The sequence below is a fragment of the Salvelinus fontinalis genome, unplaced genomic scaffold (genome assembly GCF_029448725.1).
Source record: "Salvelinus fontinalis isolate EN_2023a unplaced genomic scaffold, ASM2944872v1 scaffold_0250, whole genome shotgun sequence".
Taxonomy (NCBI): domain Eukaryota; kingdom Metazoa; phylum Chordata; class Actinopteri; order Salmoniformes; family Salmonidae; genus Salvelinus; species Salvelinus fontinalis.
Genome location: NW_026600459.1, coordinates 1 through 72089, shown reverse-complemented (window position 1 = coordinate 72089; position 72089 = coordinate 1). Strand labels below are relative to the sequence as shown.

Genomic DNA, 72089 nt, shown 5'->3' with positions numbered 1-72089 from the left:
CTGTCTGGCCACAGGGTATGTAGGGTTATATCATTAGGCTGTCTGGCCACAGGGTATGTAGGGTGATATCATTAGGCTGTCTGGCCACAGGGTATGTAGGATGATATCATTAGTCTGTCTGGCCACAGGGTATGTAGGGTGATATCATTAGGCTGTCTGGCCACAGGGTATGTGTGTGTGAGAAACAGTGATATATCTGGTATAGAGCATTAGCTGATTGCATATAGATATTACCTCTAACAGACATAACCACTACACACTACTGCTCCTACTACCTCTATGTGTGTGTGAGCGGTGTGTGTGAGCGGTGTGTACCTGGTGCAGTGAGCCTGAGGTTCTGCTGGAGGGAGAGGGCCAGCTGCCTGCTGAGCAGAGAGGACGCCATGACTCAGAACAACAGAATGAGAAAGACAGTCCTCAACACCTGCCTTCACGCCACCTGAAGACGGAGGGAGAAATGTCAGTCATATACAATCAGAGGACACACACACAGACACAGAGACAGAGACAGAAAGACAGAGAGACAGAGAGACAGAGACAGAAAGACAGCGAGAGAGAGACAGAGAGACAGAGACAGAGAGACAGAGAGACAGAGACACAGAGAGAGAGACAGAGACAGAGAGACAGAGAGACAGAGAGACAGAAAGACAGAGAGACAGAGAGAGAGACAGAGACAGAGAGACAGACAGTGTAGAGGTTAGCAGGACAGTGACAGACAGTGTAGAGGTTAGCAGGTCAGTGACAGACAGTGTAGAGGTTAGCAGGTCAGTGACAGACAGTGTAGAGGTTAGCAGTACAGTGACAGACAGTGTAGAGGTTAGCAGGTCAGAGACAGACAGTGTAGAGGTTAGCAGGTCAGAGACAGACAGTGTAGAGGTGTGTGTGTGTGTGTGTGGGGGGGGGGGGTTTATGGTAACTAAAAGGCAGTACTGTTATGTAGTCAGATGACTGATACTCTGGTACAGCCATACAGTACTGTTAACTATATAAATCCCCAGGTTGTATAAACTGTATAAATCCCCAGGTTGTATAAACTATATAAATCCACAGGTTGTATAAACTATATAATAAACTATATAAATCCCCAGGTTGTATAAACTGTATAAATCCCCAGGTTGTATAAACTATATAAATCCCCAGGTTGTATAAATCCCCAGGTTGTATAAACTATATAAATCCCCAGGTTGTATAAATCCCCAGGTTGTATAAACTGTATAATTCCCCAGGCTGTATAAATCCCCAGGTTGTATAAACTATATAAATTCCCCGGTTGTATAAACTGTATAAATCCCCAGGTTGTATAAACTGTATAAATCCCCAGGTTGTATAAACTGTATAAATCCCCAGGTTGTATAAACTGCATAAATCCCCAGGTTGTATAAACTGTATAAATCCCCAGGTGGTATAAACTATATAAATCCCCAGGTGGTATAAACTATATAAATCCCCAGGTTGTATAAACTATATAAATCCCCAGGTTGTATAAACTGTATAAATCCCCAGGTTGTATAAACTATATAAATCCCCAGGTTGTATAAACTGTATAAATCCCCAGGTTGTATGAACTGTATAAATCCCCAGGTCGTATAAACTGTATAAATCCCCAGGTTGTATAAATCCCCAGGTTGTATAAACTATATAAATCCCCAGGTTGTATAAACTGTATAAATCCCCAGGTTGTATAAATCCCCAGGTTGTATAAACTATATAAATCCCCAGGTTGTATAAACTGTATAAATCCCCAGGTTGTATAAACTGTATAAATCCCCAGGTTGTATAAATCCCCAGGTTGTATAAACTATATAAATCCCCAGGTTGTATAAACTGTATAAATCCCCAGGTTGTATAAATCCCCAGGTTGTATAAACTATATAAATCCCCAGGTTGTATAAACTGTATAAATCCCCAGGTTGTATAAACTGTATAAATTCCCAGGTTGTATAAATCCCCAGGTTGTATAAACGATATAAATCCCCAGGTTGTATAAACTGTATAAATCCCCAGGTTGTATAAATCCCCAGGTTGTATAAACTGTATAAATCCCCAGGTTGTATAAAATGTATAAATTCCCAGGTTGTATAAATCCCCAGGTTGTATAAACTATATAAATCCCCAGGTTGTATAAACTATATAAATCCCCAGGTTGTATAAACTGTATAAATCCCCAGGTTGTATAAACTATATAAATCCCCAGGTTGTATAAATCCCCAGGTTGTATAAATCCCCAGGTTGTATAAACTGTATAAATCCCCAGGTTGTATAAACTATATAAATCCCCAGGTTGTATAAACTATATAAATCCCCAGGTTGTATAAATCCCCAGGTTGTATAAACTATATAAATCCCCAGGTTGTATAAATCCCCAGGTTGTATAAACTATATAAATTCCCAGGTTGTATAAATCCCCAGGTTGTATAAACTATATAAATCCCCAGGTTGTATAAACTGTATAAATCCCCAGGTTGTATAAACTGTATAAATCCCCAGGTTGTATAAACTATATAAATCCCCAGGTTGTATAAATCCCCAGGTTGTATAAATCCCCAGGTTGTATAAACTGTATAAATCCCCAGGTGGTATAAATCCCCAGGTTGTATAAACTGTATAAATCTCCAGGTTGTATAAACTATATAAATCCCCAGGTTGTATAAACTATATAAATCCCCAGGTTGTATAAATCCCCAGGTTGTATAAACTATATAAATCCCCAGGTCGTATAAATCCCCAGGTTGTATAAACTATATAAATCCCCAGGTTGTATAAACTGTATAAATCCCCAGGTTGTATAAACTATATAAATCTACAGGTTGTATAAACTATATAAATCCCCAGGTTGTATAAACTGTATAAATCCCCAGGTTGTATAAACTATATAAATCCCCAGGTTGTATAAACTGTATAAATCCCCAGGTTGTATAAACTGTATAAATCCCCAGGTTGTATAAATCCCCAGGTTGTATAAACTGTATAAATCCCCAGGTTGTATAAACTGTATAAATCCCCAGGTTGTATAAACTGTATAAATCCCCAGGTTGTATAAATCCCCAGGTTGTATAAACTGTATAAATCCCCAGGTTGTATAAATCCCCAGGTTGTATAAACTATATAATAACCTATATAAATCCCCAGGTTGTATAAACTGTATAAATCCCCAGGTTGTATAAACTATATAAATCCCCAGGTTGTATAAATCCCCAGGTTGTATAAACTGTATAAATCCCCAGGTTGTATAAACTGTATAAATCCCCAGGTTGTATAAATCCCCAGGTTGTATAAACTATATAAATCCCCAGGTTGTATAAACTGTATAAATCCCCAGGTTGTATAAACTGTATAAATCCCCAGGTTGTATAAATCCCCAGGTTGTATAAACTGTATAAATCCCCAGGTTGTATAAACTGTATAAATCCCCAGGTTGTATAAACTATATAAATCCCCAGGTCGTATAAACTATATAAATCCCCAGGTTGTATAAACTGTATAAATCCCCAGGTTGTATAAACTGTATAAATCCCCAGGTTGTATAAACTGTATAAATCCCCAGGTTGTATAAACTGTATAAATCCCCAGGTTGTATAAACTGTATAAATCCCCAGGTTGTATAAACTGTATAAATCCCCAGGTTGTATAAACTGTATAAATCCCCAGGTTGTATAAACTGTATAAATCCCCAGGTTGTATAAACTGTATAAATCCCCAGGTTGTATAAACTGTATAAATCCCCAGGTTGTATAAACTGTATAAATCCCCATGTTGTATAAACTGTATAAATCCCCAGGTTGTATAAACTGTATAAATCCCCAGGTTGTATAAACTATATAAATCCCCAGGTCGTATAAATCCCCAGGTTGTATAAACTATATAAATCCCCAGGTTGTATAAACTGTATAAATCCCCAGGTTGTATAAACTATATAAATCCCCAGGTTGTATAAACTGTATAAATCCCCAGGTTGTATAAACTATATAAATCTACAGGTTGTATAAACTATATAAATCCCCAGGTTGTATAAACTGTATAAATCCCCAGGTTGTATAAACTATATAAATCCCCAGGTTGTATAAACTGTATAAATCCCCAGGTTGTATAAATCCCCAGGTTATATAAATCGCCAGGTTATATAAACTATATAAATCCACAGGTTTTCCTTAAATCCTGGTTGGAGGATTCTGTATTTTCTGCTGATTCTGTGAATCTTCCAACCAGGATATATGGTATATATATATATATATATATATATATATACTGATATACTGACTGGTTTAACTGGTACACCTGCATCCTTCATCTGGACAGAGACAGCAAAGAATCCCCCACTAAAACATCTCACTAACACACAGGAGAACCCTGAGACTTAGGTCAGCCTGTCTGGGGACATCATGTAACAACTAACAACATCTCACTAACACACAGGAGAACCCTGGGACTTAGGTCAGCCTGTCTGGGGACATCATGTAACAACTAACAACATGATGTGCCCGCCCACACATACACACACTACATCAACTATCGTGAGGGATAGTGTTGTAGTTAACAGAGAATCCAGTCTCCAGGTCTTTACTCTCTCATCTCTCCATGTTAACAGAGAATCCAGTCTCCAGGTCTTTACTCTCTCATCTCTCCATGTTAACAGAGAATCCAGTCTCCAGGTCTTTACTCTCTCATCTCTCCATGTTAACAGAGAATCCAGTCTCCAGGTCTTTACTCTCTCATCTCTCCATGTTAACAGAGAATCCAGTCTCCAGGTCTTTACTCTCTCATCTCTACATGTTAACAGAGAATCCAGTCTCCAGGTCTTTACTCTTTCATCTCTCCATGTTAACAGAGAATCCAGTCTCCAGGTCTTTACTCTCTCATCTCTCCATGTTAACAGAGAATCCAGTCTCCAGGTCTTTACTCTCTCATCTCTCCATGTTAACAGAGAATCCAGTCTCCAGGTCTTTACTCTCTCATCTCTCCATGTTAACAGAGAATCCAGTCTCCAGGTCTTTATTCTCTCACCTCTCCATGTTAACAGAGAATCCAGTCTCCAGGTCTTTACTCTCTCATCTCTCCATGTTAACAGAGAATCCAGTCTCCAGGTCTTTCCTCTTTCCGTTATAAAACTGAACAGATCATTATTCATCAGGGGTCTCTACTTCATTCTGTCACTGAGCAGAGGGCTGACACACACACACACACACACACACACACACACACACACACACACACACACACACACACACACACACACACACACACACACACACACACACACACACACACACACACACACACACACACACACACACAGAGGCTCGGTTCTCACTCAGTCAGAGAATCCAGTGTTTAGCGAGAATGGAGAATGAATGACACACAAAAGCAGAAAGACATTCATGAATGAATCTGGCTTGTACACCTGTGTCCTCTATCTGTCGTGTTATAACATGAGGACGTAACCTGGGTGTCGTATTATAACAAGACGACATAACCTGGGTGTCGTATTACAACACGACGACGTAACCTGGGTGTCGTGTTATAACACGAGGACGTAACCTGGGTGTCGTGTTATAACACGAGGACGTAACCTGGGTGTCGTGTTATAACACGAGGACGTAACCTGGGTGTCGTGTTATAACACGAGGACGTAACCTGGGTGTCGTGTTATAACACGAGGACGTAACCTGGGTGTCGTGTTATAACACGAGGACGTAACCTGGGTGTCGTGTTATAACACGACAACGTAACCTGGGTGTCGTGTTATAACACGACAACGTAACCTGGGTGTCGTGTTATAACACGAGGACGTAACCTGGGTGTCGTGTTATAACACGAGGACGTAACCTGGGTGTCGTGTTATAACACGAGGACGTAACCTGGGTGTCGTGTTATAACACAACGACGTAACCTGGGTGTCGTGTTATAACACGAGGACGTAACCTGGGTGTCGTGTTATAACACGACGACGTAACCTGGGTGTCGTGTTATAACATGACAACGTAACCTGGGTGTCGTGTTATAACATGACAACGTAACCTGGGTGTCGTGTTATAACACAATGACGTAACCTGGGTGTCGTGTTATAACACGAGGACGTAACCTGGGTGTCGTGTTATAACACGAGGACGTAACCTGGGTGTCGTGTTATAACACGAGGACGTAACCTGGGTGTCGTGTTATAACACGAGGACGTAACCTGGGTGTCGTGTTATAACACGAGGACGTAACCTGGGTGTCGTGTTATAACATGACAACGTAACCTGGGTGTCGTGTTATAACACGACAACGTAACCTGGGTGTCGTGTTATAACACGAGGACGTAACCTGGGTGTCGTATTACAACACGACGACGTAACCTGGGTGTCGTGTTATAACACGAGGACGTAACCTGGGTGTCGTGTTATAACACGAGGACGTAACCTGGGTGTCGTGTTATAACACGAGGACGTAACCTGGGTGTCGTGTTATAACACGAGGACGTAACCTGGGTGTCGTGTTATAACACGAGGACGTAACCTGGGTGTCGTGTTATAACACGAGGACGTAACCTGGGTGTCGTGTTATAACACGAGGACGTAACCTGGGTGTCGTGTTATAACACGAGGACGTAACCTGGGTGTCGTGTTATAACACGAGGACGTAACCTGGGTGTCGTGTTATAACACGAGGACGTAACCTGGGTGTCGTGTTATAACACGAGGACGTAACCTGGGTGTCGTGTTATAACACGAGGACGTAACCTGGGTGTCGTGTTATAACATGACAACGTAACCTGGGTGTCGTGTTATAACACGAGGACGTAACCTGGGTGTCGTGTTATAACACGAGGACGTAACCTGGGTGTCGTATTACAACATGACAACGTAACCTGGGTGTCGTGTTATAACACGAGGACGTAACCTGGGTGTCGTGTTATAACATGACAACGTAACCATCGCAGAGAATGTTTTGCAATTAGAAAGACCCTGTATAAATGTAACCGAACAATTACAATTTGGCTTAAATTATTTTACTCTGTCATAACTCAAATGTACAATTTTAAATATACATCATAAAAGCCCCACTGAAATGTTACACCAGGAGTGTAGTATCAATATTGTGGGTGTGCACATATACTGCCCCAAACCTAGTCTGTAGGACAGAACCTGGGAGATTCCCCCTAGTACAGATTCAGAATATCCAGAATATTATCATCGCACTGTAATCCAGAATATTATCATTGCACTGTAATCCAGAATATTATTCACCGCACTGTAATCCAGAATATTATCATCGCACTTGTAATCCAGAATATTATCATCGCACTGTAATCCAGAATATTATCATCGCACTTGTAATCCAGAATATTATCATCGCACTTGTAATCCAGAATATTATCATCGCACTGTAATCCAGAATATTATCATCGCACTGTAATCCAGAATATTATCATCACACTGTAATCCAGAATATTATCATCACACTGTAATCCAGAATATTATCATCGCACTTGTAATCCAGAATATTATCATCGCACTGTAATCCAGAATATTATCATCACACTGTAATCCAGAATATTATCATCGCACTGTAATCCAGAATATTATCATCGCACTGTAATCCAGAATATTATCATCGCACTGTAATCCAGAATATTATCATCGCACTTGTAATCCAGAATATTATCATCGCACTGTAATCCAGAATATTATCATCGCACTGTCATCCAGAATATTATCATCGCACTGTAATCCAGAATATTATCATCGCACTGTAATCCAGAATATCATCATCACACTGTAATCCAGAATATTATCATCACACTGTAATCCAGAATATTATCATCACACTGTAATCCAGAATATTATCATCACACTGTAATCCAGAATATTATCATCACACTGTAATCCAGAATATTATCATCACACGGTAATCCAGAATACATATGTTATTGTCTTGTGAAGGCTGTCTGAATTCTGGCCAACAGTATGTTGTTTCATCTCCCATCTCCCTGTTTCTGTCTGTTTAGAAATGTTGATCCTGGAGATTTATCAGAAGAAACGGTGTCACCAAGCAGAAGAAAAGCCTTTAAATGGAAGGTTGTTTCTCCTCTCACAATGTCACAATGGATTGTGGGAATGTCAAGTTATATATCACTAGATTTGATTAAGGGTATACTGTGATTACGGGTATACTGTGATTACGGGTATACTGTGATTACGGGTATACTGTGATTAAGGGTATACTGTGATTAAGGGTATACTGTGATTAAGGGTATACTGTGAATAAGGGTATACTGTGATTAAGGGTATACTGTGATGACGGGTATACTGTGATGACGGGTATACTGTGATGAAGGGTATACTGTGATGACGGGTATACTGTGATTAAGGGTATACTGTGATGACGGGTATACTGTGATGAAGGGTATACTGTGATGAAGGGTATACTGTGATTAAGGGTATACTGTGATTAAGGGCATACTGTGATTAAGGGTATACTGTGATTAAGGGTATACTGTGATGAAGGGTATACTGTGATGAAGGGTATACTGTGATGAAGGGTATACTGTGATGAAGGGTATACTGTGATGAAGTGTATACTGTGATGAAGGGTATACTGTGATGAAGGGTATACTGTGATGAAGGGTATACTGTGATGAAGGGTATACTGTGATGAAGTGTATACTGTGATGAAGGGTATACTGTGATGAAGGGTATACTGTGATGACGGGTATACTGTGATGAAGGGTATACTGTGATGACGGGTATACTGTGATGAAGGGTATACTGTGATTAAGGGTATACTGTGATGACGGGTATACTGTGATGAAGGGTATACTGTGATGAAGGGTATACTGTGATGAAGGGTATACTGTGATGAAGTGTATACTGTGATGAAGGGTATACTGTGATGAAGGGTATACTGTGATTAAGGGTATACTGTGATTAAGGGTATACTGTGATTAAGGGTATACTGTGATTAAGGGTATACTGTGATGAAGGGTATACTGTGCAACTATCATAAATTCTGGATGCCTTATATGGAATACTATACAACAAAAGGAGTCTATATTGAAAACATGCCCACGTCAGGGGAGAGATATCTATTTAGGCTATTTCTATCTGCTGGGCTGCTCAGTCCTGGCCCTGGGGCCGTCTGCTGTACTGCTGTCACTCTGGCCACCTGAAACCAACAATGAATGTTTCACTAAGATCCCAAAGCTGAGTGGGGGGTGTTGGGGCGCTGCAGGGCCGTCCCCTAGGGGCAGGACGGGGCGATCCAGCTATAGTGTGTGAGAGTACAAAGAGCTCTACAGGACTATTAGACCTATGGTGTGAATTACAGCCCTCCAAAACGTTATACTGTTGACCCATCTGTCCACAGAACATTCTTCCACGAGTCTTGATGTTCATCCAGGTGGTTTTTGGGGGGGAAACTTGAGTTCACTTTTTGGACGACATGGGTCCCAAACACTGCATTCCACAGTAAGAACCTCACACCAACGGTCCAGCATGGGGCTGGTAGTGGGATGGTTTGGGGTCAGCATGGGGCTGGTAGTGGGATGGTTTGGGGTCAGCATGGGGCTGGTAGTGGGATGGTTTGGGGTCAGCATGGGGCTGGTAGTGGGATGGTTTGGGGTCAGCATGGGGCTGGTAGTGGGATGGTTTGGGGTCAGCATGGGGCTGGTAGTGGGATGGTTTGGAGAAGCTTTGCTGCCTCAGGACCTGGACCACTTGCCTTAATAGGAAGGAACCATGAATTCTGCTCCGTGTCAGAGAATTCTACAGGAGAATGTCAGGCCAGCTGTCTTTGAGCTGAAGCTGGTTGATGCAGCAAGTCAATGATCCAAAACACAATCAAGTCTACTGCTGTAACTCAGACTGACCTTGTGCAAGAGTTGGAATGCAAAAGGATGCAAATGAGGCCACACACAGATGTTTCTGGGTTGAGGCTTTTCCTTGTAAAACACCAGCGGTGATGAGAAAAGCTGCTGTTGAGGTTAGTTCTCTCCAATTCTCTCAACTAGCTAAACGCCACAGGACCCCCCCCACTCCACCCAATCCCCTGTGGCGGTGATTAACACAACAACCACCTGTTAAGCACTTTGTGATAAAGGGCTTTATAAAATAAAATGTGATTCATTGGACAACAACAACAACAACCTGGATATAGGAACGGTCCTGGGAGAGGACACTGTAGCTATAGGAACGGTCCTGGGAGAGGACACTGTAGCTATGGGAACGGTCCTAGGAGAGGTCACTGTATCTATAGGAACGTTCCTGGGAGTGGTCACTGTATCTATAGGAACGGTCCTGGGAGAGGACACTGTAGCTATGGGAACGGTCCTGGGAGAGGACACTGTAGCTATGGGAACGGTCCTGGGAGAGGACACTGTAGCTTTGGGAACGGTCCTGGGAGAGGACACTGTAGCTATTGGAACGGTCCTGGGAGAGTTCACTGTATCTATAGGAACGGTCCTGGGAGAGGTCACTGTATCTATAGGAACAGTCCTGGGAGAGGTCTCTGTATCTAAGGGAACCGTCCTGGGAGAGGTCACTGTATCTAAGGGAACGGTCCTGGGAGAGGTCTCTGTATCTATAGGAACAGTCCTGGGAGAGGACACTGTAGCTATAGGAACGGTCCTGAGAGAGGTCACTGTAGCTATAGGAACGGTCCTGGGAGAGGTCACTGTATCTATAGGAACAGTCCTGGGAGAGGACACTGTATCTAAGGGAACGGTCCTGGGAGAGGACACTGTATCTATAGGAACGGTCCTGGGAGAGGCCACTGTAGCTATAGGAACGGTCCTGGGAGAGGCCACTGTAGCTATAGGAACGGTCCTGGGAGAGGCCACTGTAGCTATAGGAACGGTCCTGGGAGAGGACACTGTAGCTAGGGGAACGGTCCTGGGAGAGGCCACTGACACAGTAGCTCTAGTGTTGTGTAATCACTGCTACAGTGGGGGGTGGGGGTTATTATTATGGAACACTGCAGATAGTAACACTGAACAGAGAGGTTTGACAACACAGAGAGAGAGAGAGAGATCTTCATAACCTGTAACACTGAACAGAGTTTGTGTTTGACAAACACACACACACACACACACACACACACACACACACACACACACACACACACACACACACACACACACACACACACACACACACACACACACACACACACACACACACACACACACACACACACACACACACACACACACACACACACACACACACACACACACACACACACACAGACAGAGATAAGTCTTCATAACCTGCAGCAGTACGGCTAGCAGCTACAGAGCCCCAGAAACAGGAAGAGGTAACATCAAAGCTCTGAGAAAAACACAGCTAAAATCCAGAAAACATCCCTTAACCCAGGATACTTCAACTGGTGACTATCATCCCTTACCCCAGGATCCTACAACTGGTGACTATCATCCCTTACCCCAGGATACTACAACTGGTGACTATCATCCCTTACCCCAGGATACTACAACTGGTGACTATCATCCCTTACCCCAGGATACTTCAACTGGTGACTATCATCCCTTGCCCCAGGATACTTCAACTGGTGACTATCATCCCTTACCCCAGGATACTTCAACTGGTAACTATCATCCCTTACCCCAGGATACTTCAACTGGTGACTATCATCCCTTGCCCCAGGATACTTCAACTGGTGACTATCATCCCTTACCCCAGGATACTTCAACTGGTGACTATCATCCCTTACCCCAGGATACTTCAACTGGTGACTATCATCCCTTACCCCAGGATACTTCAACTGGTGACTATGCTGGAAAATGAAGAAAAAGGAGCTCTCTGTGTCAGAGAGATAGATATTTCATTGAAACTGAAGCCTGTATATGGTATACCTTTCCCCCCATAAAGACAGAGCTCTCAGAGTGGTGTCTACGGTGTTGTGATCATTGTGTAACATCAAAATGAGATGTTACATGACTCTCTGTAAAAGGTGTAACATCAAAGAGAGACGTTACATGACTCTGTAAACGGTGCTAGATCAACAGCACTGCACTACAGGTTCAACTCAGTTCACCCAGCCCTGGGATGTTCAGTTTCCTCTATCCGAGCCTTCCCACACGTCATCCCAGTCTGTCCCCGTCTGTCTCTGTAGGGACTTGGAGAATGCTGGTCAATGTGTAAGAGATATGGGCAGCATCCCAAATGGCACCCTATTCCCTATATAGTGCACTACTTTTGACCAGGGCCTATGAGGCTAAAGTAGTGCACTAAATAGGGAATAGCACATTCATGCTGTCAGAAGTTGAAGTGGATCTGTACTGGCTGTACTGAAGCCTTCGTGGAGCCAGTGATCCCACAACAACATTCCCACCCACATGTTCTAGACTGTGACCTACAGTAACCTGACAGGCTCAAAAAACATCCCTAATGACACCTGTCTAAAGCACTACTTTTCCTATTGACATCCTTACGACGCATTGTAACCACATTATGATGCATTACACAGAGATCCTATACAAGTAGTTCTTGTTATTCATTATAATGGGACTATACCTGCAAACTCTGGACTAAGAGATAATAGATAACCTTAAAGTAAAAGTGTTACCGGGCTTTTGTTATGCAAATCAATCCTCGCCGCTTTTAGAACCAGAATAAACTGCCTTGCCACTGGGCGCTATCAGAAGAGCACTGCGCTGTTGCACAACAACTGTAGTGCCTCATGAACCGGTTCCGACCGGATCCGTCTGGATCCCTTCCGCAGAGAAGAGGCAAGAAGAATCGAGTCTGCCTGTCTGCGGCAGACTACCAGAGCGCAGAGTAAAAGCGACACAATGCGAAATGACCATCTTTTCTCCAGGCTACATAGGACTGCAGCGCTACAGTGTAGTGACGTTATAGACTAGTAGCCTATCTGGCAGCGCAGTTGACCTATTCACTAACTAGAAAGCCTACCTACTCTACTCTATTGTATTGGTAACTAGGATATAGGCAAAAGCGCGCACGTCAAGACAGAAAGCGTCCGGAGTCATTGCTAACTAAGTGCAGATGTGTCTTGCAAAGACGAGTGAAAAGCGGTTTTATGAGCCATACAACAGCTAGCGCAGTAGCGCGGTGGGTTCGACATGTCACCTGTCTGTGCGTCCTGGTGTGTGCAGAGTTATTTGGTGGTTTGTGTGTGTGTGTGTGTGTGTGTGTGTGTGTGTGAGAGAGAGAGACACAGACAGATGACAGTGCATAGGGGAACTCACCGAGGCTTCACCCGGTACCACTGGGAGCTTGGTGTCCGCTTGGGTCGTGCGGTAAGACTGGCTGGCTGAAACACTTTATGTAAAAACGGTGGAGACGCGTACTGGAAGGATGAACAGAACGACTGCCTTTAAATTATCAATCAGAATCTGTCCGTTTTGCTGGGAGGAGGCGGGTCCACGGGCAGGCTGACTGCGGCTCAGCCAATAGCAGAAGCCGAAGTAGTCAAAAGGAACTAATACTGACCAATGAGCGACGTGGCTTCCCAGTTCAGCGGAACTCCAGACGATTCATCAAAGCGAATCATGTCATCTACGTTCACGAAGTATCAGTTTCACAGAACAGTGTCAATGTAGCGGACTGGCTAAACATGAACCACTCAATGATAAAACTAGGAAACGTTATATTGGACTCATAAACTGATGTTGTCTTGTTATGTCAGAGTCTCAGAGAGCATGCCATGCCGTATAACAACCTAGTTTAAATGACTGATAGGCATGGATAAAATGTAGACCTATGTGATTGACATACCTTTGCTCCTAGTCAATCATTCACGACGCGTATCAACATTTACCTAACAAGTTACTGGCTACAGTAGCCTATTGACAGCTTTTCAGATGACACCCTATGCTTCACTCTCCCGATACCTACAGCAGCCCTCATCCCCCACATACAACATCCGTTCTGCCAGTCACATTCTGTTAAAGGTCCCTAAAGAACACACATCCCTGGGTCGCTCTATCTTTTCAGTTCGCTGCAGCTAGCGACTGGAACGAGTTGCAACAAACACTCAACCTGGCAGTTTTATCTCAATCTCTTTATTCAAAGACTCATTCATGGACACTCTTACTGACAGTTGTGGCTGCTTTGTGTGATGTGTTGTCTCTACCTTCTTGCCCTTTGTATTGTTGTCTCTACCTCCTTGGCCTTTGTATTGTTGTCTCTACCTTCTTGTCCTTTGTATTGTTGTCTCTACCTTGTTGCCCTTTGTATTGTCGTCTCTACCTTCTTGTCCTTTGTGTTGTTGTCTCTACCTTCTTGTCCTTTGTATTGTCGTCTCTACCTTGTTGTCCTTTGTGTGATGCGTTGTCTTTACCTTCTTGCCCTTTGTGCTGTTGTCTCTACCTTGTTGCCCTTTGTGCTGTTGTCTCTACCTTCTTGCCCTTTGTGTTGTTGTCTCTACCTTGTTGCCCTTTGTGCTGTTGTCTCTACCTTCTTGCCCTTTGTGTTGTTGTCTCTACCTTCTTGCCCTTTGTATTGTTGTCTCTACCTTCTTGTCCTTTGTATTGTTGTCTCTACCTTCTTGCCCTTTGTGCTGTTGTCTCTACCTTGTTGCCCTTTGTGTTGTTGTCTCTACCTTGTTGCCCTTTGTGTTGTTGTCTCTACCTTCTTGCCCTTTGTATTGTTGTCTCTACCTTCTTGCCCTTTGTGCTGTTGTCTCTACCTTGTTGCCCTTTGTGTTGTTGTCTCTACCTTCTTGCCCTTTGTATTGTTGTCTCTACCTTCTTGCCCTTTGTGCTGTTGTCTCTACCTTGTTGCCCTTTGTGTTGTTGTCTCTACCTTCTTGCCCTTTGTATTGTTGTCTCTACCTTCTTGCCCTTTGTGCTGTTGTCTCTACCTTGTTGCCCTTTGTGTTGTTGTCTCTACCTTGTTGCCCTTTGTGTTGTTGTCTCTACCTTCTTGCCCTTTGTGCTGTTGTCTCTACCTTGTTGCCCTTTGTGTTGTTGTCTCTACCTTCTTGCCCTTTGTGTTGTTGTCTCTACCTTCTTGCCCTTTGTATTGTTGTCTCTACCTTCTTGCCCTTTGTGCTGTTGTCTCTACCTTGTTGCCCTTTATATTGTTGTCTCTACCTTCTTGCCCTTTGTATTGTCGTCTCTACCTTCTTGCCCTTTGTATTGTTGTCTCTACCTTCTTGCCCTTTGTATTGTCGTCTCTACCTTCTTGCCCTTTGTATTGTTGTCTCTACCTTCTTGCCCTTTGTATTGTTGTCTCTACCTTCTTGCCCTTTGTATTGTTGTCTCTACCTTCTTGCCCTTTGTATTGTTGTCTCTACCTTCTTGCCCTTTGTATTGTTGTCTCTACCTTCTTGGCCTTTGTGTGATGTATTGTCTCTACCTTCTTGCCCTTTGTGCTGTTGTCTCTACCTTCTTGCCCTTTGTGTTGTTGTCTGTGCCCAATAATGTTATTACCCTGTTTTGTCCTGCTACCATGTTGTGCTGCTGCCATGTTGTTGTCATGTGTTGCTACCATGCTGTATTGTCATGTGTTGCTGCCATGCTGTATTGTCATGTGTTGCTGCCATGTTGTATTGTCATGTGTTGCTGCCATGTTGTATTGTCATGTGTTGCTACCATGCTGTATTGTCATGTGTTGCTACCATGTTGTATTGTCATGTGTTGCTACCATGCTGTATTGTCACGTGTTGCTGCCATGTTGTTGTCATGTGTTGCTACCATGCTGTATTGTCACGTGTTGCTGCCATGTTGTATTGTCATGTGTTGCTGCCATGTTGTATTGTCATGTGTTGCTACCATGCTGTATTGTCACGTGTTGCTGCCATGTTGTTGTCATGTGTTGCTACCATGCTGTATTGTCATGTGTTGCTGCCTTGGTATGTTGTCGTCTTAGGTCTCTCTTTATGTAGTGTTGTGTTGTCTCTCTTGTCGTGATGTGTGTTTTGTCTTATATTTAATTACATTTATTTTTAATCCCAGCCCGTCCCCGCAGAAGGCCTTTTGGTAGGCCGTCATTGTAAATAAGAATTTGTTCTTAATTAACTGACTTGCCTAGTTAAATAAAGGTTAAATAAGTACAAATAAAATTCTGATCTATCGGAACATAATATGAAACGGGACATTTCTATGTAACTGTTGGTGGAGGCACATTGTCAGCAACACACATGCACAGACAATCAAAACATATCTGGTCACACACAACAAGCTCAAACAACCAGTGGTGGAAAAAGTACCCAGTTATCATACTTGAGTTAAATATCATACTTGAGTAAAAGTAAAGATACCTTAATAGAAAATGACTCAAGTAAAAGTAACCCAGTAAAATACTACTTGAGTTAAAGTCTAAAAGTGTTTGGTTTTAAATATACTTAAGTATCAAAAGTAAATGTATAAATATTTTAAAATCCCTTATATTAAGCAAACCAGACGGCACCATTTTCTTGTTATTTTAATTGACGTATAGCCAGGGGCACATTACATCACTAAGACTTCATTTAAAAACAAAGCATTTGTGTTTAGTGAGTCCTCCAGATCAGAGGCAGTAGGGATGTCCAGGGATGTTCTCTGTTTAGTGAGTCCTCCAGATCAGAGGCAGTAGGGATGACCAGGGATGTTCTCTGTTTAGTGAGTCCACCAGATCAGAGGCAGTAGGGATGTCCAGGGATGTTCTCTGTTTAGTGAGTCCTCCAGATCAGAGGCAGTAGGGATGACCAGGGATGTTCTCTGTTTAGTGAGTCCACCAGATCAGAGGCAGTAGGGATGTCCAGGGATGTTCTCTGTTTAGTGAGTCCTCCAGATCAGAGGCAGTAGGGATGACCAGGGATGTTCTCTGTTTAGTGAGTCTGCCAGATCAGAGGCAGTAGGGATGACCAGGGATGTTCTCTGTTTAGTGAGTCCACCAGATCAGAGGCAGTAGGGATGACCAGGGATGTTCTTTTGATAAGTGTGTGAATTAGACCATTTTCCCATCCTGTTAACCATTCAAATGTAAGGAGTACTATTGGATGTCAGGGAAAATATCTGGAGTAAAACGTTTTTAAAAAATCTTTAGGAATGTAGTGAAATAAAAGTAAAAGTTGTCCAAAATATAAATAGTAAAGTACAGATACCCCAAAACTACTTAAGTATTACTTTCAAGTAGTTGTACTTAAGTACTTCACACCACTACAAACAACCAACCATTTCATTTCCATTTGACATGTTATCTAAGACCTAAAATCAGTCAAATGTCATCACGTGATAGGCTGCTCTGACTGTACAGGACAACACCTGATAGGCTGCTCTGACTGTACAGGACAACACCTGATAGGCTGCTCTGACTGTACAGGACAACACCTGATAGGCTGCTCTGACTGTACAGGACAACACCTGATAGGCTGTTCTGACGGTAGAGGACAACACCTGATAGGCTGCTCTGACTGTAGAGGACAACACCTGATAGGCTGCTCTGACTGTAGAGGACAACACCCGATAGGCTGCTCTGACTGTAGAGGACAACACCTGATAGGCTGCTCTTACTGCAGAGGACAACACCTGATAGGCTGCTCTGACTGTAGAGGACAACACCTGATAGGCTGCTCTGACTGTAGAGGACAACACCTGATAGGCTGCTCTGACTGTAGAGGACAACACCTGATAGGCTGCTCTGACTGTAGAGGACAACACCTGATAGGCTGCTCTGACTGTAGAGGACAACACCTGATAGGCTGCTCTGACTGTAGAGGACAACACCTGATAGGCTGCTCTGACTGTAGAGGACAACACCTGATAGGCTGCTCTGACTGTAGAGGACAACACCTGATAGGCTGCTCTGACTGTAGAGGACAACACCTGATAGGCTGCTCTGACTGTAGAGGACAACACCTGATAGGCTGCTCTGACTGTAGAGGACAACACCTGATAGGCTGCTCTGACTGTAGAGGACAACACCTGATAGGCTGCTCTGACTGTAGAGGACAACACCTGATAGGCTGCTCTGACTGTAGAGGACAACACCTGATAGGCTGCTCTGACTGTAGAGGACAACACCTGATAGGCTGCTCTGACTGTACAGGACAACACCTGATAGGCTGCTCTGACTGTAGAGGACAACACCTGATAGGCTGCTCTGACTGTAGAGGACAACACCTGATAGGCTGCTCTGACTGTAGAGGACAACACCTGATAGGCTGCTCTGACTGTAGAGGACAACACCTGATAGGCTGCTCTGACTGTAGAGGACAACACCTGATAGGCTGCTCTGACTGTAGAGGACAACACCTGATAGGCTGCTCTGACTGTAGAGGACAACACCTGATAGGCTGTTCTGACTGTAGAGGACAACACCTGCCTGACATTGTTCTGACTGTAGAGAACAACACCTGATAGGCTGCTCTGACTGTAGAGGACAACACCTGATAGGCTGTTCTGACTGTAGAGGACAACACCTGCCTGACATTGTTCTGACTGTAGAGGACAACACCTGATAGGCTGCTCTGACTGTAGAGGACAACACCTGATAGGCTGCTCTGACTGTAGAGGACAACACCTGCCTGACATTGTTCTGACTGTAGAGGACAACACCTGATAGGCTGCTCTGACTGTAGAGGACAACACCTGATAGGCTGCTCTGACTGTAGAGGACAACACCTGATAGGCTGTTCTGACTGTAGAGGACAACACCTGATAGGCTGCTCTGACTGTAGAGGACAACACCTGATAGGCTGCTCTGACTGTACAGGACAACACCTGCCTGACATTGTTCTGACTGTAGAGGACAACACCTGATAGGCTGCTCTGACTGTAGAGGACAACACCTGATAGGCTGCTCTGACTGTAGAGGACAACACCTGCCTGACATTGTTCTGATGGTAGAGGACAACACCTGACTGACATGGTTCTGATGGTAGAGGACAACACTATTTGACTACTCTCCACTCCCTGAGCTCTATAGGATCAGGGCCGTCTCAGAGTAGAAGTAATGATCTAGGATCTGTCCATATCATCTTATTCATTATCATTTAAAAAGGTCAAACTTATCCTAGATCAGCAATCTTACTCTGAGACACTTTGAGGATACTGTTCTCTACAGCTCTACTGCATAACACAAACCCACTGTTCTCTACAGAACCCACTGCATAACACAAACCCACTGTTCTCTACAGAACCCACTGCATAACACAAACCCACTGTTCTCTACAGCCCTACTGCATAACACAAACCCACTGTTCTCTACAGAACCCACTGCATAACACAAACCCACTGTTCTCTACAGCCCTACTGCATAACACAAACCCACTGTTCTCTACTGCATAACACAAACCCACTGTTCTCTACTGCACAACACAAACCCACTGTTCTCTACTGCATAACACAAACCCACTGTTCTCTACTGCATAACACAAACCCACTGTTCTCTACAGCCCTACTGCATAACACAAACCCACTGTTCTCTACAGCTCTACTGCATAACACAAACCCACTGTTCTCTACAGTCCTACTGCATAACACAAACCCACTGTTCTCTACAGTCCTACTGCATAACACAAACCCACTGTTCTCTACAGTCCTACTGCATAACACAAACCCACTGTTCTCTACAGTCCTACTGCATAACACAAACCCACTGTTCTCTACAGCCCTACTGCACAACACAAACCCACTGTTCTCTACTGCATAACACAAACCCACTGTTCTCTACAGAACCCACTGTTCTCTACAGCCCTACTGCATAACACAAACCCACTGTTCTCTACAGCCCTACTGCATAACACAAACCCACTGTTCTCTACTGCCCTACTGCATAACACAAACCCACTGTTCTCTACAGTCCTACTGCATAACACAAACCCACTGTTCTCTACAGTCCTACTGCATAACACAAACCCACTGTTCTCTACTGCATAACACAAACCCACTGTTCTCTACAGCCCTACTGCATAACACAAACCCACTGTTCTCTACTGCATGACACAAACCCACTGTTCTCTACAGCTCTACTGCATAACACAAACCCACTGTTCTCTACTGCATGACACAAACCCACTGTTCTCTACAGCCCTACTGCATAACACAAACCCACTGTTCTCTACTGCATAACACAAACCCACTGTTCTCTACAGCCCTACTGCATAACACAAACCCACTGTTCTCTACTGCATAACACAAACCCACTGTTCTCTACAGCCCTACTGCATAACACAAACCCACTGTTCTCTACAGCCCTACTGCATAACACAAACCCACTGTTCTCTACAGCCCTACTGCATAACACAAACCCACTGTTCTCTACAGCCCTACTGCATAACACAAACCCACTGTTCTCTACAGCCCTACTGCATAACACAAACCCACTGTTCTCTACAGCCCTACTGCATAACACAAACCCACTGTTCTCTACAGCCCTACTGCATAACACAAACCCACTGTTCTCTACTGCATAACACAAACCCACTGTTCTCTACAGCCCTACTGCATAACACAAACCCACTGTTCTCTACTGCATAACACAAACCCACTGTTCTCTACAGCCCTACTGCATAACACAAACCCACTGTTCTCTACAGCCCTACTGCATAACACAAACCCACTGTTCTCTACTGCATAACACAAACCCACTGTTCTCTACAGCCCTACTGCATAACACAAACCCACTGTTCTCTACTGCATAACACAAACCCACTGTTCTCTACAGCTCTACTGCATAACACAAACCCACTGTTCTCTACAGCCCTACTGCATAACACAAACCTACTGTTCTCTACTGCATAACACAAACCCACTGTTCTCTACAGTCCTACTGCATAACACAAACCCACTGTTCTCTACTGCATAACACAAACCCACTGTTCTCTACTGCATAACACAAACCCACTGTTCTCTACTGCATAACACAAACCCACTGTTCTCTACAGCTCTACTGCATAACACAAACCCACTGTTCTCTACTGCATAACACAAACCCACTGTTCTCTACTGCATAACACAAACCCACTGTTCTCTACTGCATAACACAAACCCACTGTTCTCTACAGCCCTACTGCATAACACAAACCCACTGTTCTCTACTGCATAACACAAACCCACTGTTCTCTACTGCATAACACAAACCTACTGTTCTCTACAGTCCTACTGCATAACACAAACCCACTGTTCTCTACAGCCCTACTGCATAACACAAACCCACTGTTCTCTACAGTCCTACTGCATAACACAAACCCACTGTTCTCTACAGCCCTACTGCATAACACAAACCCCCTGTTCTCTACTGCATAACACAAACCCACTGTTCTCTACTGCATAACACAAACCCACTGTTCTCTACAGTCCTACTGCATAACACAAACCCACTGTTCTCTACTGCATAACACAAACCCACTGTTCTCTACAGTCCTACTGCATAACACAAACCCACTGTTCTCTACTGCATAACACAAACCCACTGTTCTCTACTGCATAACACAAACCCACTGTTCTCTACTGCATAACACAAACCCACTGTTCTCTACAGCTCTACTGCATAACACAAACCCACTGTTCTCTACTGCATAACACAAACCCACTGTTCTCTACAGTCCTACTGCATAACACAAACCCACTGTTCTCTACTGCATAACACAAACCCACTGTTCTCTACAGCCCTACTGCATAACACAAACCCACTGTTCTCTACAGCCCTACTGCATAACACAAACCCACTGTTCTCTACAGCCCTACTGCATAACACAAACCCACTGTTCTCTACAGCTCTACTGCATAACACAAACCCACTGTTCTCTACAGCCCTACTGCATAACACAAACCCACTGTTCTCTACAGTCCTACTGCATAACACAAACCCACTGTTCTCTACAGCCCTACTGCATAACACAAACCCACTGTTCTCTACAGCCCTACTGCATAACACAAACCCACTGTTCTCTACAGCCCTACTGCATAACACAAACCCACTGTTCTCTACTGCATAACACAAACCCACTGTTCTCTACTGCCCTACTGCATAACACAAACCCACTGTTCTCTACAGTCCTACTGCATAACACAAACCCACTGTTCTCTACTGCATAACACAAACCCACTGTTCTCTACAGCCCTACTGCATAACACAAACCCACTGTTCTCTACAGCCCTACTGCATAACACAAACCCACTGTTCTCTACAGCCCTACTGCATAACACAAACCCACTGTTCTCTACAGCTCTACTGCATAACACAAACCCACTGTTCTCTACAGCCCTACTGCATAACACAAACCCACTGTTCTCTACTGCCCTACTGCATAACACAAACCCACTGTTCTCTACTGCATAACACAAACCCACTGTTTTCTACTGCATAACACAAACCCACTGTTCTCTACAGTCCTACTGCATAACACAAACCCACTGTTCTCTACTGCATAACACAAACCCACTGTTCTCTACAGCCCTACTGCATAACACAAACCCACTGTTCTCTACAGTCCTACTGCATAACACAAACCCACTGTTCTCTACTGCATAACACAAACCCACTGTTCTCTACTGCATAACACAAACCCACTGTTCTCTACTGCATAACACAAACCCACTGTTCTCTACAGTCCTACTGCATAACACAAACCCACTGTTCTCTACAGCCCTACTGCATAACACAAACCCACTGTTCTCTACTGCCCTACTGCATAACACAAACCCACTGTTCTCTACAGTCCTACTGCATAACACAAACCCACTGTTCTCTACAGTCCTACTGCATAACACAAACCCACTGTTCTCTACTGCATAACACAAACCCACTGTTCTCTACAGTCCTACTGCATAACACAAACCCACTGTTCTCTACAGCCCTACTGCATAACACAAACCCACTGTTCTCTACAGCCCTACTGCATAACACAAACCCACTGTTCTCTACAGTCCTACTGCATAACACAAACCCACTGTTCTCTACAGCCCTACTGCATAACACAAACCCACTGTTCTCTACAGTCCTACTGCATAACACAAACCAACGGTTCTCTACAGCCCTACTGCATAACACAAACCCACTGTTCTCTACTGCATAACACAAACCCACTGTTCTCTACTGCATAACACAAACCCACTGTTCTCTACTGCATAACACAAACCCACTGTTCTCTACAGCTCTACTGCATAACACAAACCCACTGTTCTCTACTGCATAACACAAACCCACTGTTTTCTACTGCATAACACAAACCCACTGTTCTCTACAGCCCTACTGCATAACACAAACCCACTGTTCTCTACAGTCCTACTGCATAACACAAACCCACTGTTCTCTACAGTCCAACTGCATAACACAAACCCACTGTTCTCTACAGTCCTACTGCATAACACAAACCCACTGTTCTCTACAGCCCTACTGCATAACACAAACCCACTGTTCTCTACAGCCCTACTGCATAACACAAACCCACTGTTCTCTACAGCCCTACTGCATAACACAAACCCACTGTTCTCTACAGCCCTACTGCATAACACAAACCCACTGTTCTCTACAGCCCTACTGTATAAATACAAACCCACTGTTCTCTACTGCATAACACAAACACACTGTTCTCTACTGCATAACACAAACCCACTGTTCTCTACAGCCCTACTGCATAACACAAACCCACTGTTCTCTACAGTCCTACTGCATAACACAAACCCACTGTTCTCTACAGCTCTACTGCATAACACAAACCCACTGTTCTCTACAGTCCTACTGCATAACACAAACCCACTGTTCTCTACTGCATAACACAAACCCACTGTTCTCTACTGCCCTACTGTATAACACAAACCCACTGTTCTCTACAGTCCTACTGTATAACACAAACCCACTGTTCTCTACTGCCCTACTGCATAACACAAACCCACTGTTCTCTACAGTCCTACTGCATAACACAAACCCACTGTTCTCTACTGCATAACACAAACCCACTGTTCTCTACAGCCCTACTGCATAACACAAACCCACTGTTCTCTACAGCCCTACTGCACAACACAAACCCACTGTTCTCTACAGCCCTACTGCATAACACAAACCCACTGTTCTCTACAGCCCTACTGCATAACACAAACCCACTGTTCTCTACAGCCCTACTGCATAACACAAACCCACTGTTCTCTACAGCCCTACTGCACAACACAAACCCACTGTTCTCTACAGCCCTACTGCATAACACAAATCAACGGTTCTCTACATCCCTACTGCATAACACAAACCCACTGTTCTCTACAGTCCTACTGCATAACACAAACCCACTGTTCTCTACAGCCCTACTGCATAACACAAACCCACTGTTCTCTACTGCATAACACAAACCCACTGTTCTCTACTGCATAACACAAACCCACTGTTCTCTACAGCCCTACTGCATAACACAAACCCACTGTTCTCTACTGCATAACACAAACCCACTGTTCTCTACAGCCCTACTGCATAACACAAACCCACTGTTCTCTACTGCATAACACAAACCCACTGTTCTCTACAGCCCTACTGCATAACACAAACCCACTGTTCTCTACTGCATAACACAAACCCACTGTTCTCTACAGCCCTACTGCATAACACAAACCCACTGTTCTCTACAGCCCTACTGCATAACACAAACCCACTGTTCTCTACTGCATAACACAAACCCACTGTTCTCTACAGCCCTACTGCATAACACAAACCCACTGTTCTCTACTGCATAACACAAACCCACTGTTCTCTACAGCCCTACTGCATAACACAAACCCACTGTTCTCTACTGCATAACACAAACCCACTGTTCTCTACAGCCCTACTGCATAACACAAACCCACTGTTCTCTACAGCCCTACTGCATAACACAAACCCACTGTTCTCTACAGCCCTACTGCATAACACAAACCCACTGTTCTCTACAGCCCTACTGTATAACACAAACCCACTGTTCTCTACTGCATAACACAAACCCACTGTTCTCTACAGTCCTACTGCATAACACAAACCCACTGTTCTCTACAGCCCTACTGTATAACACAAACCCACTGTTCTCTACAGTCCTACTGTATAACACAAACCCACTGTTCTCTACTGCATAACACAAACCCACTGTTCTCTACTGCATAACACAAACCCACTGTTCTCTACAGCCCTACTGCATAACACAAACCCACTGTTCTCTACTGCCCTACTGCATAACACAAACCCACTGTTCTCTACAGCCCTACTGCATAACACAAACCCACTGTTCTCTACAGCCCTACTGCATAACACAAACCCACTGTTCTCTACAGCCCTACTGCATAACACAAACCCCCTGTTCTCTACTGCATAACACAAACCCACTGTTCTCTACAGCCCTACTGCATAACACAAACCCACTGTTCTCTACAGCCCTACTGCATAACACAAACCCCCTGTTCTCTACTGCATAACACAAACCCACTGTTCTCTACAGCCCTACTGCATAACACAAACCCACTGTTCTCTACAGCCCTACTGCATAACACAAACCCACTGTTCTCTACAGTCCTACTGCATAACACAAACCCCCTGTTCTCTACTGCATAACACAAACCCACTGTTCTCTACAGTCCTACTGCATAACACAAACCCCCTGTTCTCTACTGCATAACACAAACCCACTGTTCTCTACAGCCCTACTGCATAACACAAACCCACTGTTCTCTACAGCCCTACTGCATAACACAAACCCACTGTTCTCTACAGTCCTACTGCATAACACAAACCCCCTGTTCTCTACTGCATAACACAAACCCACTGTTCTCTACAGTCCTACTGCATAACACAACCCCACTGTTCTCTACAGTCCTACTGCATAACACAAACCCCCTGTTCTCTACTGCATAACACAAACCCACTGTTCTCTACAGCTCTACTGCATAACACAAACCCACTGTTCTCTACAGTCCTACTGCATAACACAAACCCACTGTTCTCTACTGCATAACACAAACCCACTGTTCTCTACAGCCCTACTACATAACACAAACCCACTGTTCTCTACAGCCCTACTGCATAACACAAACCCACTGTTCTCTACAGCCCTACTGCATAACACAAACCCCCTGTTCTCTACTGCATAACACAAACCCACTGTTCTCTACAGCCCTACTGCATAACACAAACCCACTGTTCTCTACAGCCCTACTGCATAACACAAACCCACTGTTCTCTACAGTCCTACTGCATAACACAAACCCCCTGTTCTCTACTGCATAACACAAACCCACTGTTCTCTACAGTCCTACTGCATAACACAAACCCACTGTTCTCTACAGCCCTACTGCATAACACAAACTCACTGTTCTCTACAGCCCTACTGCATAACACAAACCCACTGTTCTCTACAGCCCTACTGCATAACACAAACCCACTGTTCTCTACTGCATAACACAAACCCACTGTTCTCTACAGCCCTACTGCATAACACAAACCCACTGTTCTCTACAGTCCTACTGCATAACACAAACCCACTGTTCTCTACTGCCCTACTGCATAACACAAACCCACTGTTCTCTACTGCATAACACAAACCCACTGTTCTCTACAGCCCTACTGCATAACACAACCCACTGTTCTCTACTGCATAACACAAACCCACTGTTCTCTACAGTCCTACTGCACAACACAAACCCACTGTTCTCTACTGCATAACACAAACCCACTGTTCTCTACTGCATAACACAAACTCACTGTTCTCTACTGCCCTACTGCATAACACAAACCCACTGTTCTCTACAGCTCTACTGCATAACACAAACCCACTGTTCTCTACAGCCCTACTGCATAACACAAACCCACTGTTCTCTACTGCATAACACAAACCCACTGTTCTCTACAGCCCTACTGCATAACACAAACCCACTGTTCTCTACAGCCCTACTGCATAACACAAACCCACTGTTCTCTACAGCCCTACTGCATAACACAAACCCACTGTTCTCTACAGCTCTACTGCATAACACAAACCCACTGTTCCTAACACATCAACTCACCCTCATCAAAGCCAACAAACACAATGAAGGAAAGCAACACAGGAGGGTACACAGAGTGACAGCCTGACATTAATGACATGCATATCAATCTCTCAAAGTGTGAGAGAGATTGACTTCCTCATTACTTGTTTTTTTTGTAAGAGGTGTTGACAAGCTGAAGGTCCCGAGTTGTCTGTTTAAAATACTATCACACAGCTCGGACGCCCACGCATACCCCACAAGACATGTCACCAGAGGTCTCTTCACAGTCCCCAAGTCCAGAACAGACTATGGGAGGTGCACAGTACTACATAGAGCCATGACTACATGGAACTCTATCCCACATCAAGTAACTGATGCAGCAGTAGAATCAGATTTAAAAAGCAGCTAAAATCAAATCAAAGTTTACTTGTCACATGCACCTTACAGTGAAATGCGTACTTACAGCGTCTAACCAACAGTGCAAAAAAGGTATTAGGTGAACAATAGTTAAGCAAAGAAATAAAACAACAGTAAAAAGACAGTGAAAAATAACAGTAGCAATACACCTTATGCAACAGCGGGGTCTGTGAAGTAACACACACATGATAACATACGCACTATACACACACGTACACATGGGTTTTGGGTTGCAGATATGTGGTAGTGGAGTAGGGGCCTGAGGGCACACAGTGTGTTGTAGATATGTGGTAGTGGAGTAGGGGCCTGAGGGCACACAGTGTGTTGTAGATATGTGGTAGTGGAGTAGGGTCCTGAGGACACACCCTTAGTGTGTTGTAGATATGTGGTAGTGGAGTAGGGTCCTGAGGGCACACCCTTAGTGTGTTGTAGATATGTGGTAGTGGAGTAGGGTCCTGAGGGCACACAGTGTGTTGTAGATATGTGGTAGTGGAGTAGGGTCCTGAGGACACACCCTTAGTGTGTTGTAGATATGTGGTAGTGGAGTAGGGCCCTGAGGGCACATAGTGTGTTGTAGATATGTGGTAGTGGAGTAGGGTCCTGAGGACACACCCTTAGTGTGTTGTAGATATGTGGTAGTGGAGTAGGGTCCTGAGGGCACACAGTGTGTTGTAGATATGTGGTAGTGGAGTAGGGTCCTAAGGGCACACCCTTAGTGTTGTAGATATGTGGTAGTGGAGTAGGGGCCTGAGGACACACCCTTAGTGTGCTGTAGATATGTGGTAGTGGAGTAGGGGCCTGAGGGCACACCCTTAGTGTTTTGTCGATATGTGGTAGTGTAGTAGGGGCCTGAGGGCACACAGTGTGTTGTAGATATGTGGTAGTGGAGTAGGGTCCTGAGGGCACACAGTGTGTTGTAGATATGTGGTAGTGGAGTAGGGTCCTGAGGGCACACAGTGTGTTGTAGATATGTGGTAGTGGAGTAGGGGCCTGAGGGCACACCCTTAGTGTTTTGTCGATATGTGGTAGTGGAGTAGGGTCCTGAGGGCACACAGTGTGTTGTAGATATGTGGTAGTGGAGTAGGGTCCTGAGGACACACCCTTAGTGTGTTGTAGATATGTGGTAGTGGAGTAGGGTCCTGAGGACACACAGTGTGTTGTAGATATGTGGTAGTGGAGTAGGGTCCTGAGGACACACCCTTAGTGTGTTGTAGATATGTGGTAGTGGAGTAGGGGCCTGAGGGCACACCCTTAGTGTGTTGTAGATATGTGGTAGTGGAGTAGGGCCCTGAGGGCACATAGTGTGTTGTAGATATGTGGTAGTGGAGTAGGGTCCTGATGACACACCCCTAGTGTGCTGTAGATATGTGGTAGTGGAGTAGGGTCCTGAGGGCACACAGTGTGTTGTAGATATGTGGTAGTGGAGTAGGGGCCTGAGGGCACACCCTTAGTGTGTTGTAGATATGTGGTAGTGGAGTAGGGGCCTGAGGGCACACAGTGTGTTGTAGATATGTGGTAGTGGAGTAGGGGCCTGAGGGCACAGTGTGTTGTAGATATGTGGTAGTGGAGTAGGGTCTTGAGGGCACACCCTTAGTGTGTTGTAGATATGTGGTAGTGGAGTAGGGTCCTGAGGACACACCCTTAGTGTGTTGTAGATATGTGGTAGTGGAGTAGGGTCCTGAGGGCACACCCTTAGTGTGTTGTAGATATGTGGTAGTGGAGTAGGGTCCTGAGGACACACCTTTAGTGTGTTGTAGATATGTGGTAGTGGAGTAGGGTCCTGAGGACACACCCTTAGTGTGTTGTAGATATGTGGTAGTGGAGTAGGGTCCTAAGGGCACACCCTTAGTGTGTTGTAGATATGTGGTAGTGGAGTAGGGTCCTGAGGGCACACCCTTAGTGTTGTAGATATGTGGTAGTGGAGTAGGGTCCTGAGGACACACAGTGTGTTGTAGATGTGTGGTAGTGGAGTAGGGGCCTGAGGGCACACAGTGTGTTGTAGATATGTGGTAGTGGAGTAGGGTCCTGAGGGCACACAGTGTGTTGTAGATGTGTGGTAGTGGAGTAGGGGCCTGAGGGCACACAGTGTGTTGTAGATATGTGGTAGTGGAGTAGGGTCCTGAGGGCACACAGTGTGTTGTAGATATGTGGTAGTGGAGTAGGGGCCTGAGGGCACACAGTGTGTTGTAGATATGTGGTAGTGGAGTAGGGTCCTGAGGGCAAACCCTTAGTGTGTTGTAGATATGTGGTAGTGGAGTAGGGTCCTGAGGGCACACAGTGTGTTGTAGATATGTGGTAGTGGAGTAGGGGCCTGAGGGCACACAGTGTGTTGTAGATATGTGGTAGTGGAGTAGGGTCCTGAGGGCACACCCTTAGTGTGTTGTGGTAGTGGAGTAGGGTCCTGAGGACACACCTTTAGTGTGTTGTAGATATGTGGTAGTGGAGTAGGGTCCTGAGGACACACCTTTAGTGTGTTGTAGATATGTGGTAGTGGAGTAGGGTCCTGAGGGCACACAGTGGGTTGTAGATATGTGGTAGTGGAGTAGGGGCCTGAGGGCACACAGTGTGTTGTAGATATGTGGTAGTGGAGTAGGGGCCTGAGGACACACCCTTAGTGTGTTGTAGATATGTGGTAGTGGAATAGGGGCCTGAGGGCACAGTGTGTTGTAGATATGTGGTAGTGGAGTAGGGTCCTGAGGGCACACCCTTAGTGTGTTGTAGATATGTGGTAGTGGAGTAGGGGCCTGAGGGCACAGTGTGTTGTAGATATGTGGTAGTGGAGTAGGGGCCTGAGGGCACACAGTGTGTTGTAGATATGTGGTAGTGGAGTAGGGTCCTGAGGACACACCCTTAGTGTGTTGTAGATATGTGGTAGTGGAGTAGGGGCCTGAGGGCACACCCTTAGTGTGTTGTAGATATGTGGTAGTGGAGTAGGGGCCTGAGGACACACCCTTAGTGTGTTGTAGATATGTGGTAGTGGAGTAGGGGCCTGAGGGCACAGTGTGTTGTAGATGTGTGGTAGTGGAGTAGGGGCCTGAGGGCACACACTTAGTGTGTTGTGAATTCTGTAATGAATGTATTGTATTGTTTTTAAAATTGTATAACTGGCTTAATTTTGCCAGACCAGGAAGAGTAGCTGCTGCCTTGGCAGGAACTAATGGGGATCCATAATAACCCCCAGGAAGAGTAGCTGCTGTCTTGACAGGAACTAATGGGGATCCATAATAAACCCCAGGAAGAGTAGCTGCCGCCTTGGCAGGAACTAATGGGGATCCATAATAAACTCCAGGAAGAGTAGCTGCTGCCTTGGCAGGAACTAATGGGGATCCATAATAAACCCCAGGAAGAGTAGCTGCTGCCTTGGCAGGAACTAATGGGAATCCATAATAAACCCCAGGAAGAGTAGCTGCTGCCTTGGCAGGAACTAATATGGATCCATAGTAAACCCCAGGAAGAGTAGCTGCTGCCTTGGCAGGAACTAATGAGGATCCATAATAAACCCCAGGAAGAGTAGCTGCTGTCTTGGCAGGAACTAATGGGGATCCATAATAAACCCCAGGAAGAGTAGCTGCTGCCTTGGCAGGAACTAATGGGGATCCATAATAAATCCCAGGAAGAGTAACTGCTGCCTTGGCAGGAACTAATGAGGATCCATAATAAATCCCAGGAAGAGTAACTGCTGCCTTGACAGGAACTAATGGTGATCCATAATAAATCCCAGGAAGAGTAGCTGCTGCCTTGACAGGAACTAATGGGGATCCATAATAAACACCAGGAAGAGTAACTGCTGCCTTGGCAGGAACTAATGGGATCTATAATAAACCCCAGGAAGAGTAGCTGCTGCCTTGGCAGGAACTAATGGGGATCCATAATAAATCCCAGGAAGAGTAACTGCTGCCTTGGCAGGAACTAATGAGGATCCATAATAAATCCCAGGAAGAGTAGCTGCTGCCTTGGCAGGAACTAATGGGGATCCATAATAAATCCCAGGAAGAGTAACTGCTGCCTTGACAGGAACTAATGGTGATCCATAATAAACCCCAGGAAGAGTAGCTGCTGCCTTGGCAGGAACTAATGAGGATCCATAATAAACCCCAGGAAGAGTAGCTGCTGTCTTGACAGGAACTAATGATGATCCATAATAAACCCCAGGAAGAGTAGCTGCTGCCTTGGCAGGAACTAATGGGGATCCATAATAAATACACCCTCAGAGGAATAGACAGCCTGCCCACATCAACTATAACTTATAAGAGAGGAACACAGAGCTCCCTCTGCTGGTCACTCTGGGGTATGGCACTGTTTCATCTCTGTATAGAACACATAGCTCCCCCTCCTGGTCACTCTGGGGTATGACACTGCTTCGTTTCCAGAATCAAACAATACATTTCACAACAGGATGCTGAAAACCGGTCCAATTCATCTGTCTTACCAGGGTTATATTACTGGAACACCCTCCCATCTAGTGGCTCAAATAAAACCCTGCAACTTGTTTCAGTTACAAGTTTAATTAATCATATTTACAGGACACGCATGGTAACAGGGAAAGTTATCATTCCTTTTAGGGGAGGGGAGGGGGGGGTATGATATGTATGTCTCCAACTTTCTCACTCATCATTATTCATGGTTCATTCAGGATGATCTGTAACCATGGTAACATCCACATTCATGTAGAAGTGTTCAGAAACATTCTGTTGGTATTTAGGGATTTATGAGCTTGATGTAGTCACTGGTGGTATGAATATGGGCCCAAATACTTCACTCTTTAAATACACCTGTGGATTTGTTCCAATACTTTTTGGTAAGGGGGGGGGGGGGGGGGACTATTTACAACAAGAGCTGTAATATCTAAATGGTTCACCTGACATGGATGAAAATACCCTCAAATTAAAGCTGACAGTCAGTACTTCCTCATAGTCATTGTACCATTTCAAATCCAAAAGTGCTGGAGTACAGAGCCTAAACAACAGTGTCACTGTCCCAATACTTTGAGGGTACTGTATATAGTGATGGATAAAACTTATAAAATGACTCATGAGCTTAATTAAAAAGTCTTAACTTGATCACAACCCAAAACATAAGCTTGTTATACTCCACTGTGTGTAAAGAACGTCATTGTAAACAAACACTGCATAGCCTCAAAACACGGTTAAAACGATCATTCTGATCTCATAGATGGTCAGTCGTTGCAGCCGTAGCTCCTTCTATGAATTTCAGAGCGGTTCCATTCCTCAGCTGTTTACATAAAAAAGTGGCAGGGTGGCAGCTTGGTTGTTGTTTCAATCCCAGATTGCCCCTTTAAGACAGTATGAATCAAAGTTCACAAATAAAGACATTTTTGTTGAAATAAATCAAAAACTTGTATTTTATTTAGTAATTTTAATCAAAAGATGAGTGTATAATTGTGAAAGGAACAGTGCCATGGTTTTGTATCAATATACACACATTATTAACACTATATGTCTGCTTATTAAGCTCTTATAAACATTATTAGGTAGTTTATTTTAATAAATATATGAACTTATAAATACTGATTGATAAACAGTTTATTTACTAAATTATTAACAAGCTATTTAATAATGTCTTATAAGTTATAAACAGACATTAAAGGTAGTGTCCCATAGGACTCTGGTCCAGGGTCCATAGGACTCTAGTCCAGGGTCCATAGGGCTCTAGTCCAGGGTCCATAGGGTTCTAGTCCAGGGTCCATAGGGTTCTAGACCAGGGTCCACAGGGCTCTAGACCAGGGTCCATAGGGCTCTAGTCCAGGGTCCATAGGGTTCTAGACCAGGGTCCACAGGGCTCTAGACCAGGGTCCATAGGGCTCTAGTCCAGGGTCCATAGGGTTCTAGACCAGGGTCCATAGGGCTCTAGTCCAGGGTCCATAGGGTTCTAGTCCAGGGTCCATAGGGTTCTAGACCAGGGTCCATAGGGTTCTAGACCAGGGTCCATATGGCTCTAGACCAGGGTCCATAGGGTTCTAGACCAGGGTCCATAGGGCTCTAGTCCAGGGTCCATAGGGTTCTAGTCCAGGGTCCATAGGGTTCTAGACCAGGGTCCATAGGGTTCTAGACCAGGGTCCATAGGGCTCTAGACCAGGGACCATAGGGCTCTAGACCAGGGTCCATGGGGCTCTAGACCAGGGACCATAGGGCTCTAGACCAGGGTCCATAGGACTCTAGTCCAGGGTCCACAGGGCTCTAGACCAGGGACCATAGGGCTCTAGACCAGGGTCCATAGGGCTCTAGACCAGGGTCCATGGGGCTCTAGACCATAGGGCTCTAGACCAGGGTCCATAGGGCTCTAGACCAGGGTCCATAGGGCTCTAGTCCAGGGTCCATAGGGCTCTAGTCCAGGGTCCACAGGGCTCTAGACCAGGGTCCATAGGGTTCTAGTCCAGGGTCCATAGGACTCTAGTCCAGGGTCCACAGGGCTCTAGACCAGGGTCCATAGGGCTCTAGTCCAGGGTCCATAGGACTCTAGACCAGGGTCCATAGGACTCTAGTCCAGGGTCCATAGGGCTCTAGACCAGGGTCCATAGGACTCTAGTCCAGGGTCCATAGGGCTCTAGACCAGGGTCCATAGGGCTCTGGTCTAAAGTAGTGCACTACCCTCCATAGGACTCTGGTCTAAAGTAGTGCACTACCCTCCATAGGGCTCTGGTCTAAAGTAGTGCACTACCCTCCATAGGGCTCTGGTCTAAAGTAGTGCACTACCCTCCATAGGGCTCTGGTCTAAAGTAGTGCACTACCCTCCATAGGGCTCTGGTCTAAAGTGGTGCACTACCCTCCATAGGGCTCTGGTCTAAAGTGGTGCACTACCCTCCATAGGGCTCTGGTCTACAGTAGTGCACTATATTGAGGATAGGATACGATTTGGGATGCATCCTAGGTCAGTGTTTACCGGATCACTCATCATTTACAAAGGAACAAAACATTCAGAGGCTGTGGGGCTGTCCCATTTCATCGGTTCACTTCAATCTAACAGCAAGTAAATGAGATTATACTGAATATCTATATCACAACCCCCTGGTCTGAGATTAAAAACATCTTATTTAACAAGTGTGTTCATTTACAGAGATCATTCCTAGTGCCTTTGTTCACCGCTGTCCAGCTGCCCTGATTGAAATGACTGCTATTAATTCACTAAATAATCTATATGTTTTATCAATACCTTCTTCTCAACACGGACCACAAGAGGTTCAGAAAACACTAGGTCAAAGATCAGAAAACGCCATGTCTCAGGTCTAGGAGCAGGTCTAGGAGCAGGTCAGCTCCTCAGAGGGTTAGACAGGCACCGCTGTCACTTTCCACAACTCCTGAAAAAGAGAAAGTCTGACATCAGAATTGGAGTTGATGACAACGCAATATATAAAAGACTGTACATACCCAACTTGAAGCAACCACAAATTTCGCCATGGAGCATGTTCTGATTGGCCAGTGAGGGGGTCATGCCTCAACACTCAACTTATTCATTAAAACCCAGGCCTTTCGCGCCACCGCCTGCTCTTGCGCTCATAATTCCGGCTGTGAAAATAGCCAAAATATTTCCACCCTGGACCTATAGTGCTTCCCCAGCGCTAAGATGTACCATTGTGTTAAGCTTTGAAGATTTACCATTGTGTTAGCTGAGTAGATTTACCATTGTGTTAGCTGAGTAGATTTACCATTGTGTTAGCTGAGTAGATTTACCATTGTGTTAGCTGAGTAGATTTACCATTGTGTTAGCTGAGTATATTTACCAGTGTGTTAGCTGAGTATATTTACCAGTGTGTTAGCTGAGTAGATTTACCAGTGTGTTAGCTCTGTAGATTTACCAGTGTGTTAGCTCTGTAGATTTACCATTGTGTTAGCTGAGTAGATTTACCATTGTGTTAGCTGAGTAGATTTACCAGTGTGTTAGCTGAGTATATTTACCAGTGTGTTAGCTGAGTAGATTTACCAGTGTGTTAGCTGAGTATATTTACAATTGTGTTAGCTGAGTATATTTACAATTGTGTTAGCTGAGTATATTTACCATTGTGTTAGCTGAGTATATTTACAATTGTGTTAGCTGAGTATATTTACCATTGTGTTAGCTGAGTATATTTACCATTGTGTTAGCTGAGTATATTTACCATTGTGTTAGCTCTGTAGATTTACCATTGTGTTAGCTTTGTAGAGTTACCATTGTGTTAGCTTTGTTAAATAGAGCCCTCGGTCTCACAGTGTAGTGGAAATATAAGGATATAGTACTAGAAACATTCTGTTGGGTTTAGGATATAGTACTAGAAACATTCTGTTGGGTTTAGGATATAGTACTAGAAACATTCTGTTGGGTTTAGGATATAGTACTAGAAACATTCTGTTGGGTTTAGGATATAGTACCAGAAACATTCTGTTGGGTTTAGGATATAGTACTAGAAACATTCTGTTGGGTTTAGGATATAGTACTAGAAACATTCTGTTGGGTTTAGGATATAGTACCAGAAACATTCTGTTGGGTTTAGGATATAGTACTAGAAACATACTGTTGGGTTTAGGATATAGTACTAGAAACATACTGTTGGGTTTAGGATATAGTACTAGAAACATTCTGTTGGGTTTAGGATATAGTACTAGAAACATTCTGTTGGGTTTAGGATATAGTACTAGAAACATTCTGTTGGGTTTAGGATATAGTACTAGAAACATTCTGTTGGGTTTAGGATATAGTACTAGAAACATTCTGTTGGGTTTAGGATATAGTACTAGAAACATTCTGTTGGGTTTAGGATATAGTACTAGAAACATTCTGTTGGGTTTAGGATATAGTACTAGAAACATTCTGTTGGGTATAGGATATAGTACTAGAAACATTCTGTTGGGTTTAGGATATAGTACTAGAAACATTCTGTTGGGTTTAGGATATAGTACTAGAAACATTCTGTTGGGTTTAGGATATAGTACTAGAAACATTCTGTTGGGTTTAGGATATAGTACTAGAAACATTCTGTTGGGTTTAGGATATAGTACTAGAAACATTCTGTTGGGTTTAGGATATAGTACTAGAAACATTCTGTTGGGTATAGGATATAGTACTAGAAACATTCTGTTGGGTTTAGGATATAGTACTAGAAACATTCTGTTGGGTTTAGGATATAGTACTAGAAACATTCTGTTGGGTTTAGGATATAGTACTAGAAACATTCTGTTGGGTTTAGGATATAGTACTAGAAACATTCTGTTGGGTTTAGGATATAGTACTAGAAACATTCTGTTGGGTTTAGGATATAGTACTAGAAACATTCTGTTGGGTTTAGGATATAGTACTAGAAACATTCTGTTGGGTATAGGATATAGTACTAGAAACATTCTGTTGGGTTTAGGATATAGTACTAGAAACATTCTGTTGGGTTTAGGATATAGTACTAGAAACATTCTGTTGGGTTTAGGATATAGTACTAGAAACATTCTGTTGGGTTTAGGATATAGTACTAGAAACATTCTGTTGGGTTTAGGATATAGTACTAGAAACATTCTGTTGGGTTTAGGATATAGTACTAGAAACATTCTGTTGGGTATAGGATATAGTACTAGAAACATTCTGTTGGGTTTAGGATATAGTACTAGAAACATTCTGTTGGGTTTAGGATATAGTACTAGAAACATTCTGTTGGGTTTAGGATATAGTACTAGAAACATTCTGTTGGGTTTAGGATATAGTACTAGAAACATTCTGTTGGGTATAGGATATAGTACTAGAAACATTCTGTTGGGTTTAGGATATAGTACTAGAAACATTCTGTTGGGTTTAGGATATAGTACTAGAAACATTCTGTTGGGTTTAGGATATAGTACTAGAAACATTCTGTTGGGTTTAGGATATAGTACTAGAAACATTCTGTTGGGTTTAGGATATAGTACTAGAAACATTCTGTTGGGTTTAGGATATAGTACTAGAAACATTCTGTTGGGTTTAGGATATAGTACTAGAAACATTCTGTTGGGTATAGGATATAGTACTAGAAACATTCTGTTGGGTTTAGGATATAGTACTAGAAACATTCTGTTGGGTTTAGGATATAGTACTAGAAACATTCTGTTGGGTTTAGGATATAGTACTAGAAACATTCTGTTGGGTTTAGGATATAGTACTAGAAACATTCTGTTGGGTATAGGATATAGTACTAGAAACATTCTGTTGGGTTTAGGATATAGTACTAGAAACATTCTGTTGGGTTTAGGATATAGTACTAGAAACATTCTGTTGGGTTTAGGATATAGTACTAGAAACATTCTGTTGGGTTTAGGATATAGTACTAGAAACATTCTGTTGGGTTTAGGATATAGTACTAGAAACATTCTGTTGGGTTTAGGATATAGTACTAGAAACATTCTGTTGGGTTTAGGATATAGTACTAGAAACATTCTGTTGGGTTTAGGATATAGTACTAGAAACATTCTGTTGGGTTTAGGATATAGTACCAGAAACATTCTGTTGGGTTTAGGATATAGTACTAGAAACTGTAACAGTCCTGACCTGTTTTATGTTGTTTTTTATGTGTTTATGGTCAGGGCATGTGTTTTGGGTGGGCAGTCTATGTTATCTGTTTCTATGTTGGTTTTGGGTTACCTGGTATGGCTCTTGATTAGAGGCAGGTGGTTTGCGTTTTCCTCTAATTAAGAGTCATATTTAGGTAGGGCGTTCTCACTGTTTGTTTGTGGGTGATTGTCTCCTGTGATGTCTTCGTCGTTGTCGATGTATTTTCACATACGGGACTGTTTGGCTGTTCGTGTGTTTTGATGTAACGTTCCTGTCCGTGAGTTTACGTTTAGTGATGTGAGTTTATGTTCAGGTTTCGTTCTACGTCGTTTTGTTATTTTGTAAGTTTGTTAAAGTGTTTGTTTTCGTGTTGCCATCATCATCAGTTTTTCGGTTATAAATAAAAAGATGGCTTATTTCCCTGAAGCTGCGTTTTGGTCTGAAGATCCTTCTCTCCTCACCTCTTCCGAGGATGAGGAGAGCGACAGCCTTAACAGAATCACCCACCACGCTAAGACCAAGCGGTATGGGAATGCTCTACGGAGCAACAAGGACTCCTGGACTTGGGAGGAGATCCTGGACGGTAGAGGACCTTGGGCTCAACCAGGGGAATATCGCCGTCCAAAGGAGGAGTTGGAAGCAGCGAAGGCTGAGAGGCGCTGGTATGAGGAGGCAGCGCGACGACGCGGTTGGGAGCCCGTGAGTCAGACCAAAAAATTTCTTGGGGGGTGCACACGAGGAGTGTGGCAAAGCCGGGTAGGATACCCGAGCCAACTCCCCGTGCTTACCGTGGAGGTAGAAGGCGTCGTACTGGTAAGACACCGTGTTATGCGGTAAAGCGCACGGTGTCCCCAGTACGCGTGCTTAGCCCAGTGCGGGCTATTCCACCTTGCCGCACTGGGAGGGCTAGGTTGGGCATCGAGCCGGATGTCATGAAGCCGGCCCAACGTATCTGGCCTCCAGTACGTCTCCTCGGGCCGGCGTACATGGCACCAGCCTTACAGGTGGTGTCCCCGGTTCGCCTGCATAGGCCAGTGCGGGCTATTCCACCTCGCTGCACTGGCAGGGCTACGGGGATCATTCAACCTGGTAAGGTTGGGGAGGCTCGGTGCTCAAGAGCACGTGTCCTCCTTCACGGTCCGGTAGACCCGGTGCCACCTCCATGTACCAGTCCTCCGGTGGCAGCCCCCCGTACCAGGCTGTCTCTCCGGGTTCTCTCTCCTGCTGTTTCCTCCTCTCCAGCGCAGCCAGTGCCTAGACCACGCACCAGGCTGTCTCTCTTTCTCCTCCCTACAGAGCCATCCGTCTCCCCAGCGCCATCTGAGCCATCCGTCTCCCCAGCGCCATTTGAGCCAACCGTCTCCCCAGCGCCATCTGAGCCATCCGTCTCCCCAGCGCCATCTGAGCCATCCGTCTCCCCAGCGCCGTCTGAGCCATCCGTCTGCCATGAGCCTGCAAAGCCGCCCGTCTGTCATGAGCCTGCAAAGCCGCCCATCTGCCATGAGCCTACAGAGCCGTCCGCCAGACAGGAGCCGCTAGAGCCGCCCGCCAGACAGGAGCCGCTAGAGCCGCCCGCCAAACAGGATCTGCCAGAGCCGCCAACCAGACAGGATCTGCCAGAGCCGCCAACCAGACAGGATCTGCCAGAGCCGCCAACCAGACAGGATCTGCCAGAGCCGCCAACCAGACAGGATCTGCCAGAGCCGCCAGCGAGCCATGACCAGCCAGAGCCGTCCTGCCAGGACCAGCCAGAGCCGTCCAGCCAGGACCTGCCAGAGCCGTCCAGCCAGGACCTGCCAGAGCCGTCCAGCCAGGACCTGCCAGAGCCGTCCAGCCAGGACCTGCCAGAGCCGTCCAGACAGGACCTGCCAGAGCCGTCCAGCCAGGACCTGCCAGAGCCGTCCTGCTATGACCTGCTAGAGCCGTCCAGCCAGGACCTGCCAGAGCCGTCCAGCCAGGACCTGCCAGAGCCGTCCAGCCAGGACCTGCCAGAGCCGTCCAGCCAGGACCTGCCAGAGCCGTCCAAACAGGACCTGCCAGAGTCCCTCAGCCAGGACCTGCCAGAGTCCTTCAGCCGGGATCTGCCCCTTGTCCCGGTGCTGCCCTTTGTCCCGGTGCTGCCCCTTGTCCCGGTGCTGCCCCTTGTCCCGGTGCTGCCCCTTGTCCCGGTGCTGCCCCTTGTCCCGGTGCTGCCCCTTGTCCCGGTGCTGCCCCTTGTCCCGGTGCTGCCCCTTGTCCCGGTGCTGCCCCTTGTCCCGGTGCTGCCCCTTGTCCCGGTGCTGCCCCTTGTCCCGGTGCTGCCCCTTGTCCCGGTGCTGCCCCTTATTCCGGTGCTGGTCCTTATCCTGGTGCTGCCCCTTGTTCCGGTGCTGCCCCTTGTCCCGGTGCTACCCCTTGTCCCGGTGCTGCCCCTTGTCCCGGTGCTGGCCGTTGATTTAGGGGAAGGTAGTGTTAGGGTGGTCATTAGAAGGGGTAGACAGAAGAGGGGAGTGACTATGGTGGTGTGGGGACAGCGTCCTGAGCCGGAACCACCACCGTGGTCAACTGCCCACCCAGACCCTCCCCTGGACTTTGTGCTGGTGCGCCCGGCGTTTGCACCTTGAGGGGGGGGTTCTGTAACAGTCCTGACCTGTTTTATGTTGTTTTTTATGTGTTTATGGTCAGGGCATGTGTTTTGGGTGGGCAGTCTATGTTATCTGTTTCTATGTTGGTTTTGGGTTACCTGGTATGGCTCTTGATTAGAGGCAGGTGGTTTGCGTTTTCCTCTAATTAAGAGTCATATTTAGGTAGGGCGTTCTCACTGTTTGTTTGTGGGTGATTGTCTCCTGTGATGTCTTCGTCGTTGTCGATGTATTTTCACATACGGGACTGTTTGGCTGTTCGTGTGTTTTGATGTAACGTTCCTGTCCGTGAGTTTACGTTTAGTGATGTGAGTTTATGTTCAGGTTTCGTTCTACGTCGTTTTGTTATTTTGTAAGTTTGTTAAAGTGTTTGTTTTCGTGTTGCCATCATCATCAGTTTTTCGGTTATAAATAAAAAGATGGCTTATTTCCCTGAAGCTGCGTTTTGGTCTGAAGATCCTTCTCTCCTCACCTCTTCCGAGGATGAGGAGAGCGACAGCCTTAACAGAATCACCCACCACGCTAAGACCAAGCGGTATGGGAATGCTCTACGGAGCAACAAGGACTCCTGGACTTGGGAGGAGATCCTGGACGGTAGAGGACCTTGGGCTCAACCAGGGGAATATCGCCGTCCAAAGGAAGGGTTGGAAGCAGCGAAGGCTGAGAGGCGCTGGTATGAGGAGGCAGCGCGACGACGCGGTTGGGAGCCCGTGAGTCAGACCAAAAAATTTCTTGGGGGGTGCACACGAGGAGTGTGGCAAAGCCGGGTAGGATACCCGAGCCAACTCCCCGTGCTTACCGTGGAGGTAGAAGGCGTCGTACTGGTAAGACACCGTGTTATGCGGTAAAGCGCACGGTGTCCCCAGTACGCGTGCTTAGCCCAGTGCGGGCTATTCCACCTTGCCGCACTGGGAGGGCTAGGTTGGGCATCGAGCCGGATGTCATGAAGCCGGCCCAACGTATCTGGCCTCCAGTACGTCTCCTCGGGCCGGCGTACATGGCACCAGCCTTACAGGTGGTGTCCCCGGTTCGCCTGCATAGGCCAGTGCGGGCTATTCCACCTCGCTGCACTGGCAGGGCTACGGGGATCATTCAACCTGGTAGGGTTGGGGAGGCTCGGTGCTCAAGAGCACGTGTCCTCCTTCACGGTCCGGTAGACCCGGTGCCACCTCCATGTACCAGTCCTCCGGTGGCAGCCCCCCGTACCAGGCTGTCTCTCCGGGTTCTCTCTCCTGCTGTTTCCTCCTCTCCAGCGCAGCCAGTGCCTAGACCACGCACCAGGCTGTCTCTCTTTCTCCTCCCTACAGAGCCATCCGTCTCCCCAGCGCCATCTGAGCCATCCGTCTCCCCAGCGCCATCTGAGCCATCCGTCTCCCCAGCGCCATCTGAGCCATCCGTCTCCCCAGCGCCATCTGAGCCATCCGTCTCCCCAGCGCCGTCTGAGCCATCCGTCTGCCATGAGCCTGCAAAGCCGCCCGTCTGTCATGAGCCTGCAAAGCCGCCCATCTGCCATGAGCCTACAGAGCCGTCCGCCAGACAGGAGCCGCTAGAGCCGCCCGCCAGACAGGAGCCGCTAGAGCCGCCCGCCAGACAGGATCTGCCAGAGCCGCCAACCAGACAGGATCTGCCAGAGCCGCCAACCAGACAGGATCTGCCAGAGCCGCCAACCAGACAGGATCTGCCAGAGCCGCCAACCAGACAGGATCTGCCAGAGCCGCCAGCGAGCCATGACCAGCCAGAGCCGTCCTGCCATGACCAGCCAGAGCCGTCCTGCCATGACCAGCCAGAGCCGTCCAGCCAGGACCTGCCAGAGCCGTCCAGCCAGGACCTGCCAGAGCCGTCCAGCCAGGACCTGCCAGAGCCGTCCAGACAGGACCTGCCAGAGCCGTCCAGCCAGGACCTGCCAGAGCCGTCCTGCTATGACCTGCCAGAGCCGTCCAGCCAGGACCTGCCAGAGCCGTCCAGCCAGGACCTGCCAGAGCCGTCCAGCCAGGACCTGCCAGAGCCGTCCAGCCAGGACCTGCCAGAGCCGTCCAAACAGGACCTGCCAGAGTCCCTCAGCCAGGACCTGCCAGAGTCCTTCAGCCGGGATCTGCCCCTTGTCCCGGTGCTGCCCTTTGTCCCGGTGCTGCCCCTTGTCCCGGTGCTGCCCCTTGTCCCGGTGCTGCCCCTTGTCCCGGTGCTGCCCCTTGTCCCGGTGCTGCCCCTTGTCCCGGTGCTGCCCCTTGTCCCGGTGCTGCCCCTTGTCCCGGTGCTGCCCCTTGTCCCGGTGCTGCCCCTTGTCCCGGTGCTGCCCCTTGTCCCGGTGCTGCCCCTTGTCCCGGTGCTGCCCCTTGTCCCGGTGCTGCCCCTTGTCCCGGTGCTGCCCCTTGTCCCGGTGCTGCCCCTTATTCCGGTGCTGCCCCTTATCCTGGTGCTGCCCCTTGTTCCGGTGCTGCCCCTTGTCCCGGTGCTACCCCTTGTCCCGGTGCTGCCCCTTGTCCCGGTGCTGGCCGTTGATTTAGGGGAAGGTAGTGTTAGGGTGGTCATTAGAAGGGGTAGACAGAAGAGGGGAGTGACTATGGTGGTGTGGGGACAGCGTCCTGAGCCGGAACCACCACCGTGGTCAACTGCCCACCCAGACCCTCCCCTGGACTTTGTGCTGGTGCGCCCGGCGTTCGCACCTTGAGGGGGGGGTTCTGTAACAGTCCTGACCTGTTTTATGTTGTTTTTTATGTGTTTATGGTCAGGGCATGTGTTTTGGGTGGGCAGTCTATGTTATCTGTTTCTATGTTGGTTTTGGGTTACCTGGTATGGCTCTTGATTAGAGGCAGGTGGTTTGCGTTTTCCTCTAATTAAGAGTCATATTTAGGTAGGGCGTTCTCACTGTTTGTTTGTGGGTGATTGTCTCCTGTGATGTCTTCGTCGTTGTCGATGTATTTTCACATACGGGACTGTTTGGCTGTTCGTGTGTTTTGATGTAACGTTCCTGTCCGTGAGTTTACGTTTAGTGATGTGAGTTTATGTTCAGGTTTCGTTCTACGTCGTTTTGTTATTTTGTAAGTTTGTTAAAGTGTTTGTTTTCGTGTTGCCATCATCATCAGTTTTTCGGTTATAAATAAAAAGATGGCTTATTTCCCTGAAGCTGCGTTTTGGTCTGAAGATCCTTCTCTCCTCACCTCTTCCGAGGATGAGGAGAGCGACAGCCGTAACAGAAACATTCTGTTGGGTTTAGGATATAGTACTAGAAACATTCTGTTGGGTTTAGGATATAGTACTAGAAACATTCTGTTGGGTTTAGGATATAGTACTAGAAACATACTGTTGGGTTTAGGATATAGTACTAGAAACATTCTGTTGGGTTTAGGATATAGTACTAGAAACATTCTGTTGGGTTTAGGATATAGTACTAGAAACATTCTGTTGGGTTTAGGATATAGTACTAGAAACATTCTGTTGGGTTTAGGATATAGTACTAGAAACATTCTGTTGGGTATAGGATATAGTACTAGAAACATACTGTTGGGTTTAGGATAAAGTACTAGAAACATTCTGTTGGGTTTAGGATATAGTACTAGAAACATACTGTTGGGTTTAGGATATAGTGCTAGAAACATTCTGTTGGGTTTAGGATAAAGTACTAGAAACATACTGTTGGGTTTAGGATATAGTACTAGAAACATTCTGTTGGGTTTAGGATATAGTACTAGAAACATACTGTTGGGTTTAGGATATAGTACTAGAAACATTCTGTTGGGTTAAGGAATAAAGTACTAGAAACACCCTGTTGGGTTTAGGATATAGTACTAGAAACACACTGTTGGGTTTAGGATATAGTACTAGAAACATTCTGTTGGGTTTAGGATAAAGTACTAGAAACACACTGTTGGGTTTAGGATATAGTACTAGAAACATTCTGTTGGGTTTAGGATATAGTACTAGAAACACTCTGTTGGGTTTAGGATATAGTACTAGAAACATTCTGTTGGGTTTAGGATATAGTACTAGAAACATTCTGTTGGGTTTAGGATATAGTACTAGAAACATTCTGTTGGGTTTAGGATATAGTACTAGAAACATTCTGTTGGGTTTAGGATATAGTACTAGAAACATTCTGTTGGGTTTAGGATATAGTACTAGAAACATTCTGTTGGGTTTAGGATATAGTACTAGAAACATTCTGTTGGGTTTAGGATATAGTACTAGAAACATTCTGTTGGGTTTAGGATATAGTACTAGAAACATTCTGTTGGGTTTAGGATATAGTACTAGAAACATTCTGTTGGGTTTAGGATATAGTACTAGAAACATTCTGTTGGGTTTAGGATATAGTACTAGAAACATTCTGTTGGGTTTAGGATATAGTACCAGAAACATTCTGTTGGGTTTAGGATATAGTACCAGAAACATTCTGTTGGGTTTAGGATATAGTACTAGAAACATTCTGTTGGGTTTAGGATATAGTACTAGAAACATTCTGTTGGGTTTAGGATATAGTACTAGAAACATTCTGTTGGGTTTAGGATATAGTACTAGAAACATTCTGTTGGGTTTAGGATATAGTACTAGAAACATTCTGTTGGGTTTAGGATATAGTACTAGAAACATTATGTTGGGTTTAGGATATAGTACTAGAAACATTCTTTTGGGTTTAGGATATAGTACTAGAAACATTCTGTTGGGTTTAGGATATAGTACTAGAAACATTCTGTTGGGTTTAGGATATAGTACTAGAAACATTCTTTTGGGTTTAGGATATAGTACTAGAAACATTCTGTTGGGTTTAGGATAAAGTACTAGAAACATTCTGTTGGGTTTAGGATATAGTACTAGAAACATTCTGTTGGGTTTAGGATATAGTACTAGAAACATTCTGTTGGGTTTAGGATATAGTACTAGAAACATTCTGTTGGGTTTAGGATATAGTACTAGAAACATTCTGTTGGGTTTAGGATATAGTACTAGAAACATTCTGTTGGGTTTAGGATATAGTACTAGAAACATTCTGTTGGGTTTAGGATATAGTACTAGAAACATTCTGTTGGGTTTAGGATATAGTACTAGAAACATTCTGTTGGGTTTAGGATATAGTACTAGAAACATTCTGTTGGGTTTAGGATATAGTACTAGAAACATTCTGTTGGGTTTAGGATATAGTACTAGAAACATTCTGTTGGGTTTAGGATATAGTACCAGAAACATACTGTTGGGTTTAGGATATAGTACTAGAAACATTCTGTTGGGTTTAGGATATAGTACTAGAAACATACTGTTGGGTTTAGGATATAGTACTAGAAACATTCTGTTGGGTTTAGGATATAGTACTAGAAACATACTGTTGGGTTTAGGATATAGTACTAGAAACATTCTGTTGGGTTTAGGATATAGTACTAGAAACATTATGTTGGGTTTAGGATATAGTACTAGAAACATTCTGTTGGGTTTAGGATATAGTACTAGAAACATACTTTTGGGTTTAGGATATAGTACTAGAAACATTCTGTTGGGTTTAGGATATAGTACTAGAAACATTCTGTTGGGTTTAGGATATAGTACTAGAAACATTCTGTTGGGTTTAGGATATAGTACTAGAAACATTCTGTTGGGTTTAGGATATAGTACTAGAAACATTCTGTTGGGTTTAGGATATAGTACTAGAAACATTCTGTTGGGTTTAGGATAAAGTACTAGAAACATTCTGTTGGGTTTAGGATATAGTACTAGAAACATACTGTTGGGTTTAGGATATAGTACTAGAAACATTCTGTTGGGTTTAGGATATAGTACTAGAAACATTCTGTTGGGTTTAGGATATAGTACTAGAAACATTCTGTTGGGTTTAGGATATAGTACTAGAAACATTCTGTTGGGTTTAGGATATAGTACTAGAAACATTCTGTTGGGTTTAGGATATAGTACTAGAAACATTATGTTGGGTTTAGGATATAGTACCAGAAACATACTGTTGGGTTTAGGATATAGTACTAGAAACATTCTGTTGGGTTTAGGATATAGTACTAGAAACAGTCTGTTGGGTTTAGGATATAGTACTAGAAACATTCTGTTGGGTTTAGGATATAGTACTAGAAACATACTGTTGGGTTTAGGATATAGTACTAGAAACATTCTGTTGGGTTTAGGATATAGTACTAGAAACATTCTGTTGGGTTTAGGATATAGTACCAGAAACATTCTGTTGGGTTTAGGATATAGTACCAGAAACATTCTGTTGGGTTTAGGATATAGTACTAGAAACATTCTGTTGGGTATAGGATATAGTACTAGAAACATACTGTTGGGTTTAGGATATAGTACTAGAAACATTCTGTTGGGTTTAGGATATAGTACTAGAAACATTCTGTTGGGTTTAGGATATAGTACTAGAAACATTCTGTTGGGTTTAGGATATAGTACTAGAAACATACTGTTGGGTTTAGGATATAGTACTAGAAACATTCTGTTGGGTTTAGGATATAGTACTAGAAACATTCTGTTGGGTTTACGATAAAGTACTAGAAACATTCTGTTGGGTTTAGGATATAGTACTAGAAACATACTGTTGGGTTTAGGATATAGTACTAGAAACATTCTGTTGGGTTTAGGATATAGTACTAGAAACATTCTGTTGGGTTTAGGATATAGTACTAGAAACATTCTGTTGGGTTTAGGATATAGTACTAGAAACATTCTGTTGGGTTTAGGATATAGTACTAGAAACATTCTGTTGGGTTTAGGATATAGTACTAGAAACATTCTGTTGGGTTTAGGATATAGTACTAGAAACATTCTGTTGGGTTTAGGATATAGTACTAGAAACATTCTGTTGGGTTTAGGATAAAGTACTAGAAACATTCTGTTGGGTTTAGGATATAGTACTAGAAACATTCTGTTGGGTTTAGGATATAGTACTAGAAACATTCTGTTGGGTTTAGGATATAGTACCAGAAACATTCTTTTGGGTTTAGGATATAGTACTAGAAACATTCTGTTGGGTTTAGGATATAGTACCAGAAACATTCTGTTGGGTTTAGGATATAGTACCAGAAACATTCTGTTGGGTTTAGGATATAGTACCAGAAACATTCTGTTGGGTTTAGGATATAGTACTAGAAACATTCTGTTGGGTTTAGGATATAGTACTAGAAACATTCTGTTGGGTTTAGGATATAGTACTAGAAACATTCTGTTGGGTTTAGGATATAGTACCAGAAACATTCTGTTGGGTTTAGGATATAGTACTAGAAACATTCTGTTGGGTTTAGGATATAGTACCAGAAACATTCTGTTGGGTTTAGGATATAGTACTAGAAACATTCTGTTGGGTTTAGGATATAGTACTAGAAACATTCTGTTGGGTATAGGATATAGTACTAGAAACATTCTGTTGGGTATAGGATATAGTACTAGAAACATTCTGTTGGATTTAGGATAAAGTACTAGAAACATTCTGTTGGGTTTAGGATATAGTACTAGAAACATTCTGTTGGGTTTAGGATATAGTACCAGAAACATTCTGTTGGGTTTAGGATATAGTACCAGAAACATTATGTTGGGTTTAGGATATAGTACTAGAAACATTCTGTTGGGTTTAGGATATAGTACTAGAAACATACTGTTGGGTTTAGGATATAGTACTAGAAACATTCTGTTGGGTTTAGCTCTGTACCAGAAACATTCTGTTGGGTTTAGGATATAGTACTAGAAACATTCTGTTGGGTTTAGGATATAGTACTAGAAACATTCTGTTGGGTTTAGGATATAGTACTAGAAACATTCTGTTGGGTTTAGGATATAGTACTAGAAACATTCTGTTGGGTTTAGGATATAGTACTAGAAACATACTGTTGGGTTTAGGATATAGTTCTAGAAACATTCTGTTGGGTTTAGCTCTGTACCAGAAACATTCTGTTGGGTTTAGGATATAGTACTAGAAACATTCTGTTGGGTTTAGGATATAGTACCAGAAACATTCTGTTGGGTTTAGGATATAGTACTAGAAACATTCTGTTGGGTTTAGGATATAGTACTAGAAACATTCTGTTGGGTTTAGGATATAGTACTAGAAACATTCTGTTGGGTTTAGGATATAGTACCAGAAACATTCTGTTGGGTTTAGGATATAGTACTAGAAACATTCTGTTGGGTTTAGGATATAGTACCAGAAACATTCTGTTGGGTTTAGGATATAGTACCAGAAACATTCTGTTGGGTTTAGGATATAGTACTAGAAACATTCTGTTGGGTTTAGGATATAGTACTAGAAACATTCTGTTGGGTTTAGGATATAGTACTAGAAACATTCTGTTGGGTTTAGGATATAGTACTAGAAACATTCTGTTGGGTTTAGGATATAGTACTAGAAACATTCTGTTGGGTTTAGGATATAGTACTAGAAACATTCTGTTGGGTTTAGGATATAGTACTAGAAACATTCTGTTGGGTTTAGGATATAGTACTAGAAACATTCTGTTGGGTTTAGGATATAGTACTAGAAACATTCTGTTGGGTTTAGGATATAGTACTAGAAACATTCTGTTGGGTTTAGGATATAGTACTAGAAACATTCTGTTGGGTTTAGGATATAGTACTAGAAACATTCTGTTGGGTTTAGGATATAGTACTAGAAACATTCTGTTGGGTTTAGGATATAGTACTAGAAACATTCTGTTGGGTTTAGGATATAGTACTAGAAACATTCTGTTGGGTTTAGGATATAGTACTAGAAACATTCTGTTGGGTTTAGGATATAGTACCAGAAACATTCTGTTGGGTTTAGCTCTGTACCAGAAACATTCTGTTGGGTTTAGGATATAGTACTAGAAACATTCTGTTGGGTTTAGCTCTGTACCAGAAACATTCTGTTGGGTTTAGGATATAGTACTAGAAACATTCTGTTGGGTTTAGGATATAGTACTAGAAACATACTGTTGGGTTTAGGATATAGTACTAGAAACATTCTGTTGGGTTTAGGATATAGTACTAGAAACATACTGTTGGGTTTAGGATATAGTACCAGAAACATTCTGTTGGGTTTAGCTCTGTACCAGAAACATTCTGTTGGGTTTAGGATATAGTACTAGAAACATTCTGTTGGGTTTAGGATATAGTACTAGAAACATTCTGTTGGGTTTAGGATATAGTACTAGAAACATACTGTTGGGTTTAGGATATAGTACTAGAAACATTCTGTTGGGTTTAGGATATAGTACTAGAAACATTCTGTTGGGTTTAGGATATAGTACTAGAAACATTCTGTTGGGTTTAGGATATAGTACTAGAAACATTCTGTTGGGTTTAGGATATAGTACTAGAAACATACTGTTGGGTTTAGGATATAGTACTAGAAACATACTGTTGGGTTTAGGATATAGTACTAGAAACATTCTGTTGGGTTTAGGATATAGTACTAGAAACATACTGTTGGGTTTAGGATATAGTACTAGAAACATTCTGTTGGGTTTAGGATATAGTACTAGAAACATTCTGTTGGGTTTAGGATATAGTACCAGAAACATACTGTTGGGTTTAGGATATAGTACTAGAAACATTCTGTTGGGTTTAGGATATAGTACTAGAAACATTCTGTTGGGTTTAGGATATAGTACTAGAAACATTCTGTTGGGTTTAGGATATAGTACTAGAAACATTCTGTTGGGTTTAGGATATAGTACTAGAAACATTCTGTTGGGTTTAGGATATAGTACTAGAAACATTCTGTTGGGTTTAGGATATAGTACTAGAAACATTCTGTTGGGTTTAGGATATAGTACTAGAAACATTCTGTTGGGTTTAGGATATAGTACCAGAAACATACTGCTGGGTTTAGGATATAGTACTAGAAACATTCTGTTGGGTTTAGGATATAGTACTAGAAACATTCTGTTGGGTTTAGGATATAGTACTAGAAACATTCTGTTGGGTTTAGGATATAGTACTAGAAACATTCTGTTGGGTTTAGGATATAGTACTAGAAACATTCTGTTGGGTTTAGGATATAGTACTCGAAACATTCTGTTGGGTTTAGGATATAGTACTAGAAACATACTGTTGGGTTTAGGATATAGTACCAGAAACATACTGTTGGGTAGGGTTTTCTAGGTTCAGTAAAGTGTGTATGTGAAACTGTGTGTGTGTCTCTCACCAGTTGCTCTATGCGCTCATACAGCAGGCACTGTGGGAAAGAGGGTGTGACCTGCTCCACTGTGAAGCATGTCCGTCCGTCCCTTAGCTCCTGCATCTCACACAGACAGTGGCGGAAATGGTTGTAGGCCTCGCATGATATGTCCATGTGTCTCAGAGTGAAGTTCAGCCTGGGGAACGAACACACACACACACACACACACACACACACACACACACACACACACACACACACACACACACACACACACACACACACACACACACACACACACACACACACACACACACACACACACACACACACACACACAGTAATTACAAGATGTGGCACGAGCTAGATTCATTTTTACATTTAGCATAAATCTATATATACAAGAACCCGAGGGTCACTAATAGAGCTCCAGAGTTCCTCTGTGGAGATGAGCGAAACTTCCAGAAGGACAACCATCCCTGCAGCACTCCACCAATCAGGCCTTTATGATAGGGTGGCAGCCAGACAGAAGCCACTCCTCAGTAAAAGGCACATTACAGCCAGCTTGGAGTTTTCCAAGAGGCACCTAAAGACTCTCAGACCATGAGAAACAAGATTCTCTGGTCTGATGAAGCCAAGATTGAACTCTTTGGCCTGAATACCAAGCATCACGTCTGGAGGAAACCTGGCAACATCCCTACGGTGAAGCATGGTTGTGGCAGTATCCTGATGTGCAGATGTTTTTTAGCAGGAGGGATTGGGAGACTAGTCAGGATCGAGGGAAAGATAAACGGAGCAAAGTACAGAGAGATCCTTGATGAAAACCTGCTCCAGAGCACTCGGGACCTCAGACTGGGGCGAAGGTCCAACAGGACAACGACCCTAAGCAGGGTCTATAGACAAGTCTCTGAATGTCCTTGAATGGCCCAGCCAGAGCCCAGACTTGAACCCGATCGAACATCTCTGGAGAGGCATGAAAATAGCTGTGCAGAGACCTTCCCCATCCAACCTGACAGAGCTTGAGAGGATCTGCAGAGAAGAATGGGAGAAACTCCCCAAATACAGGTGTGCCAAGCTTGTAGCGTCATACCCAAGAAGACTCAAGGCTGTAATCGCCTAACCAGTTTTTGCTTTGTCATTATTGGTAACTGTGTGTAGATTGATGAGGAAAACATTTTATGAAATCAATTTTAGAATAAGGCTGTAATGTAACAAAATGTGGAAAAAGTCAAGGGATCTGAATTCTTAGCGAAGGCACTGTATGTTACCTCTTCTCCATAGACAGGTATGTTACCTCTTCTCCATAGACAGGTATGTAGTACAGGTATGTTACCTCTTCTCTATAGACAGGTATGTAGTACAGGTATGTTACCTCTTCTCCATAGACAGGTATGTTACCTCTTCTCCATAGACAGGTATGTAGTACAGGTATGTTACCTCTTCTCTATAGACAGGTATGTTACCTCTTCTCTATAGACAGGTATGTTACCTCTTCTCTATAGACAGGTATGTTACCTCTTCTCCATAGACAGGTATGTTACCTCTTCTCCATAGACAGGTATGTAGTACAGGTATGTTACCTCTTCTCTATAGACAGGTATGTTACCTCTTCTCTATAGACAGGTATGTAGTACAGGTATGTTACCTCTTCTCTATAGACAGGTATGTAGTACAGGTATGTTACCTCTTCTCTATAGACAGGTTTGTTACCTCTTCTCCATAGACAGGTATGTTACCTCTTCTCTATAGACAGGTATGTAGTACAGGTATGTTACCTCTTCTCTATAGACAGGTATGTTACCTCTCCTCTATAGACAGGTATGTAGTACAGGTATGTTACCTCTTCTCTATAGACAGGTATGTAGTACAGGTATGTTACCTCTTCTCTATAGACAGGTATGTAGTACAGGTATGTTACCTCTTCTCTATAGACAGGTATGTAGTACAGGTATGTTACCTCTTCTCTATAGACAGGTATGTTACCTCTTCTCTATAGACAGGTATGTAGTACAGGTATGTTACCTCTTCTCTATAGACAGGTATGTTACCTCTTCTCTATAGACAGGTATGTAGTACAGGTATGTTACCTCTTCTCTATAGACAGGTATGTAGTACAGGTATGTTACCTCTTCTCTATAGACAGGTATGTTACCTCTTCTCTATAGACAGGTATGTAGTGCAGGTATGTTACCTCTTCTCTATAGACAGGTATGTAGTACAGGTATGTTACCTCTTCTCTATAGACAGGTATGTAGTACAGGTATGTTACCTCTTCTCTATAGACAGGTATGTAGTACAGGTATGTTACCTCTTCTCTATAGACAGGTATGTAGTACAGGTATGTTACCTCTTCTCCATAGACAGGTATGTAGTACAGGTATGTTACCTCTTCTCTATAGACAGGTATGTAGTACAGGTATGTTACCTCTTCTCTATAGACAGGTATGTAGTACAGGTATGTTACCTCTTCTCTATAGACAGGTATGTAGTACAGGTATGTTACCTCTTCTCTATAGACAGGTATGTAGTACAGGTATGTTACCTCTTCTCTATAGACAGGTATGTAGTACAGGTATGTTACCTCTTCTCTATAGACAGGTATGTAGTACAGGTATGTTACCTCTTCTCTATAGACAGGTATGTTACCTCTTCTCTATAGACAGGTATGTTACCTCTTCTCTATAGACAGGTATGTTACCTCTTCTCTATAGACAGGTATGTAGTACAGGTATGTTACCTCTTCTCTATAGACAGGTATGTAGTACAGGTATGTTACCTCTTCTCTATAGACAGGTATGTAGAACAGGTATGTTACCTCTTCTCTATAGACAGGTATGTAGTACAGGTATGTTACCTCTTCTCTATAGACAGGTATGTAGTGCAGGTATGTTACCTCTTCTCTATAGACAGGTATGTAGTGCAGGTATGTTACCTCTTCTCTATAGACAGGTATGTAGTGCAGGTATGTTACCTCTTCTCTATAGACAGGTATGTAGTGCAGGTATGTTACCTCTTCTCTATAGACAGGTATGTAGTACAGGTATGTTACCTCTTCTCTATAGACAGGTATGTAGTACAGGTATGTTACCTCTTCTCCATAGACAGGTATGTAGTACAGGTATGTTACCTCTTCTCCATAGACAGGTATGTAGTACAGGTATGTTACCTCTTCTCCATAGACAGGTATGTAGTACAGGTATGTTACCTCTTCTCTATAGACAGGTATGTAGTACAGTTATGTTACCTCTTCTCTATAGACAGGTATGTAGTACAGGTATGTTACCTCTTCTCTATAGACAGGTATGTAGTACAGGTATGTTACCTCTTCTCTATAGACAGGTATGTAGTACAGGTATGTTACCTCTTCTCTATAGACAGGTATGTAGTACAGGTATGTTACCTCTTCTCTATAGACAGGTATGTAGTACAGGTATGTTACCTCTTCTCTATAGACAGGTATGTAGTACAGGTATGTTACCTCTTCTCTATAGACAGGTATGTAGTACAGGTATGTTACCTCTTCTCTATAGACAGGTATGTAGTACAGGTATGTTACCTCTTCTCTATAGACAGGTATGTAGTACAGGTATGTTACCTCTTCTCTATAGACAGGTATGTTACCTCTTCTCTATAGACAGGTATGTTACCTCTTCTCTATAGACAGGTATGTTACCTCTTCTCTATAGACAGGTATGTTACCTCTTCTCTATAGACAGGTATGTTACCTCTTCTCTATAGACAGGTATGTTACCTCTTCTCTATAGACAGGTATGTAGTACAGGTATGTTACCTCTTCTCTATAGACAGGTATGTAGTACAGGTATGTTACCTCTTCTCTATAGACAGGTATGTAGTACAGGTATGTTACCTCTTCTCTATAGACAGGTATGTAGTACAGGTATGTTACCTCTTCTCTATAGACAGGTATGTTACCTCTTCTCTATAGACAGGTATGTTACCTCTTCTCTATAGACAGGTATGTTACCTCTTCTCTATAGACAGGTATGTTACCTCTTCTCTATAGACAGGTATGTTACCTCTTCTCTATAGACAGGTATGTAGTACAGGTATGTTACCTCTTCTCTATAGACAGGTATGTAGTACAGGTATGTTACCTCTTCTCTATAGACAGGTATGTAGAACAGGTATGTTACCTCTTCTCTATAGACAGGTATGTAATACAGGTATGTTACCTCTTCTCTATAGACAGGTATGTAGTGCAGGTATGTTACCTCTTCTCTATAGACAGGTATGTAGAACAGGTATGTTACCTCTTCTCTATAGACAGGTATGTAGAACAGGTATGTTACCTCTTCTCTATAGACAGGTATGTAATACAGGTATGTTACCTCTTCTCTATAGACAGGTATGTAGTACAGGTATGTTACCTCTTCTCTATAGACAGGTATGTAGTACAGGGGAGACGGAGGTTGTTACAGATTCTGTACAGAGTTCGGAACAGCGCGTCTGTCAGATCGTCATCGTAGCACACTGGAACAAATTAAAAATAAATACAGTTTATTACCATTAATATTCCACAGAGATCATTCAGCACCATACTATCTGTGTTCTGTACCTGTAGTCTGCTCTGAGTACTAGTGAATTAGCAGAGATCATTAATATTCCACCGGATAACACCCGATCCCACCGGTTAACACCCGATCCCACCGGTTAACACCCGATCCCACCGGTTAACACCCGATCCCACCGGTTAACACCCGATCCCACCGGATAACACCCGATCCCACAGTTTAACACCCGATCCCACCGGACAACACCCGATCCCACCGGACAACACCCGATCCCACCGGACAACACCCGATCCCACCGGACAACACCCGATCCCACCGGTTAACACCCGATCCCACCGTTTAACACCCGATCCCACCGTTTAACACCCGATCCCACCGTTTAACACCCGATCCCACCGGTTAACACCCGATCCCACCGGTTAACACCCGATCCCACCGGTTAACACCCGATCCCACCGGTTAACACCCGATCCCACCGGTTAACACCCGATCTCACCGGTTAACACCCGATCTCACCGGTTAACACCGGATCCCACCGGATAACACCTGATCCCACCGGTTAACACCCGATCCCACCGGTTAACACCCGATCCCACCGGTTAACACCCGATCCCACCGGTTAACACCCGATCCCACCGGTTAACACCCGATCCCACCGGTTAACACCCGATCCCACCGGTTAACACCCGATCCCACCGGTTAACACCCGATCCCACCGGTTAACACCCGATCCCACCGGTTAACACCCGATCCCACCGGTTAACACCCGATCCCACCGGTTAACACCCGATCCCACCGGTTAACACCCGATCCCACCGGTTAACACCCGATTCCCCCGCTTAACACCCGATCCCACCGGTTAACACCCGATCTCACCGGATAAACACCCGATCCCACCGGACAACACCCGATCCCACCGGACAACACCCGATCCCACCGGACAACACCCGATCCCACCGGACAACACCCGATCCCACCGGACAACACCCGATCCCACCGGTTAACACCCGATCCCACCGGTTAACACCCGATCCCACCGTTTAACACCCGATCCCACCGTTTAACACCCGATCCCACCGTTTAACACCCGATCCCACCGTTTAACACCCGATCCCACCGTTTAACACCCGATCCCACCGTTTAACACCCGATCCCACCGTTTAACACCCGATCCCACCGGTTAACACCCGATCCCACCGGTTAACACCCGATCCCACCGGTTAACACCCGATCCCACCGGTTAACACCCGATCCCACCGGTTAACACCCGATCCCACCGGTTAACACCCGATCTCACCGGTTAACACCGGATCCCACCGGATAACACCTGATCCCACCGGTTAACACCTGATCCCACCGGTTAACACCTGATCCCACCGGTTAACACCTGATCCCACCGGTTAACACCTGATCCCACCGGTTAACACCTGATCCCACCGGTTAACACCTGATCCCACCGGTTAACACCTGATTCCCCCGCTTAACACCCGATCCCACCGGTTAACACCCGATCCCACCGGTTAACACCCGATCCCACCGGTTAACACCCGATCCCACCGGTTAACACCCGATCCCACCGGTTAACACCCGATCCCACCGGTTAACACCCGATCCCACCGGTTAACACCCGATCTCACCGGATAAACACCCGATCCCACCGGACAACACCCGATCCCACCGGACAACACCCGATCCCACCGGACAACACCCGATCCCACCGGACAACACCCGATCCCACCGGACAACACCTGATCCCACCGGTTAACACCTGATCCCACCGGTTAACACCTGATCCCACCGGTTAACACCTGATCCCACCGGTTAACACCTGATCCCACCGGTTAACACCTGATCCCACCGGTTAACACCTGATCCCACCGGTTAACACCTGATCCCACCGGTTAACACCTGATCCCACCGGTTAACACCTGATCCCACCGGTTAACACCTGATCCCACCGGTTAACACCTGATCCCACCGGATAAACACCTGATCCCACCGGATAAACACCTGATCACAAATGTCTTACCGTCAGCCGCAATGATAATTGTTGTGTTGTCATGGAGATCTGCCACTTCATCCTCTGTCCATCCAAACTCTGCATCAGCGTCTGAGAAACAAGAGATGAATGGAGAGAAAGATGAGAGATCAGCAGAGACCATGGTTTAACATCACCTGTGTTTCTCTATGTGACCATGGTTTAACATCACCTGTGTTTCTCTATGTGTGTGTGTTTCTCTATGTGTGTGTGTGTGCTTCTCTAAGTGTGTGTGTGTGTGTATGTGTAGCCTGCCCACCTGTGCAGAGATCGTGTCTGAGCCAGTCCAGTAGACGAACTCGCACCTCCCCACCTGTTAAAGAGACAACACTATAATACTGTCACCTCCCCACCTGTTAAAGAGACACCACTATAATACTGTCACCTCCCCACCTGTTAAAGAGACACCACTATAATACTGTCACCTCCCCACCTGTTAAAGAGACACCACTATAATACTGTCAACTCCCCACCTGTTAAAGAGACACCACTATAATACTCAATACTGTCAGGGAGAGAGAGAGCTAGCCTGGTACAACGTATTGTAATGAAACAGCAGCACTCCCACTCCCCCGCTCCCGCAGCACTCCCCCGCACCCGCAGCACTCCCCCGCACCCGCAGCACTCCCACGCACCCGCAGCACTCCCCTGCAGCACTCCCCCGCACCCGTAGCACTCCCACGCGCCCGCAGCACTCCCACGCGCCCGCAGCACTCCCACGCGCCCGCAGCACTCCCACGCGCCCGCAGCACTCCCACGCGCCCGCAGCACTCCCCGTAGCACTCCCACGCGCCCGCAGCACTCCCACGCGCCCGCAGCACTCCCACGCGGCCGCAGCACTCCCACGCGCCCGCAGCACTCCCACGCGCCCGCAGCACTCCCACGCGCCCGCAGCACTCCCACGCGCCCGCAGCACTCCCACGCGCCCGCAGCACTCCCACGCGCCCGCAGCACTCCCACGCGCCCGCAGCACTCCCCAGTTGACAAATCATGAGGCAAAATCAGTCTAAAAAACATGACTTTGTACTTCATCTTAACGCTTTGCATAAATATTTTTAATTAAACTAAATCAAAAGTGGTGAGGCGCTGCCCGACCTGATTGAAAATGCCAGCTGGTCACACGTTTGCCGGCAGCCCTGTGCTAAACGTTGTTTAAGTAACGTTCTCTAACTAAATGTTCTCTAACTACACATTGTCTAACTGTTGAATGTTGGCTCACCTGCAGGTTCCATCAGGTGTCTGTTTAACATCACGTTCTTCTGACACATGCTCAGGAGATCCTCCCCAACGTCTGCAACACAACGTTACACTGATATTGGGATTTGACACAGCCTTTATGTACCTTTAAACTTAGAAACATTACAGAGACATTGGGCGTCCAACATTCTAAAACACAACATTGGAAATAGAACAAAACATGACAAATAAGATACATTCATTTAAGAACAGCTTGCTACCAGCTCGTCAATTATTAAAATGACTCTGAGCTTGGTTCAGTGAAGCATGGTGACTACCATGTAGAATGGTTTCTGTATCAGAGATGATTGGCAGTAGTACTATTACTCACTCTGACCTTAGAAGTAATGGCATTTTCATTCCCTGACCTTAGAAGTAATGGAATTGTCATTCCCTGACTAGATTCAGAAGAACAGTCTATTTAATATGATGCTTCCTGGTCTACGCAGACAGACAGACAGACAGACAGACAGACAGACAGACAGGCAGAGTAGCTTGGAATTATCTTGCCCTTTGAAATGTTCTTTCCCTCTCCGGAAGAGCACTTTAATACAAGTGCAACAATTATCACTTTAAAGGTCAAATGCAGCCATTTTTATCTCAATATCAAATCATTTCTGGGTAACATTTAAAGTACCTTACTGTGATTGGTTTCAATGATTTTTTTTTTTTTTTTTTTTTTTTTTAAACTAGCTGTTATTGGGAGAGGTTTGGAACACTTTTTCTTATTGGTCTAGTAACTAATAGGTGATGACACCAGGCAGAACAAAACTCCACCCCACCAAAACAGGCTGACATTTCAGGCGGTCTTTTCAAACAGCTCTTATACTAAAAGGACATGATCATAATTTTCCCAATTTCACAGTATTATTCCAACCTTATAGTGTTGTAATATACAGCGCCTTCGGAAAGTATTCAGACCCCTGGACTTTTTCCACATTTTGTTACGCTACAGCTTTATTGTAAAATGTATTAAATAATTTCCCCCCCTCATCAATCTACACACAATACCCTATAATGACAGGTTATTTATTTATTTTTGCTCATTTAAAAAAACAGAGATATCATATTTACATAAGTATTCAGACCCTTTACTCAGTAACTTGTTGAAGCACCTTTGGCAGCGATTACAACCTTGAGTCTTCTTGGTTATGACGCTACAAGCTTGGCACACCTGTATTTGGGGAGTTTCTCCCATTCTTCTCTGCAGATCCTCTCAAGCTCTGTCAGGTTGAATGGGGAGGGTTGCTGCACAGCTATTTTCAGGTCTCTCCAGAGATGTTCGATCGGGTTCAAGTCCGGGCTCTGGCCGGACCACTCAAGGACATTCAGAAACTTATCCCGAAGCCACTCCTGTGTTGTCTTGGCTGTGTGCTTAGGGTCGTTGTCCTGTTGGAAGATGAACCTTCGTCCCAGTCTGAGGTCCCGAGCGCTCTGGAGCAGGTTTTCATCAAGGATCTCTCTGTACTTTGCTACGTGCATCTTTCCCTCAATCCTGACTAGTTTCCCAGTCCCTACCAGTGAAAAACATCCCCACAGCATGATGCTGCCACCACCATGCTTCAATGTAGGGATGGTGCCAGGTTTCCTCCAGACGTGATGCTTGGCGTTAAGGCCAAAGAGTTCAATCTTGGTTTCATCAGACCAGAGAATCTTGTTTCTCATGGTCTGAGAGTCTTTAGGTGCCTTTTGGCAAACTCCAAGCGGGCTGTCATGTGCCTTTTACTGAGGAGTGGCTTCCGTCTGGCCAATCCTCCATAAAGGCCTGATTGTGTGCTGCAGAAATAGTTGTCCTTCTGGAAAGTTCTCAAATCTCCACAGAGGAATTCTAGAGCTCTGTCAGAGTGACCCTCGGGTTGTTGGTCACCTCCCTGGACCAAGGCCCTTCTCCCCCGATTGACCAGTTTGGCAAGGTGTCCAGCTCTAGGAAAAGTCTTGGTGGTTCCAAATTTCTTCCATTTAAGAATGATGGAAGCCACTGTGTTCTTGGGGACCTTTAACACCGCAGAAATGTTTTGGTACCCTTCCCCGGATCTGTGCCTCGACACAATCCTGTCGTGGAGCTCCGCCGACAATTCCATCAACCTCATGGCTTGGTTTTTGCTCTGACATGCACTGTCAACTATGGGACCTTATATAGACAGGTGTGTGTCTTTCCAAATCATGTCCAATCAAATTAATTTACCACAGCTGTACTCCAATCAAGTTGTAGAAACATCTCAAGGATGATCAATGGAAACAGGATGCACCGAAACTCAATTTCGAGTCTCATAGCAAAGGGTCTGAGAACTTTTGTAAATAAGGTATTTCTGTTTATTTTTTTAAATAAATGTGCAAACATGTTTTCGCATTGTCATCAGGACGTATTGTATCTAGATTGCTGAGGATTATTTTGTATTTAATAAATTTTAGAGAAAGGCTGTAACGTAACAAAATGTGTAAAAAGTCGATGGGGTCTGAGTACTTTCCAAAGGCACTGTGTACAAGACCCAGGAAAACCACAAAGTGGGCTGCACTGGGCCTTTACAGAAGAAACACCGACCTGCACTCAGTTCATTAAGCTGAAAGAACTGACGTGATACTGGCAAGAGCAGTATGCTTTTTCCCTTTCAACACATTACTCCCACACACCTGCAACAAGCCCGAATCAGATGGGAGAGTGGCTTTTCCTCAGTTGAATGTCTTGATTGCACTATATAATAGTAAGAGGTAGGAATAAAGGGGTTTGAAACTGCCAAGGGGTTGGAGACCGGTTCTGTATGTGGCGCCTCCTCTCAACACAGTTGTAACTGTGAAATCTGTGTAGTGAAGCGATAGTTGATTAAACACTCCTATGTGAGTGTTTTAAATGGTCTCTGGTGGTCTTTATAAAACATTACTATAGTGTAACATGTTGGTCTTTATAAAATCATACAGCGTTGACCGATAGAAACATACAGCACCATTCCAGTCAGATCATTATCCTGGTCACCATTATCTACAGATGTGTGTTTAGAGGCATGTTAAATCACTATCCTGGTCACCATTATCTACAGATGTGTGTTTAGAGGCATGTTAAATCACCATTATCTACAGATGTGGGTTTAGAGGCATGTTAAATCATTATCCTGGTCACCATTATCTACAAATGTGGGTTTAGAGGCATGTTAAATCACCATTATCTACAGATGTGGGTTTAGAGGCATGTTAAATCACCATTATCTACAGATGTGGGTTTAGAGGCATGTTAAATCATTATCCTGGTCACCATTATCTACAGATGTGGGTTTAGAGGCATGTTAAATCACCATTATCTACAGATGTGTGTTTAGAGGCATGTTAAATCACTATCCTGGTCACCATTATCTACAGATGTGTGTTTAGAGGCATGTTAAATCACCATAATCTACAGATGTGGGTTTAGAGGCATGTTAAATCACCATTATCTACAGATGTGGGTTTAGAGGCATGTTAAATCACCATTATCAACAGATGTGGGTTTAGAGGCATGTTAAATCACCATTATCTACAGATGTGGGTTTAGAGGCATGTTAAATCACCATTATCTACAGATGTGGGTTTAGAGGCATGTTAAATCACCATTATCTACGGATGTGGGTTTAGGGGCATGTTAAATCACTATCCTGGTCACCATTATCTACAGATGTGGGTTTAGAGGCATGTTAAATCACCATTATCAACAGATGTGGGTTTAGAGGCATGTTAAATGACCATTATCTACAGATGTGGGTTTAGAGGCATGTTAAATCACCATTATCTACAGATGTGGGTTTAGAGGCATGTTAAATCACTATCCTGGTCACCATTATCTACAGATGTGTGTTTAGAGGCATGTTAAATCACTTTCCTGGTCACCATTATCTACAGATGTGGGTTTAGAGGCATGTTAAATCACCATTATCTACAGATGTGGGTTTAGAGGCATGTTAAATCACCATTATCTACAGATGTGGGTTTAGAGGCATGTTAAATCACCATTATCTACAGATGTGGGTTTAGAGGCATGTTAAATCACCATTATCTACAGATGTGGGTTTAGAGGCATGTTAAATCACTATCCTGGTCACCATTATCTACAGATGTGGGTTTAGAGGCATGTTAAATCACCATTATCTACAGATGTGGGTTTAGAGGCATGTTAAATCACCATTATCTACAGATGTGGGTTTAGAGGCATGTTAAATCACCATTATCTACAGATGTGGGTTTAGAGGCATGTTAAATCACTATCCTGGTCACCATTATCTACAGATGTGGGTTTAGAGGCATGTTAAATCACCATTATCTACAGATGTGGGTTTAGAGGCATGTTAAATCACTATCCTGGTCACCATTATCTACAGATGTGGGTTTAGAGGCATGTTAAATCATTATCCTGGTCACCATTATCTACAGATGTGGGTTTAGAGGCATGTTAAATTACTATCCTGGTCACCATTATCTACAGATGTGTGTTTAGAGGCATGTTAAATCACTTTCCTGGTCACCATTATCTACAGATGTGTGTTTAGAGGCATGTTAAATCACCATTATCTACAGATGTGGGTTTAGAGGCATGTTAAATCACCATAATCTACAGATGTGTGTTTAGAGGCATGTTAAATCACCATAATCTACAGATGTGGGTTTAGAGGCATGTTAAATCACCATTATCTACAGATGTGGGTTTAGAGGCATGTTAAATCACCATTATCTACAGATGTGGGTTTAGAGGCATGTTAAATCACCATTATCTACAGATGTGGGTTTAGAGGCATGTTAAATCACCATTATCTACAGATGTGGGTTTAGAGGCATGTTAAATCACCATAATCTACAGATGTGGGTTTAGAGGCATGTTAAATCACCATTATCTACAGATGTGGGTTTAGAGGCATGTTAAATCATCATAATCCACTGAACCATCCTTTTAAGAGCTTTGAATGAATCTTTTCTGAATGTGATTGCTGCTAGTCACTACATTTAATCCATCTGTTCCTTTCATTGTCGGAGCTATACATTTAAACATAATGTGTGATATTACCTGGATAAGATTAATGTGACTGTATATTCTGAGCCAGTTTGTTGGTAGGGTCAGGGCTCCTGTAACTAGGAGTGTGAACACTTAAACCTTATAACGTTTAAAATAAAAAAATCCCTAACAGAAAAACGATGTTTAAAAATCTAAATTAAATGTGCACCCGTCACAAAACTACCACTAACAGGTCCAGATCATCACGACGGGAAACAATCTAATTAAACAAATACCTAACAACGCTGTCACGTTAGTAGGGGAAACTATTTAGCACAGATATAAAGCACTCCGCACGTCATCGTCGTTAAATTGGAGAAACGGCAGAGAAAGGCGACAGCAGCGAACAGCTCTGCCTTGAGTCAGAACATTAACTAGTCTGCTGCTGCGCTTTTACCTGACCCAACGTTACAACGTAGTGATTGGTGCTTTGGAAACAGGCTGAAGTACGGACTGACTGCTGGGAACATGTCTACAAATTCATCAGCAAGCTGTCACACTATCCTACATAAGTGACGAGCTACATGCTGTTTATCAGTGCAGAGCCCAACATCCTTAGCTAGCTAACATTACATCTCTGTTTATCAGAGCCCAACATCCTTCGCTAGCTAACATTACATCTCTGTTTATCAGAGCCCAACATCCTTAGCTAGCTAACATTACATCTCTGTTTATCAGAGCCCAACATCCTTAGCTAGCTAGCTAACATTATATCTCTGTGTTTATCAGAGCCCAACATCCTTAGCTAGCTAACATTACATCTCTGTGTTTATCAGAGCCCAACATCCTTAGTTAGCTAACATTACATCTCTGTGTTTATCAGAGCCCAACATCCTTAGCTAGCTAACATTACATCTCTGTTTATCAGAGCCCAACATCCTTAGCTAGCTAACATCACATCTCTGTGTTTATCAGAGTCCAACATCCTTAGCTAGCTAGCTAACATTACATCACAGTGTTTATCAGAGCCCAACATCCTTAGTTAGCTAACATTACATCTCTGTGTTTATCAAAGCCCAACATCCTTAGCTAGCTAACATTACATCTCTGTGTTTATCAGAGCCCAACATCCTTAGCTAGCCAACATTACATCTCTGTGTTTATCAGAGCCCAACATCCTTAGCTAGCTAACATTACATCTCTGTGTTTATCAGAGCCCAACATCCTTAGCTAGCTAACATTACATCTCTGTGTTTATCAGAGCCCAACATCCTTAGCTAGCTAACATGACATCTCTGTGTTTATCAGAGCCCAACATCCTTAGTTAGCTAGCTAACATGACATCTCTGTGTTTATCAGAGCCCAACATCCTTAGTTAGCTAACATGACATCTCTGTGTTTATCAGAGCCCAACATCCTTAGCTAGCTAGCTAACATTACATCTCTGTGTTTATCAGAGCCCAACATCCTTAGCTAGCTAACATTACATCTCTGTGTTTATCAGAGCCCAACATCCTTAGCTAACTAACATTACATCTCTGTGTTTATCAGTGCCCAACATCCTTAGTTAGATAACATTACATCTCAGTGTTTATCAGTGCCCAACATCCTTAGCTAGCTAACATTACATCTCTGTGTTTATCAGAGCCCAACATCCTTAGTTAGCTAACATTACATCTCTGTTTATCAGAGCCCAACATCCTTAGTTAACTAACATTACATCTCTGTGTTTATCAGAGCCCAACATCCTTAGTTAGCTAACATTACATCTCTGTGTTTATCAGAGCCCAACATCCTTAGCTAGCTAGCTAACATTACATCTCTGTGTTTATCAGAGCCCAACATCCTTAGTTAGCTAACATTACATCTCTGTGTTTATCAGAGCCCAACATCCTTAGTTAGATAACATTACATCTCTGTGTTTATCAGAGCCCAACATCCTTAGCTAACTAACATTACATCTCTGTGTTTATCAGAGTCCAACATCCTTAGTTAGATAACATTACATCTCTGTTTATCAGAGCCCAACATCCTTAGTTAGCCAACCTATGAGTGAGTGAGTACGTGTGTGTGCCATTACTATGATTGAGAGGAATCCCAGCAGCTTTATTATGAGAAGGTGTAATTAGCCTGTTATGAGAAGGTGATATTAGCCTGTTATGAGAAGGTGATATTAGCCTGTTATGAGAAGGTGTAATGGGCCTGTTATGAGAAGGTGTAATGGGCCTGTTATGAGAAGGTGTAATTAGCCTGTTATGAGAAGGTGTAATGGGCCTGTTATGAGAAGGTGATATTAGCCTGTTATGAGAAGGTGATATTAGCCTGTTATGAGAAGGTGAAATTAGCCTGTTATGAGAAGGTGTAATTAGCCTGTTATGAGAAGGTGTAATTAGCCTGTTATGAGAAGGTGATATTAGCCTGTTATGAGAAGGTGTAATGGGCCTGTTATGAGAAGGTGTAATGGGCCTGTTATGAGAAGGTGTAATGGGCCTGTTATGAGAAGGTGATATTAGCCTGTTATGAGAAGGTGATATTAGCCTGTTATGAGAAGGTGTAATGGGCCTGTTATGAGAAGGTGTAATGGGCCTGTTATGAGAAGGTGTAATGGGCCTGTTATGAGAAGGTGTAATGGGCCTGTTATGAGAAGGTGTAATGGGCCTGTTATGAGAAGGTGATATTAGCCTGTTATGAGAAGGTGATATTAGCCTGTTATGAGAAGGTGATATTAGCCTGTTATGAGAAGGTGTAATGGGCCTGTTATGAGAAGGTGTAATGGGCCTGTTATTTTTTATTTATTTATTTTTATTTAACCTTTATTTAACCAGGTAGGCAAATTGAGAACACGTTCTCATTTACAATTGCGACCTGGCCAAGATAAAGCAAAGCAGTTCGACACATACAACAACACATAGTTACACATGGAGTAAAAACAAACATATAGTCAATAATACAGTGAAAAAAAATAAGTCTATATACAATGTGAGCAAGTGAGGTGAGATAAGGGAGGTGAAGGCAAACAGATATATGTATAAATAAATAAAATATAAAAAGGCCATGGAGGCGAAGTGAGTACAACACAGCAAGTAAAATAAAAACTAAAAAACACTGGAATGGTTGGTTTGCATTGGAAGAAAGTGCAAAGTAGAGACAGAAATAATGGGGTGCAAAGGAGCAAAATAAATTAATAAATAAATACAGTAGGTAAAGAGGTAGTTGTTTGGGCTAAATTGTAGATGGGTTATGTACAGGTGCAGTAATCTATGAGCTGCTCTGACAGCTGGTGCTTAAAGCTAGTGAGGGAGATAGGTGTTTCCAGTTTCAGAGATTTTTGTAGTTCGTTCCAGTCATTGGCAGCAGAGAACTGGAAGGAGAGGCGTCCAAAGGAAGAATTGGTTTTGGGGGTGACTAGAGAGATATACCTGCTGGAGCGCGTGCTACAGGTAGGTGCTGCTATGGTGACCAGCGAGCTGAGATAGAAGGGGACTTTACCTAGCAGGGTCTTGTAGATGACCTGGAACCAGTGGGTTTGGCGACGAGTATGAAGCGAGGGCCAGCCAACGAGAGTGTACAGGTCGCAGTGGTGGGTAGTATATGGGGCTTTGGTGACAAAACGGATGGCACTGTGATAGACTGCATCCAATTTATTGAGTAGGGTTTTGGAGGCTATTTTGTAAATGACATCACCGAAGTCGAGGATTGGTAGGATGGTCAGTTTTACAAGGGTATGTTTGGCAGCATGAGTAAAGGATGCTTTGTTGCGGAATAGGAAGCCAATTCTAGATTTGACTTTGGATTGGAGATGTTTGATGTGGGTCTGGAAGGAGAGTTTACAGTCTAACCAGACACCTAGGTATTTGTAGTTGTCCACATATTCTAAGTCAGAGCCGTCCAAAGTAGTGATGTTGGACAGGCGGGCAGGAGCAGGCAGCGATCGGTTGAAGAGCATGCATTTGGTTTTACTTGTATTTAAGAGCAGTTGGAGGCCACGGAAGGAGAGTTGTATGGCATTGAAGCTCGCCTGGAGGGTTGTTAACACAGTGTCAAAAGAAGGGCCAGAAGTATACAGAATAGTGTCGTCTGCGTAGAGGTGGATCAGAGAATCACCAGCAGCAAGAGTGACATCATTGATGTAAACAGAGAAGAGAGTCGGTCCAAGAATTGAACCCTGTGGCACCCCCATAGAGACTGCCAGAGGCCCGGACAACAGACCCTCCGATTTGACACACTGAACTCTATCAGAGAAGTAGTTGGTGAACCAGGCGAGGCAATCATTAGAGAAACCAAGGCTGTCGAGTCTGCCAATGAGGATGTGGTGATTGACAGAGTCAAAAGCCTTGGCCAGGTCAATGAATACGGCTGCACAGTATTGTTTCCTATCGATGGCGGTTACGATATCGTTTATGACCTTGAGCGTGGCTGAGGTGCACCCATGACCAGCTCTGAAACCAGATTGCATAGCGGAGAAGGTGTGGTGTGATTCGAAATGGTCGGTAATCTGTTTGTTGACTTGGCTTTCGAAGACCTTAGAAAGGCAGGGTAGGATAGATATAGGTCTGTAGCAGTTAGGGTCAAGGGTGTCCCCCCCCTTTGAAGAGGGGGATAACCGCAGCTGCTTTCCAATCTTTGGGGATCTCAGACGACACGAAAGAGAGGTTGAAGAGGCTAGTAATAGGGGTGGCAACAATTTCAGCAGATAGTTTTAGAAAGAAAGGGTCCAGATTATCTAGCCCGGCTGATTTGTAAGGGTCCAGATTTTGCAGCTCATTAAGAACATCAGCTGACTGTATTTGGGAGAAAGAGAAATGGGGAAGGCTTGGGCGAGTAGCAGAGGGGAGGGCAGTGCTGTTGTCCGGGGTAGGGGTAGCCAGGTGGAAAGCATGGCCAGCCGTAGAAAAATGCTTATTGAAATTCTCAATTATAGTGGATTTGTCGGTGGTGACAGTGTTTCCTATCTTCAGGGCGGTTGGAAGCTGGGAGGAGGTGTTCTTATTCTCCATGGACTTTACGGTGTCCCAGAACTTTTTTGAATTTGTGTTGCAGGAAGCAAATTTCTGCTTGAAAAAGCTAGCCTTGGCTGTTCTAACTGCCTGTGTATATTGGTTTCTGGCTTCCCTGAAAAGTTGCATATCACGGGGGCTGTTCGATGCTAATGCAGAACGCCATAGGATGTTTTTCTGATGGTTAAGGGCAGTCAGGTCAGGAGAGAACCAAGGGCTATATCTGTTCCTGGTTCTAAATTTCTTGAATGGGGCATGCTTATTCAAGATGGTGAGGAAGGCATTTTTGAAAAATGACCAGGCATCCTCTACTGACGGGATGAGATCAATATCCTTCCAGGATATCCCGGCCAGGTCGATTAGGAAGGCCTGCTCGCTGAAGTGTTTCAGGGAGCGTTTGACAGTGATGAGTGGAGGTCGTTTGACCGCTGACCCATTACGGATGCAGGCAATGAGGCAGTGATCGCTGAGATCTTGGTTGAAAACAGCAGAGGTGTATTTGGAGGGAAAGTTTGTTAGGATGATATCTATGAGGGTACCCGTGTTTACGGAATTGGGGTGGTACCTGGTAGGTTCATTGATAATTTGTGTGAGATTGAGGGCATCAAGCTTAGATTGTAGGGTGGCTGGGGTGTTGAGCATGTTCAAATTTAGGTCGCCTAGCAGCACGAGCTCTGAAGATAGATGGGGGGCAATCAGTTCACATATAGTGTCCAGAGCACAGCTGGGGGCAGAGGGTGGTCTATAGCAGGCGGCAACGGTGAGAGACTTGTTTTTAGAGAGGTGGATTTTTAAAAGTAGAAGTTCAAATTGTTTGGGAACAGACCTGGATAGTATAACAGAACTCTGCAGGCAGTCTTTGCAGTAGATTGCAACACCGCCCCCTTTGGCCGTTCTATCTTGTCTGAAAATATTGTAATTGGGGATAAAAATGTCTGAATTTTTGGTGGTCTTTCTAAGCCAGGATTCAGACACGGCTAAAACATCCGGGTTGGTAGAGTGTGCTAAAGCAGTGAACAAAACAAACTTAGGGAGGAGGCTTCTAATGTTAACATGCATGAAGCCAAGGCTATTACGGTTACAGAAGTCATCAAAAGAGAGCGCCTGGGGAATAGGAGTGGAGCCAGGTACTGCAGGGCCTGGATTCACCTCTACATCACCAGAGGAACAGAGGAGAAGTAGGATAATGGTACGGCTAAAAGCTATGAGAATTGGTCGCCTAGAGCTACTAGAGCAGAGAGTAAAAGGAAGTTTCTGGGGGCGATAAAATAGTTTAAAGGAATAATGTACAGACAAAGGTATGGCAGGATGTGAATACAGTGGAGGTAAACCTAGGTATTGAGTGATGATGAGAGAGATCTTGTCTCTAGAAACATCATTGAAACCAGGTGATGTCATCGCATATGTGGGTGGTGGAACTGATAGGTTGGATATGGTATAGAGAGCAGGGCTAGAATCTCTACAGTGAAATAAGCCAATAAACACTAACCAGAACAGCAATGGACAAGGCATATTTACATTAAGGAGAGGCATGCTTAATCGAGTGATCAGTAAGGGTCCAGTGAGTAGAGGTTGGTTGGGGTCGTGGCGATCCAGACAGCTGGCCGGGTATATGGCTATCGGTAGCAGCATAGGATGGAGGTCTGTTTGTAGATACCTCGTGCGTTTCCGTCGGTAGGTTCCGTGTAGTGGGGTTTTGTTCAGATAGCAGCCGATAGGACAGCTAACGATTAGCGGGCCTCAGGTGAGCGTTCAGGTAACGTCGGGACGGATTTGCCGGTTGGATAAATCCCTCGGGCAGATAACGTCGGCAGTCAGTCGTGAAGGCCCGGTGGGGTTCCGTATCTGCAGCAGCAACAAAAGAAACGGGTCCGGATGGTGATGGAACTCCTCAGCTGGCTAGCTCCAGCATGATTTGAGTTTGCTCCGGGGTCGACGTAAGCCAATAGTCACACGGTATGCAGCTAGCTAGCTGCGAAATCAAGGTGCAAGTGTCCAGAGCCTGCGGTTGGAATCCGGGGAAACTGAGAGAAAAAAAGTCCCGGAATGCTCCGGTCCGAGTCGCGTTGCACAAAAGTGCCGGTAGATTATCGAGCTAAAGGAATAGCTGATGACCGCAAAACGTGGGCAGCTGAAACACCAACGCTAGCTAGCAAACCGGCTAATTTCGGGGCAGCTACAGATTAGCTTCTGGCTAGCTATCGGAGTAGCTTCTGGTTAGCTATCAGGCTAGCTTCTGAATTAGCCCCTGGCTATCTTCCACGATGGATTTTCAGATTGAGGTAAATAATACTTAATGTAATTGGTGAAGCGGGTTGCAGGAAAGCTTTTGCAGGAAAGCTTTTGTAGTTGAGTTCTTGGATAATAAAATAAATAAAAGATATGTGAAGAAAAGGTGTAAATATATATATATATACAGGACACGACAAGACAATACGGAAAAGACGTCTGAACTGCTAAGCCACCTTGGAGCACGCTTATGAGAAGGTGATATTAGCCTGTTATGAGAAGGTGATATTAGCCTGTTATGAGAAGGTGTAATGGGCCTGTTATGAGAAGGTGTAATGGGCCTGTTATGAGAAGGTGTAATGGGCCTGTTATGAGAAGGTGTAATTAGCCTGTTATGAGAAGGTGATATTAGCCTGTTATGAGAAGGTGATATTAGCCTGTTATGAGAAGGTGATATTAGCCTGTTATGAGAAGGTGTAATGGGCCTGTTATGAGAAGGTGATATTAGCCTGTTATGAGAAGGTGTAATGGGCCATACATACATACACCAGCGGCCTCATTTATAAACAGCGCAGGGCTGGAACAGAAGCCTGCAACCCCCGTAGCTCTACAGGACCATACATTGGGGGCATGATGACTACGTGGGGGACATGATGAATACGTGGGGGACATGATGAATACGTGGGGGACATGATGAATACGTGGGAGACCTGATGAATACGTGGGGGACATGATGAATACGTGGGGGACATGATGAATACGTGGGGGACCTGATGACTACGTGGGGGACGTGATGAATACGTGGGGGACGTGATGACTACGTGGGGGGACCTGATGAATACGTGGGGGGACGTGATGAATACGTGGGGGGACGTGATGACTACGTGGGGGGACGTGATGAATACGTGGGGGACCTGATGACTACGTGGGGGACGTGATGAATACGTGGGGGACGTGATGACTACGTGGGGGGACCTGATGAATACGTGGGGGGACGTGATGAATACGTGGGGGGACGTGATGACTACGTGGGGGGACGTGATGACTACGTGGGGGACGTGATGAATACGTGGGGGACGTGATGACTACGTGGGGGACGTGATGAATACGTGGGGGACGTGATGACTACGTGGGGGGACCTGATGAATACGTGGGGGGACGTGATGAATACGTGGGGGGACGTGATGAATACGTGGGGGACCTGATGACTACGTGGGGGACGTGATGAATACGTGGGGGACGTGATGACTACGTGGGGGGACCTGATGAATACGTGGGGGGACGTGATGAATACGTGGGGGGACGTGATGACTACGTGGGGGGACGTGATGACTACGTGGGGGACGTGATGAATACGTGGGGGACGTGATGACTACGTGGGGTGACCTGATGAATACGTGGGGGACGTGATGAATACGTGGGGGGACGTGATGACTACGTGGGGGGACGTGATGACTACGTGGGGGGACGTGATGACTACGTGGGGGACGTGATGACTACGTGGGGGACGTGATGACTACGTGGGGGACGTGATGACTACGTGGGGGACGTGATGACTACGTGGGGGACGTGATGACTACGTGGGGGACGTGATGACTACGTGGGGGACGTGATG

The 72089-nt window shown here is 44.5% G+C and overlaps 2 protein-coding genes across 2 annotated transcripts in view; both read right to left on the bottom strand.

Moving 5' to 3' along the window:
- The window catches only part of LOC129844924 (4-aminobutyrate aminotransferase, mitochondrial-like), a 74345-nt gene extending 60626 nt beyond the window's left edge, over positions 1-13719 (bottom strand). Inside the window, exons 1-2 of the mRNA XM_055913085.1 lie at positions 13205-13719; positions 316-439 (exon numbers count right to left, since the gene is read on the bottom strand). Coding sequence (XP_055769060.1) covers positions 316-385 — 70 coding nt within the window. The 5' untranslated portion in view covers positions 386-439; positions 13205-13719. The remainder of the gene's footprint in view (positions 1-315; positions 440-13204) is intronic.
- Positions 13720-32621: 18902 nt separating this feature from the next.
- On the bottom strand, positions 32622-58387 carry LOC129844917 (methyltransferase-like protein 22). Its single transcript, XM_055913077.1, has 6 exons — positions 58281-58387; positions 57321-57374; positions 57053-57133; positions 54880-54982; positions 50519-50687; positions 32622-34592 (listed from the first exon to the last, which is right to left on the bottom strand). The coding sequence occupies exons 1-6, from the start codon at positions 58327-58329 to the stop codon at positions 34560-34562; spliced, it is 489 nt and encodes a 162-aa protein (XP_055769052.1). The 5' UTR covers positions 58330-58387; the 3' UTR covers positions 32622-34559.
- Positions 58388-72089: the final 13702 nt, after the last annotated feature.

What these genes read in the sequence shown, in the direction of transcription:
- LOC129844917 (XM_055913077.1), bottom strand. Translation starts at nt 58,329, where the DNA reads ATGTGTCAGAAGAACGTGATGTTAAACAGACACCTGATGGAACCTGCA. An exon ending in ACACCTGATGGAACCTGCAG is followed by an intron (nt 57,375 to 58,280) that starts GTGAGCCAACAT and finishes TCTCTTTAACAG; the next exon opens with GTGGGGAGGTGCGAGTTCGT. An exon ending in AATTATCATTGCGGCTGACG is followed by an intron (nt 54,983 to 57,052) that starts GTAAGACATTTG and finishes AATTTGTTCCAG; the next exon opens with TGTGCTACGATGACGATCTG.